This window comes from Stegostoma tigrinum, chromosome X (genome assembly GCF_030684315.1).
Source record: "Stegostoma tigrinum isolate sSteTig4 chromosome X, sSteTig4.hap1, whole genome shotgun sequence".
NCBI lineage: Eukaryota > Metazoa > Chordata > Chondrichthyes > Orectolobiformes > Stegostomatidae > Stegostoma > Stegostoma tigrinum.
Window position 1 is genome coordinate 5,605,139 of NC_081404.1, and position 72,089 is coordinate 5,677,227.

Below are 72,089 nucleotides of genomic sequence, written 5' to 3' on the forward strand. Positions count from 1 at the left end.
ACAGATCAGTCAGTGCTGCTCTTCCTGTCTCTGTCATATCAGTCACTTTCTGCAACTCTTATCTCTGTGACATCATTTAGTTCCTGCAGGTGCTCTCTATCTCTGAAACATCCTTCACTCACTGCAGGCATCCCAATCTCTGTAACATCATTCAGTCATTGCTGACCTCATTATCTCTGCAACAGTGTTCACTCACTGCAGTTCACCCGCCCTCCACCCCCGTCATTTGATTCCGTCGTTGAAAGCCTTCTGTCTCTGCAAAATATCTGTCAGATCATTCAGTCACATGAGCCCTTACAATGTCGGTAATGTCGCTCGTTCACTGCAGCTCTCCCTACCTATGTAATGTCAGTCACTTCCTGCAATTCTTATCTCTGTAACAGCAGTTACTTCCTGCAGTCCTCGCTATCTATGCATCATCTTTTATCAACCACAGGCCTCTCTATCACCTAATATCAGTCACTCACTGCAGCCCTCCAGAAATCTGCAAAATCATTCAGTCCCTGGGTCGTCATGAACTCTGGAACATCATTTACTACATGCAGGACTCCGTATCTCGACAGTATCTTCCAGTCACTGCAGAACTCCCTACCTCTGTCATATCGTCCAGTCACTGCAGACCTCCCTACCTCTGTCATATCGTCCCGTCACTGCAGACGTCCGAACAAGTGTAACATCATTCACTCCTTGCTGCTCTCGCTCTTTCTGTAATATCGCTCACTCACTGCAGACCTTTCTATTTCTGAAATGCCATTGACTGACTGAAGAACAGCCGATCTCTGGAACATCATTCACTTACTGCAGTCAGCGTTAGGTCTGTAACTCCGCAAAACCATTCAATGTGTCGTCACTATCTCTGTCATATCATTGAATCTCTGTAACACTCACTATCTCGATAACATCATTAAGTCACTGCAGCCAAATTAATTTCCATAACGTCATACAGTCACTGCAGCCTCCCAGTCTCTAAAATCGTTCACACATTGCGTCCCTCCAAATCCCCTTAACACTGTGTGTTTACAGAGCCTCCTCGACTTCAGTCACATCGTTCAGTCAATGCAGACTCCCTCTATCGATCAGATCATTCACTCCCCTGTCCCTGCAACTTCTAAAAGAGTCAATTCCGCCTTTTCTGTCTCTGTAACATCATTCACTCACTGAGACATCACTATGTCTGTGCCATCTTTCACTTCCGGCCCTCTCCCTGTAACATCGGTCCGTCATTGAAGCCCACCCTCTCTCTGTAACATTATTCAGTCAAAGCCCACACCCCTATCTTTGTAACATCATTCAGTCTCTGCGACCGAACCCGTCTCTGCAACTGCAGCTGCCCCGATGGCTGAAACATCTGTAATTCAGTGCAGCCCTTCCTAGCTCTGTGTCATCATTCACTCACTACAGGCCACTCGATCTCTGTAACATGATTCAGTCACTGAAGACCTCACTGTCTCATTCAGTCGATGCAGTCCTCCCTCTACAAGTATCATCTTTCATTTTTTGCAGCTCTCCCAGTCTCTGCAATATCATTCGGTCACTGCAGCTGTCCCTATTTCTGTAATGACACTCCGTGACCCACTCCTCCCTCTCTCTGGAACATCACTGCGTCACTGCAGGACTACCATATCTGGAAGATCATTCACTCAATTCAGACATTCCTCTATCTGTAACATTGTTCAGTCACTGCAGCCCTCCGTATCTCTGTAACTTCATTTACCCACTGCAGACCTTCCTACCACTGTAACATCATATACCCACTGCAGGCTTTCCTGTCAGTGTAACTTCATTTACCCACTGCAGACCTTCCTACCTCTGTAACATCATATACCCACTGCATACCTTCCTACCTCTGTAACATCATATACCCACTGCAGACCTTTCTGACTCTGTAACGTCATTTACCCACTGCAGACCTTTCTGTCTCTGTAACATCATTTACCCACTGCAGACCTTCCTATCTATGGAACATCACTTGCCCACTGCACACTTTCCTTTCACCGTAACATCATTTTCCCACGACAGACCATCCTCTCCGTTCTTTATTGTTTTGGAAGTTGTGTCTGAATCTTTGTGCTGGCTTTATAAGACAGAATTAGAATGTTATCTGTCGAACCATACATTGACAGTTTACTTGTGATTAGCATTTACTTATCTGTAATAAATTTTAATTCCTGGAAAGCACAGGGAAATTGTCAGAGATTTCTGTGAATTTGCTGCCAACCAACAGGTGATGTGTGGAATTTGTATGTTTTGATTAAACTATTAATATTTGTGATGATTCCCACCCCACCCTCAGTGTAATTGGGTAGAAAGGGGCAGAGCACTTTCCCAATTGAGTGAAGACGATGTGAATCAATCTACTTCCACCATCTGGGGAGTAGACCACACATGCTGTTTCCTATCTCGTCTTTCAGCGGGTGCTCCAACTCACATGCCTCCCTCCCAACCCCCCCGCCCCACCATTCTCAGGCTGTGTATCTTCGCTCAGTGTCAGTGATGTGGATGGCACTTATGGATTGGAAATAATACCACCCGCCTCTTGGCTGATTCTCTTTTTTTTGTATTTCTGCACTAGTCAAGCAAGTGGTGCAGCCAGAGATTGATCAGATGCCTAAACTTGGATTGTGTTGCCAAACAAATAAAAGCATTTGTAGAAGAACTAACATTCCACAGAATAAATGCAATATATCACCATATTTTGAAGGCTTCAGTTATATAACCTCTTCTAACACTGTAATGTATGAAAATTATGATTTAGCCCATCCATAGAAGTACAAAGCTGCTGGAAATAGTGAAGAGTAAAATAATTGACTTCATTCTATTCTCTATCTCTGGATGGCTGTGCTTCCCTCCTTTATTCTGGCACCTCAGTCCCTTGTGGGCTTGACTAACTATTAAAATGTGCTTGACTGTCAGTGTGTTGATCAACAGATTTAACAAAAATGGGAGCAAAGGGGCTATAAACTTGTTCAATAAGTCAAACTGACTCTACAGTGGCTCAGCCCAATTGCTTCCCTTAAGCTGGCATTTAAGGACACATTGTTGACTATATATTGAGGTTCATACATAGAGTAGAAGCAGGGAGTTTGAGATCTAGGAAAGAGTCTTGTGAAGCATATGAAGAAATAATTTGTTTCTGGATGATATTTGTGATCGTAGACAGCAGATACATTGTGGTCATGGTCACCAAGTAGTGCACGGTGCAGTTGGAGAGACTGCACTTTTCACAGGGAAGAATCACAACTACAAGTAAATTAACTGCAGTGGAAAGAGAATTCAAAAGTAAATGTTGAAACAAAATGCCACGTGTCAAATTCAAAAAAGGATGGAATGAGTTTGGCTTCACCAGAATTGCTTGTGGGATGTGGCTGGTTGGCTGGTGATTCACAGATTTTCCTGCTCCGCAATTGTATCTTAAATACCAGTTGAACTGAACTTTCTCCATTAAGATTTGTTTCATGGGTTTTGCTGTTTCCACACAATCAGACAGAAAAATGCACACAAAGTGAGCGATTGCAGCAGAATCCCCGCTCCATCATCACTGGCAGAATTCAGTCCCTCCCCAGAATCAGGCACACCTTTCGTATCAAGCATCCAATCAGTTGTCAATTCTTATCTCAGCTTGCTTTTTGACAATCTCCAAGCTCGTACCTGAGAGGGAAACCTGTGATGCGAGGACAATGCAATGAAAGAAACTTCTGAGGGATTTGGAAAGGTTGAGTGACAGCTCTAATGGCGTGAATACATGTGAGATTTTATACTTTCTTCTGTGTTTTTTGTTCAAGTGGACAAAAACGTTTGTGTTGTACTTTCGTGAAATGTGTGCACTTTTTAACATTCTGAAATTATTTACTTCAGCGTTTGACTCTCAGATTAGTGCATTTGGGTGTTCATTTAATTTTTGTGATAGGTTTGAAAATTAAGTACTTTGCTCCCTGTGGGTTGGCACTGCTGCCCCTGAGGCCAGGGACCCATGTTTGATTCCAGGCTGTGTGTGTGGAGTTTGTACATTCTCTCTGTTTCTGCGTGGATTTCCTTCAGGTGATCCCTCCCACAGTTGAAAAATGCGCTGTTTTTCATAGTCTTACCATGCTAAATTGCCCATCATGTCTGTGGATGTGCAGGTGAATTGGATTATCCAGAGGAAATGCAGGGTTGCAGGGATAGGGGTGGGTCTGGGTGGTTGTGTTGTTTGGAGGGTTGGTGCGGACTCAATGTGTTGAATCGCCTGCTTCCACACTGTGGGGACTCTATGACGCGATGTAGTTGACAAGACTGCGTTTCAAAAGAAAACAAAAATCGCCATTGAGGCAGGTAACTGTCCTGTAAATAGAAGTTTTTTTCATACTATGGTGGTTAAAGCAGCAGATGAAAGGTTACATTGTAAGCTTATACAAGAATGATGAACAATGAAAACCATTTTGATTCAATTCAAGGGAGAGCTTGCTGAACACAGAAGCCTGTCCCTTTGGGCTCCACAATCGGTACGACCAGGGCTGCCCACTCAGCAAACTACACTCGTTTGATAATTTATTCACATTCCCGCCTCCAGATTTCTTCCTCTACTTGTCCCTGCAAGAGAAAAGGCACTGAGCAGGCCTTTCAAACCCGTGGGATTGATATAGGGTGACATTGGCTCCTTTGATAGTCCTTTGACTTTCCTGAAACACATCCAGATAATTAATTAGGACTTCACTGACACAGCCATTTGCTCATCAAAGAACGTTGGGCCAATCAACGTGAATCTTTCTCAATCAATTTTGCCTCATCAGTACTGGGTCCGTGTCTTTTACTGCAAACAGTGTAACTTCAACAAACCGCTTTTCATAAGTGACTGGAACCGAAGTTGTACCCTGAACCTGTAAAGTTTCTCCAGGACAGATTCTCTGTCTCAGTGTCAGTTTATGTCATCTTAAGGGTTAGAGTACGCAGCAAATTTTGTGAAGGACTGGTTCTGCAATCACTGACATGGCCACACCAGCAACAACCTCCATTCGAACTGGATGATCATTTAACCAGAAGTTTATTTCAATTTGTTCTGACTTGAATGTTGCGAAGCATTTTAATTGTACCAACCCAAATAGCAATGGGCTTTCCGGGATGTGCACTCTCCTGTTTACTAGCCAACATTCTCTCACTCAATACAGGCCTAGAGGGCCTCATTTGCTCTCTCGAGACCGCATACCTGAAGCACCAATCATGGTTTGCCAGCCCAAATCCTGAAGAAAATGTGAACTATTTGGCTGAGGCTTGGTTTTGTTTTGGGATTTTGCTGATCCAACAGTGTCCCACAAGCTCAGTAGCCCTAGTGAGGGTGATAGATTGGTTGGTAGGGAGCTAGATAGAAAGCAATAAAGGAAGGAAGGAAGAAAGTGAGTACATGGGAGAGAGTCTGAGCTGTAAGAAGAGAGAGAGAGACAGAGTGAAATACAGATTGGGTGTAAGAGATCGGTGACACAGTCTGTGAGAGACTGATGATGTGTGAGAGAGAAATGGAGAGAGGGAGAGAGAGTTTGGGTGGGAGAGTGTCAGAGGTGGGGTGAGAGAGACTGGGCAAGGTGGAGTGACAAAATGAGAGAGAGGTGGGATGAAGGAGACATAGGGATGGGACAGGTCCGAGTGACAAGTTCTGAGAGAGAGGAGCAAAATCGGTTATGTCAGGGTAAGAGGGAGAGGGAGAGATTGGATGAGAAAGATGGAGGCGTGGGAATTTGAGAGAAATTATGTTCAAGAAAGAGCTTGATTCCATTTGGACATTAAAGTCATCAACAGGTATGCACAGAAAATGGGAATATGCTTTCATGGATCACCCATCATCATATCAAATGGCAATTTTCCAATGGTTGAAGGGCTGACTACTGCTCCCAGTTTCCATCCTTCTGTCTTGAATCCAAAGTGTCAGGTGCTAAAATAAAGACCACACGTGCACCACATTAATGATAGAAATATAACACGCAATCAAACAGACACAAAAGAACGAAGCCTCATGTCCGAATGGTAATCCAGCTTCATACAATAAATCTCAATGGCTTGGTCTCCACAGCCTTCTGTGGCAATGAGTTCCACAGATTCACCACTCTCTGGCTGAAGAAATCCCTCCTCATCTCAGTTATAAAGGGCTGTGTCTTAAATCTGAGGCTGTACAGGCAGGTCTTAATTTCTCCTACTTTTGGAAACATCTTCTCCACATCCACTCTATCCAGGCCTCTCAGTATTCTTTGCATTTCAATCAGATTCTGTCTGATATTGCTAAACTCCATCAGGTACACACCAAGAGTGGTCAATCTTTCTTTTCAGGTTAACACTGTTGTTTCTCACCCAAGTTCCTCCCTCTCCAAATGTGTGCTGAATTCTACCTTGTTATGCTCCCTGTTTCCGAGACGTGGAATACATTGTGGCAAATTGTTCAAAATGGGAAACACTGGCCCAATGGGCACACCGCATTTCAGTGCATATGCCACCAAATGGGTCACGCCAGCACCAGTGTGAGGACAAAAAGGGAAAGGGAATCCTTTGCCTTCTTTCAAATATATCTCTGATGTCCTGTCACATGTGCCCAAAGACCTGAGGCTGGTGAACCAGTCAATTCAACCACTATAAATACCGAGGGAAGCTTCTGAACAATTACTTTTGAGGGTACTCAGGGATGATGTCACAGAGGTTTCACACAGTTAAATTTTTGAATGAGTGGGCCTGTGATTTGAGTAATGGAGAACAGCTTTGTGCTCGTATTGAGTCCAGGAGATTGATGTGGTGATATTTCTAAAGCATGAAACTTTCCAACTGGGCTTTTCATGCAGACACTGAACTACCTTTGTAGGTCAGCTATGACCATAACATTTGGCAAAGCAGGCTCGACGGGCTGAATGGCCTATTCCTGTCCCTATTTCTTCTGTGTTTATGGACTTCCACTTGCATTGAGAAGAACCAAGAATGAGGAAGACAGAGACTGAGTGTGAGAGTAGAGTAGGCATGGGTGCTGCAAGGTGCACAGGTAGAAACGATGTGAACAGTGTGGTCTTCGTGGCACTGGCAGATCTAGAAAAATGTGAAATGTTAAAAGCTGCAAAAGTTACATTGGACGGTGGAATTAGGTGGTTATGCACGGCTGGGCCAGAAGTCCATAAGTTATTGTAGTAGTATTCGGCCACTCTGCCCGTTGAGTCTGCTCTGCCATTCAATCTTGGCCGATATGTTCTGAACCTCATTCTCCTGCTTCCCCCCAATATCCCTTCATCCCTTTACTGATCAAAAGCCGATTTATCTCTGTCTGAAATAAACTCAATGCCTTGACCTTCTGAGGCAATGCTTTCTACACATTCACCACGCTCTGGTGTAAGAAATTCCTTATTGTCTCAGTTCTAAGGGTTTATCCTTGAACTCAGAGGCTGTTCCCTCGGGTCCTAGTCTCTCCTACCAATGGAAACATCGTCTCCATGTCCACTCTACCTAGGTCTCAGTATTCTGTGCATCTCAATCAGTTCCCCGCAATCTTCTGAACTCCAGGGAGCATAGATCCAGAGCTCCAAACATCCCCTAACATGGCAAGTCATTTATCCCCAGGAATATTCCTGTAAACCTCTTCTGGGCCCCTTCCAAATCCTGCACATGGTACCTTGGATGTAGTGTCCAAAACTGCTCACAATATTCCAAATGTGGTCTGATCAGGATCTTACACAGCTTCTAGTCTTGAATTCTAGCCCTCTTGCAATGATTGCTACCCTTCCATTTGCCTTCCTAACTGCCAGGTGAACTTGCGAGCTCACCTCAAGAGATTCCTGATCTACAAATCCAAGTCTCTTTGTGCTTCAAATTTCCAAAACGTTTGTCCAGTTAGTAAACAGTCGACACCTCTATTCTTCCTGCCAAAGTGCATAAACTCAAGATTTTCCACACAGTATTTGATCAACCAAATCTTTGCCCACTGTCCTAACCTGTTCAAGTCCTTCTGTTGCCTCCCCACTTCCTCAACACTTTTTCACCCTCCATCTATCCTTGTGTTATCTGCAAACTTTGCAACAGTGCGCTCAGTTCCTTTACCCAGATCATTAATGTTTAATGTGAATAATTGCTGTTTCCACACTGAACTGACCCCAGCAGAACTCCACAAGTCACCCCTGCCATCTTAAAAAAAACCCTTTCATCCACACTCTCTGCCATCTGCCTGTCTGCCAGTTCTCTATGTGTGCCAATGACTTACCCTGACACCATGGGCTCTTATCGTATTCCTCAGCCTCGCATACAGCATCTTGTCAAAGGCCTTCTGGAAATCCAAATAGATCATGTCCATTAGCGCTCCTTTGTCTAAATTGCTCATTACCTCCTGAAAGAATTCAAACAGATTTGTCAGGCATGACATGCCCTTGATGAAGCTGCACTGACTTAACCCGGTTTCAACATGCATTTCCAATTATTCCACAATCTCATCCTTAATGTCCTCACATACAAATTTTGAAGAGAAGAGATGTAGTGGCCAACCTAGCAGAGAGTTTGAAAACCAGGGCTCGTAGATTCAGCAAAGTGGCAGCAGAATTACAGTGGATGTGAAGGAAATTCCTTTTACACAGAAGACGGAGGATGCCGGAAGTTCACAGCTTGAGTTGGTGGTGGAGGCAGAAATCCTAAGCTCTGTGAAAATGTATCTGAATCTGCACAGTAGATCTGCAGGGCAATGGGCTGTGTGCAGGAAGATGTGATTAAAAAGGGTACATGGATGTCTTTGGGTAACTTTAAAGAAGAATGTGCCCAGTCGACCTCTTCTATGCTGTATCATTTCTGTGGATCTGCAGTTCATAATGGATTCTAAAATCTGACCAATCACTGAGGTTACTCGAACCAGTCTATAGTTTCCTGTCTTCTGCCTCCCTCCTTTCTTCAACAGCAGTGATACATTAGCCATTTCCCAAAGCTCTGCGGCCCACCATGACACCAGTGATTCCTGAAAGATCACCACCAATGGCTCCACAATCTTGTCTGCTACCACCTTTGGAACTCTGGGGTGTGGTCCACCAGGGAGGGTGAGAACGTGAAATGTGGTTACAAATTACAGTGACTGGATATGGTCCATATCGGCACCAATGCTGTAATTCGGACAAGCACAGAAAATTCCTGGAAGGGAAGGAAATTTCCCCACTGGACAGGAGACAATAAAATTTGGGAAGAGGATCGTGGTCCCATTCGTTTAATTTTCAAGTTCAGTCTGAAGGAAGAAAGTGCAATCTTCAATGTATGAGATGAAGAACGTGCTGTGCAACACATTTCATCAAACGGTTTTCGAAAGAGTGTCGGGGTGATCAATGCGGCAGAGATTCCGCTTTCCAGAGACAGCGTGTGTCAGAGACTCAAAAAGGTGAGAGAGAAAGAGAGATCTCCACTGTGACTCAAAGGTTTCGGGGAATGTTCATCAAAGACACAGATGAACACTGAATGGCAATGAAATAAAGAGTGTCCTGATATAAAACATTCCTTTGACGTGACAATTTTTTATTTAGAATCTCAAATGAATGGTCTCCAAGTGTAGGTAACAAAGATTGAATCTGAAGGACATTGACTAATCAGCTGACACATTGGGTCATTGTGTCGTACAGCATGGAAACAGACTTTTCAGTCCAACCAGTCTATGCTGACCATAATCCCAAACTGAGCTAATCCCATCTGTCTGCCCTTGGCCCATATCCCTCCAAACATTTCTCATTCATGTACTTGTCTAAATGTCTTTTAAATGTTCCAACTGAACCCGCATTCATCGTTTTCTTTGCAAGCCCATTCGTCACACAAAGCACTCGCTATGCAAAAATAATGACCCGGTGTATTTTTTAAATCATTCCCCGAGACATGAAATCCCACCCCTCGGGAAAAGGGCCCTGCCATTCAGCTCATTGATACCCACTATGATTTTATGAATCTTTATAAGATCACCATTAACCTCTTACGCTCCAATGAAAACAGTTCGAGCCAATCCAGACTCTCCCTGTGACTGATATCTTCCACTCCTGGCAACATGCTGGTGATTCTCTTATGAACCCTCTCCAGCTTAATAATATCATTTCTATATCAGGGTGTCTGGAACTGGACACATTACTCCTGAACTGGCTGAGGGAAATAGTGGAGTGATGGTTGAAATGTGGCTGCTGACTGAGACAAGTTGAGCTGCTCCTCCAGAGATCTAAGCAAGTCAGCACAGACCCCGTGGCTAAATGCTGCATTGGAGTACTTTGTGATATTTTTGAGCCTAAGAGTGGCTCAACTGAAATTCTTCATCTCTGGAGAGCTGCAGATCCCTCCAAAACACATTGCAAATTTTTTTCCATCACTGGAGAGTTAACGTGTCTGTCATAATCTCTGCTTGTGAGCATTTTGGAAAACAAACAACTGGAAAATTTTGTAAACACAGTATCCCGTGGCAGCTCCTGTAGGCTAAAAGTAAGGGCCTTTATCTTTTTCTCAACAAGAGAGATTATTAGCAACACAAAGTGATTGATCTCGTCGGTCACAAAATGTATCAAGCAATTCAATTGGTCAGCAATATATTCTATGTTGCAGTTACTGTACTCGGATTGCCTGGTAAGTGTCTGTGTTAGGTCAGGGTTAGGGTCTTGGCTGCGATGGTACTGTACCGACCCTGAAGAAAATCATGCCCGGGTTCAAATTCCCGTCGTGTATCTCACATCTCTGTGCAGGTTGATTAAAAGTGTCTGGAATGATTGAGGATGCATGAATCAATATATTTTGAACAGTGACTGTCTTGGAGATGTTATTGTTGCATTGATTCATTTGGAGGAAATCTGCTGAGAACAAGCTGAGTTGCACAGAATAACAAAGTGTGAAGCTGGATGAACACAGCAGGCCAAGCAGCATCTCAGGAGCACAAAAGCTGACATTTTGGGCCTAGACCCTTTGTCAGAGAGCTCTCTGATGAAGGGTCTCGGCCCAAAACGTTAGCTTTTGTTCACCTGAGATGCTGCTTGGCCTGCTGTGTTCATCTAGCTCCACACTTTGTTATCTTGAATCCTCCAGCATCTGCAGTTCACATTATCTCTGAGTTGCACAGAAGTTGGCTTTAAAGAATGTTGTGTTGGCGGAATGCCTGGTATGCACATGCTGGATTAGAGGAAAGGCTCCGAGGATAAGGTGGAGTTCGAGGGAAGTCTGCTAAAAAAAACAGCTGAATTCAAGAAAAAATTGCTGTGAACAAGCTGCTCCAGATAATCTCACCTAATTCAAAAACAAAACAGAACCACAGCATCATTTCAGACTGAAACCTATTCATTATTTTGAAAGACACTGGAAGAGCATCAGGATATTGTATTTTCTGAAGAATCTGTGTATAAAAGGCTTCATTGGGAAAGGTGCATGTTTGGTGACAGGACTGCACATGTTCAAACGCACGTCCAGTGACCTCTGAAATATCCCACACTTTTGCATTTGGTCTTCACAAATAACCCATTGGTCAAATTACGCCTGTTCTTTTGGAATTTTTCGATCTCTGCAGGAAGCTGTTTTGTTCTCTGCACTTTCCGGGAACAGGGGGAGAGAGAGAGAGAGAGAGAGAGAGAGAGAGAGAGAGAGAGAGAGAGAGAGAGAGAGAGAGAGAGAGAGAGAGAGAGAGTGAGAGAGAGTGTTTTGGCAATTTTAATTGGTATAAACGTTTACTCCTCTATCATTCCATGTGGGTCAATGATGTTTTACTTGTTATATATGTTTATTCCTGATCGTAAACAAACAATTGTGTTTGGTGATGAACCTGATTCGCATATCATTTTATGTGAAGTATAAATTCATAAGGTGTATTGTTGTGGAATTTTATTTCACCTGGTGATACGTCGAGCAGTGGGAACAGAGCTACAGAGCTCTCCTCTTGCATCCACTCTCACATTCACTGGGCTCTCGTCACAGAGACACAGGTCCATTGGAATTTGGGTGTCAATCATTATGAAGGAATACAGGGAAATCTACCCAATTTTTTGTTCATTAATCAAACAAAAACACTCATTGCTGAGACTATTACAGAAGTGGGAAAAAAACAGATTGATTTGCAAAGTATCAACAAGGTTTGGCTGGTTAGTGTGGCTGGGGATTTTTGGCTTGAGTTTGAAGTCATGGTGAGTCAGGCTACTCGACAGGAGATAACACCACGAAAGGTGACTTGTGAAGGATAGATGGACAAATCAGAAGGTGAGTCTAATGAGTTTGTAGGTAGTTCTTTGCAGGTGATGCACATTGCAGCGCAAAAGGAAATGGTACACATTGCAGCTGGAGGAGCAGATGGTCTACTTCAAGCTTGCATTGCTCCAGCTTCAGACACACAATTCCTCATTGGACTATTAAAGTACTCACCTGCTTCTGACCAGCAGCCTGCTGCACCCCTCTGACTGATACCTCTTGAAATAGAACTTTACCCCGATCTGTACACCTTGATGGCCTGTTGAAGTCACAGATCGATGGAGTCATACAGCACTAACACAGGCACTTTGGTCCAAGCAGTCCAGACTGAAAATAATCTCAAACGAAAATAGTCCCACCTGCCTGCTCCTGGCTCTTGTTCTTCCAAATATTTCCTATTCAGATATCCATCCAAATGTCTTTTCAACATTGTAACTGTACTCACATCAACCAGTTCCTCAGGAAAATCATTCCATACATGAATGACACTTTGCGTTGAAACAATGCCTCTTAATGTCTCTTTGAAAGAAATCTCTCTCGTCTCACCTAAAAAAACATGAGTTTACTGAGTGCCAGACCAAATGCACGTTTTGTGCTCCCTCATCTGAAAATTCCCCATCTTGGAGAAAAGACAACAACCATCAACTCTATCTGGAACTCTCATTATTTTATAAAATTTCAGCAGGTCATCTCTCCGCCTCCCAGCCTCCAATGAAATCAATCCCAGCCTACACAGCCTTTGTTCACAACTCAAACCTTCTATCCCAGGCAACATCTTTGTAAATCACTTCTGGACCCTCTCCAGCTGATTTGTTTGTGTTCACTGGTCTGTCGTGAGAAAATGTGAATGACTTTTTAAATGTAATTTCGCATTTCCTTTCCCTTCACTCTCTCACAGTGAATTCACTGGCACTTGTGATTTTATTCAGAGGAAAATGTGGAATCTCCTCATGCACCACTTGTTACCTCGTTGCCATGGCAACAGCGGATCTACTGTATGTTATCCTTGAGGTCATACTCTACCGGATCAATGATTATTATTTCTCTGTCAATTTCTTGCATGTGACCGCTCCCTGTAAAATTACCTCTGTGCTGCGCCGTGCTGCCGCTGATTGTTCTGTCTGGTTCACCGTCACGTTTACCTTTGATCGATTTGTTGCCATTTGTTGCCAGAAGTTGAAAATGAAATATTGCACCAAGAAAATTGCAACAGCAGTTCCAGTAACAACAGGCATTCTGGCCTGTTTCAAAAACATTCCCACCTACTTCAGGTTTGAATCTTTCAGAATGATTAACAACGTCGATTGGTTCTGCACTAACAGTGAAGCATATTATTACGATTCCATATGGAAAGGATTCAAATGCTTTGAAAAGATCTTAACTCCAATGCTCCCATTTGCTTTAATTCTTCTGTTCAACGCTCTGACAGTCAAGTCCATTTTACTGGCCAGTCGGGCCCGTAAGAGACTGAGGGATAAGAGCAAAGTGCAAAATTCTTGTGACCTAGAGATGGAGAGCAGGAGAAAGGTTATTATTTTACTCTTCACGATATCCTGTAGTTTCATCGTTCTATGGCTGTGGTACCTTTTGATGTTTTTTGACACTTTTGATTCATTGTCCCACAAAAATGCTGAACTTACGTTCCAATATGTTGCAGATATGCTCCGTGATATAAGCTGTGCACAAACACACTTATTTATGTCGCAACGCTCTCCAAGTTCAGAGAGAAGTTCGCAAAAGCACTCATGTTACCTTTTAAGCAAATAATTCACTGTAAGCATCAATAAACAAATGGTGTGAAAGGTAATGGCTGACAGTGTTTGCTGGATGAATGGAGGAAAAGGAAGGTTGTGGAGAGCAAGTCTGTCCAGTTTTGCTGATGATGAAGTGAGTATTCAGCCCAATGACGAAAGGATGTTGTAAAACAGCCCATTTTGAGTACCACAAGAGACTTCTGCATCAAGTACAATGTATTCAACTTGATTAATTAGGGAAGGAACTGTGTCATAATGCATCCTGCGGAGCAAGAAACGAGACAGATTTTACAGGAACCGAAACAAAGTTGCGGGAAAAGCTCAGCAGGCCTGGCAGCGTTTGTGAAGGAGAAAACAGAGTTGACGTTTCGTCTCCAATGACCCTTCCTCGGAATTTTCAAAAATAGTTACCTACATGTTTTCTTTAATTCTGAGCTCCTCACCTGAGGAAGAGTACATTATTCTTTAAAATGCAAAGGCTGTGCATGCTGGGAATGTCCACGTGCCAAACTGTGAGAACAATTTACATATGATTATCATGGAATATTTTCCTCTAATTATTACAATTTGCAAATCCTGCCGAATGAGTAAGAGTAAGAACATGACTTCACAGAGACATTTGGCAAATTGCAAAATTGCAGAACCCAACGCAAACCTGGATTCAATGTGAGACAACAAGGTGCAGAGCTCGATGAACACAGCAGGCCAACCAGCATCATAGAAGCAGGCTCCCTCCGCTCCAATCCCAACCTCACCATAAAATCCGCGGACAAGGGAGGCGCAGTTCTAGTCTGGCACCCCGACCTCTACATTGTTGAGGCCAGGCGCTAACTCTCTGACACCTCCTCCTACTGTCCCCTGGATCATTACCCCACCCCCAAGCATCAAACCATCATCTCCTAAACCATCCACAAACTCATCACCTCAGACGACCTCCCATCCACATCCTCCAATCTCATTGTTCACAACCCCACACCGCCTGCTTCTATCTCCTTTGCAAAATCCACAAACCTGACTGCCTGGTCGATCCATTCTCTCTGCCTGCTCCTGCCCCATCGGACTTATCGCCACCTATCTCGACTCCATTTTCTCCCCCTTCCTCCAGGAACACCCTGCCTACATCTCTGATAACACCCATGCTCTCCACCTCCACCCAAATGTTCAATACTCCTGTCTGCAGCATTTTTCTGTGGGCGTATTGTCCCTCCACACATGCATTCCCAATGCAGATGGCCTAAAGGCCCTCCACTTCTTCCTGCCCCACAGTCCTGACCAGGCCCACTCCACTGACATGCTCATCCGCTTAGGCAAACTCGCCCTCACCCTCAACAACTTCTCTTTCAATTCCACCCATTTCCTACAAACAAAGAGGGCGGTCATGTGTAGCTGTATGGGCCCAAGTTATGTCTTCCTCATTGTAGGTTATGTGAAACAATCCCTCTTCCGTAGCTATACTGGCCCTGAACCCCACCTCTTCCTCCATTACATTAATGACTGTATTGACACTGCCTCATGCTCCCACGAGGAGCTCGAACAGTTCATCCACTTCACCAACACCTCCCACCCCAAACTTAAGTTGACCTGGACCATCTCTAACACCTCCCTCACCTTCCTGGACCTCTGTGTCTCCATCTCAGGCAACCACCTCGAAACTAATATCCATTTCAAATCCACCGACACACGCAGCTATTCAAAACACAACTCTTCCCACCCACCTTCCTACAAAAATGTCATCCCGTATTCCCAATTCCTTCACCTCTGTCACATCTGCTCCCAGGATGAGACATTCCACTCCGGTACGTCTCAACTATCCTCGTTTATCAAGGACCGCAACATTTGCTCCGCCGCAGAGGCCAAGAATGCCCTTGACCACATTTCCTGCAATTCATCCTTCACACCCCGTCCCCACAAAAACAACCAAAAAAGAAACCCCCTCATCCTCACATACCAGCCCACCAGCGTCAACATCCAAAGTGTCATCCTCCAACAGTTCTGGCATCTGCAATCCAGCCCCACCACCAAAGACATTTTTCACTCCCCACCCTTGTCTGCTTTCTGGAGGGACCATTCGCTCCATGACTCCCTGTCTGCTCCACACTCTCCTCCAGACCCAACGCACCTGTCACTTTTCCCTGCAAACACAGGAAGTGCTACATGCGCCCCCATACCTCCTCCCTCACCCCCAACCCAGGCCCCAAGAAGACTTTCCACATCAAGCAGATAGTCACAGGAACAATGTGGTACACTGCATCCGCTGTACCCGTTGTGGCCTCCCCTCCATCAGGGAAACCAAGCGGAGGCGTGGGGACCACTTTGCAGAACACCTCCGCTCAGTTTGCACTAAACAACTGCACCACTCTGTTGCAAAGCCATTTCAACTCCCACTCCTATTCCTCAGACGACACGTCCATCCTGGGCCTCCTGCAGTGCCACAACGATGCCAACTGAAGGTTGCAGGAACAGCAACTCATATTCCGCTTGGGAACCCTGCAGCCCACTGGTATCAATGTAGATTTCACAAACTTCAAAATCTCCCATCCCCCTACTGCATCCCAAAACCAGCATCCTGTCCCCACCTCCCAAACTTGTTCTTCTTCTCATCTCGCCCCTCCTCCCACCTCAAGCCACACCTGAGTATCCTACCGACTAACCTCATCCCGCCCCATTGACCTGTCCGTCCACGCTGGACTGACCTGTCTCCTCCCTACCTGCCCACCTACACTTATCCTGACTGGCTCCATCCCCACCTCTTTGACTTGTCTGTTTTATCTCCACCTGTCTACTCTATTCACCTTCCATCCAACACCTTGGTATCTTGGACTCCCCAGCATCTGCAGTTCCTATTCTCTCTGGATTCAATGCGAATGGGGTACAATCTCTCCACTGTTGTGAGACTTATGGAAGAAAATGTAAGATGCTTGAATTTGCCTGAGGGGATGGGTAACTCAGGTTCAGGGTATCACTGCAGGATTTCCTCACTGTCGTGTCCCAGGCCCAACCATTTTACGTTGCATCCAGTATAATGTCAGAGGGAAGGATTTTCATTGATGATTGCAGAAGTTTCAGCGGAACACATGAAGAAAGACAAATATGGGTCAATTTCGTGACGATGCAGAGACATTCAGAAGAAGTAAGATGGAATTGGTAGAGAAGAGGAACAAGGTCTTTGTGTCTCTCTGAACAGTAAAAGACACATTCTTCCCCAAAATAATCAAGATTCAATGATCCAGTGAAAGTGTGGAAATGAAACAAATTTGGTCATGCAGAAAGGTTGCATTGGACAAATTAATGAAGCTGATTGAGGGGACAAGATGTCCTTTTTCTGACAATGTTGAAAGAGATGTGGACAGAGACAGTGGATGCATTGATTATCACATTTAAAAATGACATTGACAGCTTAATGTGGACTGATGTTTGGTATTTTGACAAAACTACGCCATTATTTAAACAAGGAAGGAGTACAACAGTGTGAAAAACAGATTTTCAAACCTGACCTCAGTTGCTGAGAAGGTGATTTGTTTTGGAGAAAGCACACAATTCTTTGACAAGTAGAAAAAGTCTCACTGATTCAGCAGTTTCAACACAGAATTCTAAAAGTGAGAACTGAATGGATTTCCTGAAGATCTTCCAAGTAGAGTTCATGTGGCAAAGCAGTGGATATGGTGTATTTTGGATTATCAGAAGGCTTTTGAGAAAGCGCCTCATGGGAATCAATGTTAATGTGCATGGGATTGCTTCCCAAGAAGTTGCAGAGAGGAATCGTGAATTGGAATGCAGAAGGCAGAACTTGTTTCCAAAAATATGATAAGGGAGAAGAGTGTTTTGTTCCTTTCAGAAGTAATGTGTTTTTTTTTCACTTAGAGATTTATACAGGAAAAATAATATCTGTGGAGAGCCAAATAATTTGAATCTGGCACTTCACAATTGGAAGCCAATTGAATTTAAATCTGACCGTTTTGACAACCTTGGGCCAAAACTGTTGTTTGGAAACTGATGTGCATTCCAAGGCATATAAGGAGAGGTCTTTCGAAAATCAGTGCGAGAGCGAACCACCATCTGAGTAATAAGCATAAGTAATAAGACGACTTCGCAAAGAAAACATCCTTGATGGCCAGATCAGTGGAAAAGTTGAGAACAACAGAAGAAAGACGAGTCGACTCTGAGAGAGTAAATTTAAATTTATTTTCTTATTACTTGGAATTTTTTTAGAAGTGGGGCTTGTGTTTGATACATTAGGGAATAGTCAGGAGTTAGGAGGGAACTATTCACTTTGTGACGACTTCTCTTAACTTGCTCACTGTAAGGATTAAATAAATAAATTGTTACTTGTTTCTAAAGTGAGTATCAGTGATATTCGTTCAGTTAACATTTGTTTCTGTGTTACAATACCACCACGAATTCGGCATAATGTCACAAACATGAGAGGAACAGAGAAATTGGAATCAAGATACACTCAGCCACATGTCTTCTCAAATATGAAATACTTACGGATTGACAAAATCTGACTATGATCTGCATCGAAGATAATGAAACAACTTCGAAGAATAGCAGTTTGCATAAAACAGCAAGACAACAGAAATTACATTTTCTGCAATATAATACAATACTTTGATGTTCCCCCTTTCTCAACAACATCATTCAGTCATTGCAGCCCTCCCCATCTCTGTGCACTTAACTAGCTTCTATGCCCTCTTGATTTTGGTAACATCCTGCACCCATTGCAAACCCTCTTATCCCAGACACACCTCTAACCTACTGATTGTTTTTTTTTTCGCTTGACCCTGATAATTGTTTGCCAGATATTGGTTGCTTTAAGGTTTTCGTTGCTTTCTTCTGCGATTGTGACACTCCCTCCCTTGCTCTTGAAAGCCTTTGCCACAACTCTCCCAAACTCGGAAAACTTCTTCAACACCTTCCAGCCTGAGAGAAATTGGCCATTACAATGCACAGGAATTCCAATATTGTCTTCCTTTGGCAAAAGTTAAAGTGTTCAAAACCGGATACTTGGAACTAACAAGTGATGACTTTAAACAAATCATCCAAGTGGCTTGCTCGATCAACTTCATGTAAAAATAACTGAAATGGATATGGTCCCAAAGTACCAGCTCAAGATATGGGAGTCGGCCATTAGAGAGACAAAAGGGTGAACAAAGATATTGATATCACTTTCCTCACATTCCTTGGTGTTGTACATAATTGTGACACCAGTAGAAATCTCTGCGCTACTCCGTCAGCTACAGATGTCCATCCTGAAAATGCCCGACTCAGTTCATCTTCCAAACCTCTCTGACTTATCAATTTTACCGACTCTAATGTATAGTGTCCCAAACCATGGGCTTGTGTTTTTTTTTTAAGGAGTCAAACGTTATCAAACTACTCCTGAAAATCCAGATACATCACATTCATCTATCCCCTGTTGGATAACTCTTCAGAGTCATGCAGTCATAGATTGGTATCATATGGCAACAGACCCTGCGATCCAACTCATCCAGAATGGTCGCATTCCCGAAATGAAACTATTCCCATTTGCCAGTCTTTGCTTACGTTGCTGTACAAATCTTTTCTAAAACACTGAAACAGTGTTTTAAACCTTCTAACTGCACTTGCATATTCCATTCTTCTGACAACTTGTTCTACACACCTATCACCTTGTGTTTGAAAAAGTTCCTGCTCAGGTCCCTTTCAAATCTTTCTCCTGTCAGTTTAAGCCTATGCCCTCTAGTTCTGGGTTTCCCCAACTTTAGGAAAATACCTCAGTTATTTAAAGTACATAGAATATTGAACAGAGGCAGCACAGGAATGTTCACTTCAGACCATGAAGTTGTGCTAAACGTGACACCAAATTGGACGTTTCCCCTCTGCCTCATCCATATCCCTTCATTTCTTGCATATTCATAGGCTTACCTAAAAATCCCTGAAACACCGCTGCTGCACTTGTGCCCACCAGCATCCCTGGCACCACTTTCCACATTCCTGTCACTTTTTATGTAAAAAAAAACTTGCCCCACAAGCCTCCATTGATATTTCCCCCTCTCATCTTAAATGCATTCCACTGAGAATTCGACATTTCAACATTGGGAAGAAAGATTCTGATAGTCAACCTTATCTATGTATCTCAGCATTTTAAAGACTTGTGTCAAGTCTCACTTCAGACTCTGCTGCTTCACCGAAAAGAACCCGGCTTTTTCTTGACTCTCTTTCTCGCTCATACCTTCCAATCCAGACGGCAGCCGAGGAAATATCTTCTGCTCTCTTTGTAAAGCTTCCATGTATTTTATGGAATGTAGCGACAGAATTTAATGCAATATTCAAAGTGTGGCCGAACTAAAGTCTCAGAAAGCTGCAACATGGCAACATAACACTCGCACTTAATTCCCCAACCAACAAAGGCAGCATGCCATACACCTTCTTTATCACCCTGTCTACTTGGTGGAACCACTTTCAGGGAGCTACGTACTTCAACCCCAAAATCTTTCTGTCCATCAATGCTGTTCAGGAACCTGTCATTCGCTGCATACGTTTCCTTAAAATTTGAACTCCCAAAGTGCAGTACCTCACACTTACCTGGATTAAACTCCATCTGCCATCTGACCTCCCACATTGGCAACTGATCTATACCCCGCTGTGCCCTTTGACAAGTTGCTACACTGTGCAAAAATCCATGGATCTTTACACCATCTGCATACTTACCAACACACCCCAACTGCATTTTCATAACAAGCAGCAGGGGTTCCAGTCTGGATCACAGCGGAACACGGCCAGTCGTGGCCCTCCAGCCTGAAAAAAAAACACCCTTCCACCACTACCCTTTGCCTTCGAGTCAACTCGCCAGGCCCGGACCAGATTTGCCCTCGGCTGCTTTGGGAAACGAGAAATGCATTTGCTTCACCACTTGCGAAGATCTTTGCATCCTCACTCTCCATTGGAGTTGTACCTGAGGACTGGAGAGAGGCAAATGTAATTCCTCTCTTCAAGAAAGGAAATAGGGAAAACCCTGGCAATTACAGACCAGTAAGTCTCACGTCAGGCGTCTGCAAGGTGTTAGAAAGGATTCTGAGGGTTCGGATTTATGAGCATCTGTGAGAGCATGGCTTGATTAAATGCAGTCAACACGGCTTTGTGAGGGGCAGGTCATGCCTCACAAACCTTGTCGAGCTCTTTGAGGATGTGACTAGAAACGTTAATGAGGATCGAGCTGTGGATGTTTTGTATATGGAATTCAGCAAGGCATTTGATCAGGTTCCCCATGGTAGGCCCATTCAGAAGGTCAGGAGGAATGGGATACAGGGGAACATAGCTGTCTGAATACAGAATTGGCTGGCCAACAGAAGAAAGTGAGTGGTAGTAGAAGGAAAATATTCTGCCTGGAAGTCGGCATTGAGTGGTGTTCCACAGGGCTCTGTTCTTGGGCCTCGACTGTTTGTAATTTTTATTAATGACTTGGATGAGGTGATTGAAGGATGGGTCAGCAAGTTTGCAGACGACACGAAGGTTGGAGGTGTTATTCACAGTATAGAGGGCTGTTGTAGGCTGCAGCGGGACATTGACAGGATGCAGAGATGGGCTGAGAGGTGGCAGATGGAGTTCAACCTGGATAAATGCGAGGTGATGCATTTTGGAAGGTCGAATTTGAAAGCTGAGTACATGATTAAGGATAGGATTCTTGGCAGTGTGGAGGAACAGAGGGATCTTGGTGTGCAGATACATAGATCCCTTAAAATGGCCAACAAAGTGGACAGGGTTGTTAAGAAAGCATATGGTGTTTTGGCTTTCATTAGCAGGGGGATTGAGTTTAAGAGTCGTGAGATCTTCGTGCAGCTGTATAAAACTTTGGTTAGACCGCACTTGGAATACTGCGTCCAGTTCTGGTCACCCTATTATAGGAAAGAAGTGGAGAGGGTTCAGAGGAGGTTTACCAGGATGCTGCCTGGACTGGAGGGCTTATCTTATGAAGAGAGGTTGACTGAGCTCGGACTTGTTTCATTGGAGAAAAGGAGGAGGAGAGGGGACCTAATTGAGGTATACTAGATAATGAGAGGCATAGATAGAGTTGATAGCCAGAGACTATTTCCCAGGGCAGAAATGGCTAACACGAGGGTTCATAGTTTTAAGGTGGTTGGTGGGAAGTATAAAGGGGATGTCAGAGGCGGGTTCTTTACACAGAGAGTTGTGAGAGCATGGAATGCGTTGCCAGCAGCAGTTGTGGAAGCAAGGTCATTAGGGACATTCAAGAGACTGCTGGACATGCATATGGTCAAAAGAAATTTGAGGGTGCATACATGAGGATCAATGGTCGGCATAACATCGTGGGCTGAAGGGCCTATTCTGTGCTGTACTGTTCTATGTTCTCTGTTCTATGTTCTATGTTAATTGTGAAACCTTGCAGCCCAGTCACCATGGACCCATGCATTTTAATCTTCTGGATGACCCTACAATGAGTGACCATGTCAAAGGCCTTACTAAAATCTATGTGTATAACATCCACTGCTCTAACTTCAACGATCACATTTATCACCTGCTCCAAAAATGCAATCAACTTAGTTAAACATGACGCGCCTGCAAGCAGCCATGCTGACTATCCCTAATTGGGCCATTCTTTTCCAAATGTGATTAAATCCGGTCCCTAAAAATTATCCCCCATAGCTTTCCAACTTCTCGAATAGCTTCCCTTATCAACACCCATCATCATTTGATCAACCTCTATATATTTGCATAAATTTGTAAAATATCTCTTGCGCATTGCATTTCTGAAAGAATACTTCTGCAATCAAGTTTTCTATCATAAAAGAAGATGACACAGGCTTGATGGGCCAAAAGGCCTCTTTTGTACTGTATGAGTCAATGGTTCTCTGAGACAAAACTTGATCCTCAACAAAAGCTGGATGAATGAATGATTCGTTGACGGGACCAGCATTTATTGTCTCTCCGTTGCTGCCCTTGAGGAGGTGATGGTGAGCTGCCTTCCTGAACTGCTGCAGCCAGGAGTTGAATGTTGACCCACACTGCGTTTTTGACGAGGGAGTTCCAGGCTTTTGACCCAAGGACATTGAAGGAATGGTGCACATTGACAAGTCAGGATGGCGAGTGACTCGGAGGGAAACTTGCAGGTGCTGGTGCTCCCAAGTATCTGCTGCCCTGGTACTTCCAGATAGAAGGGTCATGGGTCTGGACTGAGTGAGAAGCCTTGCAAATCACTACAGTACAGCTCATAAATGGTGCACCCTGCCACAACTGAGCTCCATTTCTGAATGGAGTGGATACCTGCCGATTTGATGTCAAACAAACTGCAGGTCAGGTAAATTGGCATTGCTAAATTGCTCATCGTGCTCAGGGATGTGTAGATTAGGTGGGATACCAGGGGATGGGTCTGGGTGTGATGCTCTGATGTTCCGTGTGGACTCAGTGGGCCGAAGGTCCTGTTTCCATACAGCGGGGCTTCGATGATTCTCTGTGGTGTCAGTCAAACAGCCATAATTGTCTCAGATTGTGTCACCCATCCAGGCAAGTAAACTTAGGAACCTCACTCTCACGGGCTTGTTGTGAAGATTCAGTGACAGAATGAAGACTTGAGGATGTCTATTTGGTTTTTATTTTGAGCAGCGTTTGAGACAGGCGCGCCTCGGTGAAAATGAAATAAACAGCTTGCGAGGCTCTGATGATTTTTTTTCCCAAGTTGGAACAACAGAAGCAGTATGACAGGATGGGTTCAAGCTCGCCGAGAACCATGATTTTAATTTAATGTTCAGTCACTGAGACGGTTTCGAAGCTGCCACACATCTGTCCCCGCTGCAGCAATTGTAGCCGCTGACGTGCAGGGCATCCTGTTGTCCTCACTGAGCGATAAACCACCAAATGCAGCTGAAGAGCAGATACAGGAATTAGTTTTGAATATATGTCTGGATTAAAATGTCGAATGATGGCGAGAAAACAAGGGTGTGGTTCTCTAATGTCCTTCAGGGAACGAAACTGCTATCCTTACCTCGTCTGGCCCACATTTGACTCCAGATCCACAGCAATGTGGTTTGTTCTTTGGCGTGAGCATATAACGCCCATCTCCTGTGAATGAAAAAAAAAGAATTAAAAGGAAATGCTTGAGTTCTTGCTTTCTCAGAGTTTTCCCTTGATGTTCTTTCCTCCTGGACTGCGGAAATGCATGTGAGACAATCTTTTTAATTGAATGTGTTAATGGGATGTTATGATATTGGAACAGATGTTGTTCAGGGCTTAAATACTGTATGATGCTGTGAGGTTTTCTGATAGATTTAAGTTATCCCAATTCTTCGTTCTTTTGTTTGTGTTTTAGCTATATTGGATGAATAAAGTGTGTTTTGCTTCAAACCCTGGTCGTCTGACCAATCAAACTGCACCGGTTCACAACGTCTTACATTTGCTTTTAAAAATAAGAGGAAAATCAGATAACTAGAGTGATGTTTATTTCCGCGTCATTTTAAGAGAAGCATATGGTGCTGACTGCAATGATTTCAGATCTCCAAGTGATACATGTCACGGAACGGCTTAATAGCGTCAGCAGGCGGCACTGATGCCTCAGAGAAAAGGACAACCCATGGGGAAAGCGGACGGCAGTGAATGGGGGCCATTGCTGATCATGTCCGACAGCTGGGGCCTCCAAGGAGCCTCAGTCATGAACATTAAACTCTAGTTTGCATCGTTGGAAATAATAGAGATACGGGTGAAAAGATGCCTTGAGAGACAATTTAGTGCACAGTATCACTGCCTTCTGCCTGAAAAGGGTTTTCGCATGGGCTGCTGAGCATCAAGAAGTGCTTTTGGGCACAACATCTGATGGTCTGTTCATGAAATATGTCACTTAAAAGACACAGTCACTGTCAGCCGAGAGGACTGCTTCACTTGAGGGTATCCCGTGCCTCAGGCGAGGGGTGAGGGTAAAACTGTCGAGCCTCCACTTTAAGCAAACAGAAACAAATGGGGCACACGCACACAGAACGTACCCTCGTCTGGAATCGAAACAGAGTTCATGGTGATGGGCAACAGCAGTGTTAGCCACTGAGCCACCCGTTTGCATTTAGAACAGCGCGAGATATTTAATTGCCTCCCATTCGTGTTGAATGCATTATATTTGAACAGGGAATGAACTCACTGCTGCCATCTGTTCGAATGGACTGAGTTAGAAGTCCCACAGTTCCTCAGGTGACCCACAGGATAAACAATTTAAGCTGTCAGACTGTGTAAGCTCCATGTCGGACTCGGGGCATTAACTCAGTGAGTGTCTTCAGCAGGAAGGAACTGGTCAGTACATGGTGGAAATGTATCATCTGTTTAAGCATGTTCAGAAACTTTATTACATGGTTGTTCCTGTTGTTGATGTTCCCAGTGAGTCACTCTAGGCACTGTGTATGTGTAAATCTCTCGCGAGACGCTCTCTGCTTTCATTTCACAACTAACAGTAGATGTAGGCCTGATGCTCACCAAAATACAGATAGAAAATGACTGATACAATTGTATTGACGGAAAAGTCATGAAATTACCTTGCAGTTTAATCCTACTCCCTCGGTTGTGGGCGATCCTCTTTTTGCACCCGAGGAAGTTATGTATAGGAGCCAAGGTGTCGATCCTCATCATGATAAATTTCTGGAAGCATCAGTCAGTGCAGCATTGTACTGGATGCACGGCACTCGCTGGAACAAACTAAGTTCGATCAATATTAACATCTAGTCTTTTTTGTTACCTAAATATCCATTCAATTGCTCTCCTGTTGTGTTTTAGCCGCACAATATCTTAAAAATAGCTTTGCTATCGGAATCATACATTGGTAATGAACCGAAATTCCTTGTTTTGCTGATGAACTTTCTGCATTAACGGTGTGAAGGTGTCGTCGGCCAGGCAGCATGAATTGGACATCCCTATTTGCCCAGAGGGCAGTCAAGAGTCAACCACATTGCTTTGGGTCTGGACTCATACATTTGCTAGACCAGGTAAGGATGGCAGCTTCCTTCCCTGAATGACATCAGTGAACCAGATGGTTTTATTTTCCCTCAACTATCGGCAATGGATTCATGGTCATCATGAGATTATTACTTCCAGCTGTTTCAAAAGTAAACTTCAAATCCCACCACCTGCCGCTTTGGGATTCGATCCACGTCCCCAGCACTTTATCTGGGTTTCGGGATTAAAAGAGCAGCGGCAAGAACAGTAAGATTTCGGCACCCCTGAAGTTATTAAGTAGCCACTGACATTTTGATCACAATGGAGCACTGTTCCACCATTCAAATTTACTTCTTTACGAACTTCTTTCTCTTGGAATGGCACCAGGTTTCAGGTCGCCTGCCACTTCAATGCACCACTGTGTTCGCTGGTCAACATCGGTGTCCTGGGCTTGCTGCAGTGCTCCAGTCAGGCTCAGCGTGAGCTGGAAGAACAGAATAATATTTTCTGCTTGGGAACCCCAAAGCCTTCAATATTGAGATGGGTAATATTAGACACTGAGTGCATTCTCCCATCTCCTTTGCCCACATCCACATATTGGGCCCTTTCATGATATGGGCTGCTTTCAGCACAGCCAAACTATTCTCACCTACTCATTATCTCCAAGATCAGCTTTCCTCCTTGCTGGCCTTTTTACCACATAGGACCTGGCAATCACAGCGTGGTCCCGTATTTAACACCCATCCGTAGTTCTCCTTCAGAAGGTGTCGGGGAGCTGCCTTCTTGATCCACTGCATTCCATGTGCTGAATGTAGACTCACCATGCCCTCAGAAAGGGCATTCTCGGATTTTGATCCAATGACATTGAAGGAACAGCTATATGTTTCCACATCTGGATGGTGAGTGGGTGGGAGGTGAATTTGCAGGGAATGGTTTCTCATGAATCTGATTCCCTTATCGTTCTGGATGGGAGCAATTAATGCGGCTTACTCTCAACCACTCCTTGTGTGTCTAACTTTTTTCACTCTCGCTCTCTCTCTCTCTCTCTCTCTGTGGGCTCTGCCTCTCCATATCTGCTGACTCCTTTGAACGCCACACCCCCTGTCCTCCACACTCCACAATTTCCAACTGCTGTCCTTTCTGAATAAGGGTCACTGTGAACAGAAAGTGAACTCTGTTTCTCACTTCACTGATGCTCTCGACCTGTTGAGATATTCCAGCAATTTCTGTTTCTGTTTCAGATCGTCAACACCTGTCTTCCTTTATTTTATCCTCTCTATGAGTGCATCTTCTCACTTCTGTATAATGACTTTGAAGGCATTCTGTTTTCTGGATTGCTAACGAACCCATATCGGAACACAAACCTGTGATACCGAGACTGAGATCCTGTCTCATTGAAAGTGCGGTCTCTAACAATGTAGCCCACCCTAACTCTGCAAGCACTGACAATGACTGACCATTAATGTTCAGCCTCTTAACCCTTTTCTATTTGTTACAGTTAACCTGTGAGGAATTATAATCCTGTGCCGCAGAAAGTGTGGTATCTCTGCATGTACTGATCAAGACCTGGTGGGCATGGCACCTGCAGATCTGCTGCTCACTATCACTCTGTCATCTTGTGGTGCATCAGTTCTTGTTAATTCCCAGGATCATTCCTGAACATCACCCCTTTGTGTAGTATTAACTTTGTCCTGGTGATGCAGTAACAGATTGTTCAGTTTGGATCACTGTCACGTTTTCCTCTGATCCATTTGTTGCCATTTGTTGCCAGAAGTTGAAAACCAAATATTGCACCAAGAAAACTGCAGCAGCCGCTCTGGAAACAACAGGCACTCTGCTTTGTTTCAAAAATATTCCCACTTACTTCAGGTACGAAATTTTCAGAACCTATAACAATTTCGAGTGGTCCTGCTCGAATACTGAAGAATACTATGAAAATTCCATATGGATAGGATAAAAGATGTTTGAAAAGGTCTTAACTCCAATGAACCCATCTGTTTTAATTCGCTGACAAAAACTCTGACAGTCAGACGCATTTTTGTGGCCAGTCGGGCCCAGAAGTGACTGAAGGATCAAAGCAAGAGGCAGGAACATTGTTACACAGAAATGGAGAGCGGCAGAAAGTCCATCATTTTACTCTTCGTGATATCAGGTAGTTTCATCCTTCTTTGGTTTTGTTACCTTTTGAATTATTTTAATGCTTTCGCCCTGATATTGAATCGCACTTCTGAAGATATATTCCTGTGTGTTGCAAGTATGCTCCGGGATGTAAGCTGCTGCACAAACACATTTATTTACCTAGCAACACTCTCCAAGTTCGGAGAAAAAGTCACAAACACCTTGATGATTCCTTATTCGCAAATTATTCACTGTAATCATCAATAAAACAAATGGTAATTCCACATCATGTGAAGGGTAATAGATAATAGTGATTGCTGAATGAATGACGGAATAGAAAGGTTCTGTAGGAGCAAATATGTCTAATATTAGCGATGATGAAATGGATGCACTAATAATAAAAGGTTCCTACAAACAAGAGACAGCATTAAACAGCACGTTTTTAGTGATACAAAAGGTTACTGCATCAAGAGCAATCGGTCGGATGAAGAAATGGGGAATGAACAGCGTCACAGAGTGTCCTCCGGAGCAGGGCACGAGGCAGAATTCACAGGAAATGTCCTCCTACGTTGGTCTGATTCTTTTCTCACATCAGGAAGAGGATATTATTCTTAGAAAGGCAAAGGCAGTGTGGTGGGTAAGTGCCAATCTGTGAGAATACTTTAAGTAAGATTGTCAGGGAATGTTTTCCTCTCATCATCACAAAATTACAAACAGTGTAGAAAAGGTAAAAATGACTGACCTTGACACCACCGAGGCATTTGGCTATTTGCAGAACAATGGCCCAACGCAGAACAGGAGTCAATGCAATTTGGGGACAATATCTCCTCTATTTGAAGCGTTGTGGAAGACAATGGAAGATGGTCGTATGTGACGAAGAGGGTGTGTAACCCAGCTCCAGGACATCTCTGCAGGATTTCCACAGGTGAGTGAACCAGGCCCAACCATTTACAGTGTATCATCCATGATATCAGAGGAAAGGATGTTCGCTGATGATCCCGCAATGGTCAGCAAAATAGATCAAGGAACACTATTGTCAGTCAATTCCATGAAGAGACAGAAACGGAAATAACAGGAATGAAAGAAACGGCAGAGAAGGAAAACAAGTCCTTGCGACTGTCTGAACAGTGGAAGACGCAGGAAGCGTTCCTGAAAAAAGGCAAGATTCAATGATCCAGTGAAAGTGTGGAACTGAAAGGAATTCAACAATGTAGAGAAGTCGTATTGGAAAACTTCAAGAGGCTGAAAGTTAATGCATTGAGGGGTCAAGCTAGCCTTTGTCTGAGGATGTTGAAAGAGATGTGGGCATAGATAGCGGATGCATTGATTATCACAACTCAAAATATTAATGTCACAATGCGGACTGCTGTTTGGTGTTTTACCAAAACTGCAGTCTTGTTTTGACAAGGCGGAGTACAACAATTTAAAATGCATATCTGTGAACCCGACCTCGGAAATCGGGAAGGTGATCGATTTATTACAAACCCAACGATTATTTGGCAAGTAGGAAAACCTCTGATTCAGTCGAGGCAGCAGGGAATTGTGAAGGGGAGATCTGAGTATATCTGCAGAATATGTTCCTGGCAGAGTTTGTGGGGTGAAGCAGAGGATGTGGTGTATATCGATTATCAGATGGATTTTGACAAAGTGCCTCAAAGTGCCTCATGTTAATGTGCAACACATCGCCAGGAAAATACTTCAATGAATGAAGGAATGAGTCACAGACATGATGGCTGGAAATCAAGATACACTCATACACAAGCCATCTTACATTTTAAATACTTACAGATGGCCAATATCTGACTGTGATCTGATACCATTTCCAAGAAAAACTCATGAAAGAAAATGGCAAAACAACGGAAATGATATTTTCTGCAACATAATAAAATTTAATTGACTCCCTCCCTCTCTCTGCATATCGTTGCAACACAATTCGGGAACAGATGGCCTCCATATCTCTTTAAAATCATTCACTCAATGTAGCCCTCCCTCAGTCTGCAAAATCATCCAACCGCTGGGCACTCACTATCTCTGGAATTTCATTTAATCCCTGCAGCGGTCTCGATCTCGAAAATATCATCCAATCACTGCAGACCTCCCAATCTCTGTAATATCTTTTACACAATGCAGCCCTCCCAAAGTCTGCATCATCATTCAGTCACTCCAGACCTCTCAATCTCTGGAATATCATTCACACAATGCAGCCCTCCCCAACTCTGCATCATTACCCAGTCACTGCAGACCTCCCAATCTGTGTAAAATTATTCAGTCAAAGCAGCCCTCCCAACCTATGTCACATCATTCAGTCAATGTAGCCCTCCCCATACCTGTCACATCATTCACTAACTGCAGCCCTCTCGATGTCTGTAACATCACTCACTCACTGGACGTCTCTCTTCTCTGTCACATCATGCAGTCATTGCAGCATTGCATGTCTCTGTAATATCATTCAGTCACTGCAGCTCTCCCAAACTCTGTTTCATCATTCAATCATTGCAGACGTTCCCATTTCTGTCGCATATTTAACTCACGGCAGCCCTGCCTATCGCTGAAACATCATTCACACACTGCAGCCCTTGTTTTATCTGTGATACATTCAAACACTGCAGCCCTTGCTTTCTCTGTGATATCATTCACTTCCTGCAATCCTCACTATAAGTGTAACATCATTCAATCACTGAACCCCTCCCTCACTCTGCAAAAACTTTCAGCCACTGGGCCCTCACTATCTCTGAAATGTCATTTAATGCTGGCAGCACTCTCTACCGATCTAGGATCATTCAGTCACTGCAGTCAAACCTGTCTCCAGAACATTGTAGAGTCACTGCGGCCTTCCTGTCTCTGAAGCACAATGCACTCAATACAGCGCTCCCTATCGCCATAATATCATTCTCAAACTGCAGCTCTCCAAATCTTTTTCACAGCACTGAACCAATGTAGCCCTCTCTATTTCTGTCATATCATTCAGTCACTGCAGCCCTCCCTTTCTCCATAAAGTTATTCACTCAACCAGCTCTTCATATCAATATAACACTATTCATTAACTGAAGCCATTTCTATCTCTCTGACATCATTCATTTACTGCAACTGTCCGAGTCTCAGCAACATCATTCACTCACTGCAGCTCTTGCTCTTTCTGTAACGTCGTTCACTTACTGCTGTCCTCCCTGTATCTGCAACTTCCTTCACCTCTGGAAGCTCTCCCGCTCATGATAACACACATCAGTCAGTGCTGCTCTTCCTGTCTCTGTCATATCAGTCACTTTCTGCAACTCTTATCTCTGTGACATCATTTCGTTCCTGCAGGTGCTCGCTATCTCTGAAACATCCTTCACTCACTGCAGGCATCCCAATCTCTGCAACATCATTCAGTCATTGCTGACCTCCTTATCTCTGTAACAGTGTTCACTCACTGCAGTTCCCCCGCCCCCAACATTTGCTTCCGTCGTTGAAAGCCATCTGTCTCTGTAACATCATTCACCCTGCAGCCCTCCCGATTTCTGCGATATTATTCACTTCCTGCAATCCTCCCTAGCTCTGAAACATTTGTAACTTCCTGAAATCCTTGCTATCTCTGTCACATCTCTCACTCATCCCAGCCTTCCTATCTCTAGAACAGCATTCAATTACGTCAGCCCTCCCTATATCTGTCAGATCATTCAGTCACATGAGCCCTCCCAACATCGGTAATATCGCTCATTCACTGCAGCTCTCCAGATCTCTGTAATATCAGTGACTTCCGGCAATTCTTATCTCTGTAACATCATTTATTTCCTGCAGTCCTCGCTATCTCTGCACCGTCTTTCATCCACCGCAGGCCTCCCTATCACTGTAACATCAGTCACTCACTGCAGCCCTCCAGAAATCTGCAAACTCATTCAGTCACTGGGCCGTCACTATCTCTGTCATATCATTGGATCCTCTGTAACACTCACTATCTCTATAACATCATTAAGTCACTGCAGCCAAACTAATTTCCAGAGCATCATACTGTCACGGCAGCCTCCCAGTCTCTGTAATATCGTTCACACACTGCGTCCCTACAAATCCCCTTAACACTGTGTTTTAATGTACACTCCTCTACTTCAGCCACATCATTTAGTCAATGCAGACCTCCCTCTATCGATCAGATCATTCACTCCCCTGTCCCTGAAACGTCTAAAAGAGTCAATTCAGCCTTCTCTATCTCTGTAACATCATTCACTCAGTGGGACATCACTATCTCTGTGCCGTCATTCACTTCCTGCCCTCTCCCTGGAACATCGGTCAGTCACTGCAGCCCACCCTCTCTCTGTAACATTATTCAGTCAAAGCCCACACCCCTATCTTTGTAACATCATTCAGTCTCTGCGACCGAACCCGTCTCTGTAACAACAGCCAGTCACTGCACCTGTCCCGATGGCGGAAACATCGGTCATTCACTGCAGCCCTTCCTACTATGTGTCATCATTCACTCACTACAGGCCACCCGATCTCTGTAACATGATTCAGTCACTGAAGGCCTCACTGTCTCATTCAGTCGATGCAGTCCTCCCTATACAAGTATCATCCTTCATTTTCGGCAGCTCTCCCTGTCTCTGCAATATCATTCGGTCACAGTGATTGCCCCTATTTCTGTCATGACATTCCGTGACACAGTCCTCCCTCTCTCTGGAACGTCACTGCGTCACTGCAGGTCTACCATATCTGGAAGATCATTCACTCAGTTCAGACATCCCTATATCTGTGAAATCATTTACCCACTGCAGACAAAGCCACTTCTGTTACATCGTTTACGAAGTGCAGAGCTTCGCGTTTCTTTAACATCATTTACCCACTGCAGACCTTCCTATCTCTGTCAAATCATTTACCCACTGCAGAACTTCCTGTCTCTGTAACATCCTTTACCCACTGAAGGCCGTCCTATCTCTGTAACATCATTTACCCACTGCAGACCTTCCTATCTCTGTAACATCTTTCATCACTGTAGTCAAAACTATCTCTTTCATATCCTACAATCACTGCAGGGGCAGTCATTGCATGATATTGCCGAGACAGGGAGAACTGCAGTGACTGAAACATTGTAAAGATGTAAGGAGGACTGCACTTGAGTGAATGATATTTCAGAATTTGGCAGACCTGCAATTAGCAAATGATTTAGCAGAGAAAGGGAAGGCGCAGATTTCGACTGAGTAATATTACACTGAGAGGTCTGTCTCCAGTGACTGACCGATGCTATAGAAATAGCGAGGACTTCAGTGACGGAATGCTGTTACAGAGACAGGGAGGTGTACTGTGAGTTATGACGTTGGGGTGAGCAGCAGTGATATAATGACATTACAGAGATGGGGAGGGCTGCAGTGACTGTACTGTGTTTTCGAGATAGCTTTGGCTGCAGAGACTGAATTATGTCATGGAGATGGAGAGTGCTGCAGGGATTAAATAATATTCCAGAGGTAGTGATGGTCCAGTGACTGATAGATTTTGCAGGATTAGGGGGTGCTGTAGTGAAGCAATGTTACAGAGACAGGTCGAGCTGCAGTGAGTGAATCATGTTACAGAGATCGGTAGGATTGCAGGAAGTGAGTGCTATTACACAGATAGGCAGTTGAGTAAGTGATATTCCAGAGATAGTGACTGCCCAGTGGCTGAATGAAGTGACAGAGTTAAGAAAGGCTATACTGAGTGAATGATGTTACAGTGTCAGGACGGTTTGCGGTGGCTGAATGATGTGACAGAGATAGAGAGGACGAGAGTGAATGAATGATGCTCCAGAGATAAGGAGGGCTACAGTGACGGAATGATGTTACAAGAATAGGGAGTTCTGCAACATTATTCAGTCGCAGCAGCCCTCCCTTACTCTGTATCACCATTTAGTCACTGCAGTGCTCTCTATCTCTGTAACATCACTCACTAACTGCAGCCCTGCTTATCTCTGTCACATCGGTCAGTCCAGATATCCCACCCTCTCTCTTATATAGTATTAAGTCACTGCACCCCTCCCTATATCCGTAAAATTATTTACTCACTGCAGCCCTCCCCATCTCAGGAACATCATTTACTCACTGCAGAACTCTCTGTTCTCTTAACATCGGCCCCTCACTGCAGCCCTCCCAATCTTTATAACATCAGTGCCTCACTGCAGCCCTCCCAATATCCGGAAAATTATTTAGTCACTGCAGCCCTCCCTATCTCAGTAACATCATTTACTCACTGCAGAACTCTCTGTTCTCTTAACATCGGCCCCTCACTGCAGCCCTCCCTATCTTTATAACATCAGTGTCTCACTGCAGCCCTCCCTATATCCGTAAAATTATTTACTCACTGCAGCCCTCCCCATCTCAGTAACATCATTTACTCACTGCAGAACTCTCTGTTCTCTTAACATCGTTCCCTCACTGCAGCCCTCCCTATCTTTATAACATCAGTCCCTCACTGCAGCCTCCCTATCTTTATAACATCAGTCCCTCACTGCAGTCCTCCCTATCGTTATAACATCAGTGCCTCACTGCAGCCCTTCCTATCTTTATAACATCAGTGCCTCACCGCAGCCCTTCCGATCTATATAACATCAGTCCCTCACTGCAGCCCTTCCTATCTTTATAACATCAGTGCCTCACTGCAGCCCTTCCTATCTTTATAACATCAGTCCCTCACTGCAGCCGTTCCTATCATTATAACATCAGTCCCTCAATGCAGCCCTTCCTATCTTTGTAACATCAGTCCCTCACTGCAGCCCTTCCTATCTTTATAACATCAGTGCCTCACTGCAACCCTTCCTATCTGTATAACATCAGTCCCTCACTGCAGCCCTTCCTAGCTTTATAACATCTGTCCCTCACTGCAGCCCTTCCTATCTTTATAACATCTGTCCCTCACTGCCGCCCTTCCTATCTCTGTTACATCAGTCAGTCAGTGCAGCACATCCTCAGTCTGTGACATCATTCAAAGCAGTCCTCCCGTTCTCTGAAACATCATTGATTCACTGCCGCCCTCCCCATCTCTGTAATATCACTCAGTAACTGCAGCCCTCCCCATCTCTGTAATATCCTGCAATCCTCCCTATCCCCTTAACATCATTAACTTCCTTCAGATCTCCCTGTCTCTGCAACATCACTCATTCACTGCAGCCCTCCCTCTCTCTGTTACATCATTCACTCTCTGCAGCCCGACCCATCTCCGTATCATTTTTCAATCCCTGCAAACCTCCCTATCTCTGTAAGATCATTCACTCTCTGCAGCCCAGGACTATAGAAATGCATGTGAGACAATTTATTTCACCGAATGTGTTTCGGCCAAGGGTGAGTTTATGGAATGTTACTGCAATGGAACGGATGGGTTTGAGGATTTAAATAATGTATCATTCTGTCAGATTTTCCGACAGAGGTAAGTTATTCCAATTCTTCTTTCCTTTGTTGGTGTCTAACATATTGTGTAATAATAAAGTGGATGTTGCTTCAAACCTGGTACATTGACCAATCGAATTAGACCCCGAACATAACGTTTCAATACATGGAATGTATTGGTCAAAAGATCCAGTCACTGTCACTGGAGAGGACTGCTCCCCCTGAGGGGTCCCCGTGCCTCAGGCGCAAGTGAGGTTGAGATGGGAAGGCCTTCATTTTAAGCAAAAAGAAATGAACAGAGGAAACCCAAGTAAACACGAGGAGAATGTGCAAACTCCACACAGGCATCGCCCAAGGCTGGAACTGAAACAGGGTTTTTGGCACGGTGCATTCGCAGTGCTCACCAGCTTTCAATTGGGCCAACAAGCGATACTGAATTGCTTCCAATTGCAGATAAAATGCCCCATAATGACTGCTTCACCTGTGGGGTTACCACACCTGAGGTGAGGTGTGACTGTGAGGAGATGGAAGCTTCATTTCAAATAAATAAAGAATGAATGGAAATGCAAACTCAACTCGTGCAATAATGGAATCCACGCTGTTTGTATCAATCCGGAAGTACACACCAATCATCCAACCAACTGCGCCCAGGCAGCATCAGCAATCTCGTGCCTTCACACCCTGGAAAAAGCAAGTGAACCGTCTCTGGACTGCTCTCAATGTCACTTTAGTCTTTCCTCAGAAAAGAAACAGAGATTGATTGGCATCTATTCTGTTGAGCCGAGTAAAGTTCAGTGCAAGCACATCTTCTTGTTGTCTGCCGATAACAGAGTCTTATATATTACGATGTGTAACATCCAGCAGACGACAGCCTGCCACAAAAGTCGTGAATTGATTGTTTCATTTCTTACGGAAGTTCCTTTCAACCTCCCAGGTTTACTGTTTAAACAAGGCCTGGCTGTAAACGGACAAACGGCATTAATCGGTTGATTCAATGTATCACCTTTGAACAAAAGAGTTACACTCGCTATTTTCTATTGTAAATGAACTCTACCTTAACCTAATGTAGTTTGGAAATTAAAACAAACACACAACTATCTTACTATTGACTTATTTTAAAAGTATTGGATGAAACCTGTCGGGACCCGTGGAATTATCAAGTCGCACTTCCAACAATTTCCTCATCAATACTTCCCTGGTGGTTCCGATTTTCTTGAGTTCCTTCCTATCAATTGCTGATTTACAGCTGTTTCCAGCACGCTGCTTGTAATCTTTCTCCCGAAAACTGATGCAAAGTATCTGTTTAATTCCTCTGCCATCTCTTTATCCTGGATTATGAATTCCCGAGACTCATTTCCTGTCGGACTAACAGTTACTCTGTTAACTCAGAGACCCCATTTCTTTTTTAAAATGTCTGGAGAATCCGGTCCTTTCTCTATTTTCGTATCTTTTGCCAAGTTTCTCTTTTACTCTCAAACTTTTCTCTTGATTAGGCCTTGAGTAATTTTTGCTTTTATACATTACACACACACACACACACACACACACACACACACACACAGACATATATATATATATAATATATTTATGGTTTTGGTTAGACGATATGCATCAATTTGAGGGCCTTTATCTGTAAAAAGTTCTTTATTATTGGCAGGTCTGCATCAGGTGGAGACTCTGTACACTTGAAGAAGCCCAATCGACTACACCAGTGAGTATGGGTTGGGTTCTCAGTATTGGTCGGAGAGTCTGTATCAGTGCTGATGTCTCTGCCAGCTGTGGGGCCATTATTTCTTGTGTGTGAAGTCTGCAGAGAGGGATTGATGTCTTGCACGTGGAGAGCACTACACATGACAAAATGCTGCCTCTACTTTTTTTCTTACATATTTACTGTGATCTGGCTTGCGCAATTGGGCCTTGGTGTTGAATACATTACATTTCAACAGGGAGTTAACTCCCTGGTGTAATCTGTTCAAGTGGGAGCTAAAGAAAATCTGGTTGACGTTTAAGTCCCACAGTTCCTCGGGTGACCCACAGGACAGACAATAAAAGCTGTCAGACTGTGTTACCTCCAAGTCGGACTCAGAGTATCAACTCAGCGATTGCAGCACAAAGGGACTGGTCAGTAAACGTGGAAATGCATCGGCCGATTGAGCACATTCAGAAAATTTATTATCTGGTTCTTGCTGTTATTGGTGTTCCTGGTGAGTCACTCAAGGCACTGTGTTTGTGTAAATTGCTTGTGCGATGCTCTCTGCTTTCACTTTTCAACTGAGAATGTTAGATAAGGGCCTGATGCTCACCAAAATAGAGATGAAAATGACACAATTACATTGACGGAAAGTCACAAAATTACTATCCAGTTTGATTCTACTATCCCCAGCTGTGAACAATCCTCTGTGTGTATCTGAGAAAGTTATGCATAGGAGCCAGAGATTTGATTCACATCATGATAAATTAATGAAATTTCTGTTTGTGCGGAATTGTATTGGAAGCATATCACTCGCTCAAATGAACGAAGGTGGATCGATGCTGACAATCAAGTCGATTGTATAAAATACAATGGTAACTTTGAGTTACCATTGTATTTTATCAGCACAATATATTAAGAATTGCTTTAATATTGAGATCATCCATTGGTTATAAGTCGAAATTTCTTGGTTTTCTATTGAACTATTCCAAAAGGAACAGTTATCATGTCATCACTAGCTTTTCAGTCACAATGAGCACTGTTACAACATTCACATCCACTTCTTAATGAACACGAATGTTGTTGCTGTATGAATGACACTGAGTTTCTGTTTGCCTGCCATTCCAAGACACCACTGTGTTCCCTGGCCAACATCAATGCCTCGGGTATGCTGCAGTCCTCCGGTCAAGATCAGTGATAGCTGGAAGAACAGAATCACATTTTCTGCCTCAGAACCCTGAAGCCTTGAATATTTAGACAATAATATTAAACCCTGAGCGCCTTTTTCCATGTCCTTTACCCACCCTACCCAGGCTGTGTCATGACATGGTCTGTTTTTATAATAGCCAACCTATTTTTACGGCCTCATTATGCCCCAAGATCAGCATTCCGACTCCCGTGGCTTTATTCCTTCATCGGACCTGGCAATCACTGGCTGGTCTGGCATTTATTACCCGTCCACAGCCGGCCTTGAGAAGATGGTGGTGAGCTGCTTTCTTGAGTCATCTGCAGCCCATGTGCTGAAGGAAGACTAACAATGCCCTCAGGGATTTTATTCCAGGATTTTGACCCAGTGACATTGAAGGAACAGCAATCTGTTTCCATGTCAGATTGGTGAGTGGCGTGCAGGGGAATTTGAAGGGAATGGTTTGCTCGTGTATTTGCTGCCCTTGTCCTTCAGCATGGAAGTGATTGATGTGGCTTATGATCATCCACCCTTTGCCTGTCTAACTTTCTTCCATTCTCTCTCTCTCTCTTTCTCTCTGTGGGCTCTGCGTCCACCTACCCGCTGACTCATTTGAACCCCCTCCCACATCCCCTGTCTTCGGCACTGCACGTTTTCCAACTGTTGTCCTTTCTGAAGAAGGGTCATTGGGTTCAGAAAGTGAACTCTGTTTCTCACTTCACAAATGTAACCAGACCAGCTGAGATACTCCAGCAATTTCTGTTTCTGTTTCAGATCATTACCATATACCATTCTTTGTTTTATCCTTTCTATAAGTACGTCTTCTTACTCGACAAAGAAATGACTTAAAAGGCATTCCAGTTTCTGGATTGCTGACCACTCATATTGGAACATAATCCTGAGACACTGTGGTTCATGACTGAATATTATTGGTATTAGCCAGGTTTAATTTTGAGCTGAGCTGCTAGATTTGATTTCTCAATGTTTCAGATTTTTTCAAGTGTAATATGATGAATGTATTGAAAGCAGAAACACCAGGGGCTTGCACTACTAAGGTTCTTGGATGATCATTAAATGTTCTTCGCCATTGAATGAATGGCCCCAGGCTTTGAGAACTGAAAGAGAAATGAAACTTTGCTTGGATTTGACACCCTGCTCAAATCATAACCTGAAACAAATGCTCGCACTCAATCAGATATTCATTTTGTCCAAGTATTTTGTAAGCGTTCTGGTCTGTTAAAAATGATATATTAAGCTCTGTTGTGATTACTGTTCTTACCATGTGCAGTGTACAAGTTTGTACGAGCTTACAGATGAACTTACCAATTCGATTCAAGAGAAGGCTTACTCCCTTCAAATCTGCCCCTCCATTGACTACCGTCATGGCTGAACTGATTTGAACCTTAAATCCACCAACCCCTGAAAATCCTTCATTTCTGTGCTGACCAAGAATTCATCCCCCTCTACTTTAAACAATATTCAAAGATTCTCCCTCCACAGGCATTTCAGGACAAGACTATCAAAGACTGATGGCCACCTTTAATTTTAATAAAATGTCGCCTCTTCCCTCCTTAAACTGAGCCACCAATTATTTTGAAATATTTACCTCTCCTTCGATACTATCCTCCCATATGGAATGTTCTCTTGGTAGTCAACCTGTCGCGACTCTATAAACTCTTCTGTGTTGAAATCTATTCAAATCTTAGATTTCTAGACTTCTGCAGATGCAAAATTAACCTTCTGAAGAAATGTTCATGACAGGACAACTCGCTCATCCTAGCTTTTACAACACGTGGAAGTGCGCTTCTAATACAGGTATATCCATCCAATGGCATACACAGTCGTCTCACATTATTTACTGTAACAAATCATTCTTATTTTTGTCATAAATTCCCGTCTCAATTCACAGCGACAGTGTTGATCATCTTCGTTTATTTTTGTCCCTGTAGGTAAGTTTTTTTTTGTTTAAAATTTCTTTTCAATTCTTGCTCTGGGAGAAGAAGAGACCGCTCTCTGTATCACTCATACCTCACATCAAAGCAGCATTTTGACAAAGGCCTTCTGCATCCTTTCCAGATCCTTGGTGTAATGTGGCGACCAGAATTGAATGCAACACTTTATGAGAAGCCTAGCCACGGTCTTACGATGTTGCAACATAACATCCTGACTCTTCTACTCAATGCCTCAACCAGTAAAGGCAAGCATGCCACATGCCGTTTTTACCACCCTATGTACTTGTCTGACCATTTTCAGCTACAAATTTGAAACCCAAGATCATCTGCACATCAGTACTGTTCGAGTTCCTGCCATTCAACATGTTGCTGTAGTTGAGAGAGTGCAGAAAAGATTTTCAATGACGCTGCTGGAGCTGAAGGTTTTGAGTTTTATGGAGAGGCTGAATAGGCTGCTCACTTTATTTCTGGAATCCTGGAGGCTGAGGGGCTGACAAAATCCTGAGAAGTATGGATCAGGTAATGAGCCAAGGCTTTCCTCTGAGGGTATGGAATGAGAAGGCACTGGTTTAAGGTGAGAGGGGAAAGATTTAAAAAGGATCCGAGGAGTAACATTTTTCGCATGTCAATTATGGTTCCATAGAACCAGAATCAAGGGACAATTCAGTCAGTGGCCATTCAACTGACACCCCATTTTAATACCACATTCTCGCTGCTTCCAACGTAACCTTGCAGGTTACCACTCTGCCGGGAAATTACCATAACCCTTGTAACTGCTTCAGTTTTTTCCACCTCAGTGACCAAACGTGGCAGCGGCATTCAGATACCCAACACCATCTAGATGAATGAAAAAATCAGCTGCAGATGCTGGAAAACTGACATGAAAGTAGACAGCTCTGGAAGTATCTGTACAGACATCAACAAACTTCATGTTTTGTGTCCAGTGAACCTACTTCAGAACTGACAGTAGCAAGATAAAGGTGGTATGTATGATCCTGAAAGGGAACTGATGGGAAGGAGTGAGGAGATAGGTGGAGCCAGAGCCCAGAAAGTAAGAACAGCAGTTAATCAGACAAACGGATGGTTGACAGAAAGACAAGGAAGGAGGAAACCTGGCAATGAGGTTAATGATGAGGTGAAAATGAGTTAGCAGTGCTGAAAGTAGTCCATGTGATCACAAAGCTTGAGACGTGGGGGCTGGGGTAAAGACCATGAAAGGAGGTGAACTGGTTCAAATAAAATGAAAGTCGATATTGAGTTCTGAGGGCTGCAGGGTCTCCAACCAAAAGAGAGATTTTGCAAGGAAAGGTTCAAATGGAAATCCCATGGGAGAGAGCGGCAGAACCACCTTCTGGATGAAAATGTTTTTCCATCATGCCCTCTAACCATTCTACTCGTTACCTTAAATCTCTACCCTGTGACAACTGCCATTTCTGCACAGGGAAATTTGTCATCCATGCCCAACCTATCAAATGCCGTCTTCATTCGATTATTATCTTGTTTAGTTGGCTTATCGATGGTTCTTCAGAACTCTTCTATCTCCTGCTTTAAGCATAAGCATAATACTGTCTGCTGTTTAGTCTTCTAATGAAGTTCTGAACATTATTGATGAGCAGATGGGTGACACTGCTCTCCTTCCACACAGTTTCAAAATACAATGATGCTCTTTGAACAGTTCATTAAACAGCTGCCTTGAATATTACAATGGAAGATTTAAAGAAATGAATGTCACAAAATTATGAAATAGGATTTCTTTTCTTTCTGGAATCAGATAGCAAAAGAAAACAATAAGGAAGTAAGTTTCTAATGGAAAAGAAATCAGATTGGCCAAGTGCCATGATTTACAGCTTGCTTGAGGAACATCAGCACATGGGAAGAGGAATCGGCTATTCATTCAAGTCTGCCATGCCAGTTAGTACAGTCTTGCTGATTAATTTATTCAATACCTTTCATGCTGAGAGGCCATGTTAGCTTTCACACCATTGATAATAAAGAAAGAGTCTGCCTGAAATGTGCTGGAAGACTCAGTGTCCTCAAATGGCTGGATTAGATAATTCTCAAGATTCATAGACATTGGTGGGAGAGTAGAAAGTGAAAAGGGTGATCCAAGAGCAGAAAGGGACCTTGATTAACTGGGCCAGTGGGCAGAGGGTTGCCATATGTAGTTTAATTGAGGTAAATGCGAGGTGCTCCATTTTTGTAAGTCAAAACAGGACTGGAATCATCCAGCTAATGCTGGTGCCCTGGGCAGTGACCTCAAAATAAGGGATAAAAGGGCGAAGGTACATAAGCTCCTTGCAAGTGGCATCAAAGATCGACAGGGTGATTAAGAGAGGGTGAATTGGCATACTTCCCTTCATTGGTCAGTGCATTGAGCACATGAGTTGTTGCTGAAAAAAAACATTGAGAAAGCCACATTTGGAGTAGTGCACACAATTCTCGTCGCCCTGCGATGGGAAGGATGTTATTAAACTGGAAAGGGTACATGAAAAGATTTCCATGGATGTTATCAAACTTGTGTCTCTAAGTCGTAACTAGCAGTCGAAAAGGCTCGGACTTTGTTTTTCCCTGTAGCATCAAAGTCTGAGTGTAGCCTGAGAGAGGTTTATAAAATAACAAAGGGCACAGATAAGATGAATAGGAAATGACTATTTTTTGACCCCAGGATTATGCAGTCCAAAACTAGAGGGCACAGGCTTAAGGTGGCACAAGTGAGATTTTAAAGAAACCTGAGAGTCAACTTGTTCACCAGAGGATGATACATGTTTGGAATGAGCTGCCAGAGGAAGTGATAGAGGCTGGTATAATGAGAACACTTAAAAGGCATTGAGATGGGTACATGGATGGGAAAGGTTGAGAGGGAAATGGACCACATCCAGGCAAATAGAACTCATTCAGTTTCGGAATGCTGGCCAGCATGGGCGAGTTTGACCTAAGGGTCTGTTTCTGTGCTGTATGACTCCATCACTATGCGACTGTACCTGAGAAAAACATTTCTGCTCACGTTAGTCCTACATTGCAGCCCTCTGCAAATCTGGAATCCCCAGTTTCTTCTGGGCTTCTCCCTACCTCCGATTGATCATTGAATAGAGATGTGAACCTGGGCTTCTCAAATTATTTGGAAGTGTGCTGATACTTCGTTCAACATCTAAAGATGGGGCATGGGGGATAAATGGCTCCCCTGCCTCTGGCAGCAAATGAATATTCAATCTGCTTGCTTAACCCTGTCAACCCAGGACTGCAAGTGGATTGGGTCAAGATTGCAATTTGTTTTACATTATTTTCAACTCACCACAAGCCAACAGACAAGTTTCAGATTGTAATGTTCTATCCATTCAGTTTGAACCAAGCACTAACAATGACTGACCATTAATTCTTAGCCTCTTAATCCTTTTCCATTTGTTACAGTTAACCTACTAGGAATTATAATCCTGTCTCGTGGAAAGTGTGGTCTCTCTGCATGTACTACTCAATACCTGGTGGCCATGGCAACTGCAGATCTTCTGGTCATTATCACTTCTGTCATCTTGTGGCGAATCAGTTATTATTATTTCCCAGGATCATTCCTGGACATCACCCCTTTGTGTAGTATTAATTCTGCCCTGGTGTCTGCAGCAACAGATTGCTCTGTCTGGTTCACTGTCACATTTTCCTCTGATCGATTTGTGGCAATTTGTTGCCAGAAACTGAAATCAAAATACTGCACTGCGAGAAATGCAGCTGTGGTTCTAGCAGTAACATCTACCCTGCTCTGCTTCAAAAATGTCCCCTGGTACTTTACGTACGAAAGCATGGTGATAATCGACAATGTGCCATGGTTCTGTGCTGCAAAAGCCAGCTATTATAACGATCCTGGATGGGTGGGATTTGATTGGTTTGTTACAGTTTTAACCCCTTTGCTCCCATTCGCTTTATTTCTGTTGCTCAATGCTCTGACGGTCAGGCACATTTTACTGGCCAGTCAGATCCGGAAGAGACTGCGGGGTCAGAGCAAAGGAGAGAGTAGCAGTGACCCAGAGATGGAGAGCCGAAGGAAATCTATGATTTTACTCTTCACCATATCCGGCAGTTTCATCCTCCTGTGGTCTGTGCATGTCATAGAATTCTTATATTATACCATTTTAGGAATCGATCCCCAGAGGGATTACAATGAATCGGAATATATCTTTAAGCAAGTCGGATGGATGATGCGAGATTTAAGTTGCTGCACAAACACTTTTATTTATGGGGTCACTCAATCGAAGTTCAGAGACCAGGTAAAGTGTGTGCTGAAATATCCAGTTATGTCAATATTTCATCTCATTAATAAAGAAAAAAAGTGAGAACTGAATATGTTTCAATCAGATCGCTTCCTATTTTACTTAACACCATTGAGTACAGGCCCAGCATCTCCTCATCTGACCTCTCCTCATCAGACAGTTCTCCCAATCCCGGGATCAGCCAAGGGGACCTTCTCTAAACTGTCCCCAAAGCCAGTCTACCTTCCATGAGAGGATTGTAATGTTTTGCAGGGTAAACCATTAAGCCTCTCGAGCTTGCTCTGCCGTTTAATGCAATCATGGTTGATCATATCTTGCCGCAACTCCACTTTCCTGTCCGCGCGCAAAATCTTTCAATCCATTCCTAATCACCAGTCCTTCTGTCTCCTCCTTAAACTGACTTCAATCCCCAGCAACCTGGAGGAGCTATTTCCACAGATTCATCCTCCTTTGAGAGAAGTAACTTCTCCTCATTTCTGTTTGAAATATACTAACCCTAGTCCTAAAACAGGCTGGGACTGCGTCATCAAAGCTGTCAAGATCCGCGAGGACCCAGCAGGGTCAAAGTGCAGACCAAGTCCTTTCACTTTTGCAAGCCAAAAGGACAATCATCTGGAACAGAAGTCGGCAACTCAGCCTCGATGGAATTACTCCACCATTAAATGCGACCATGGTTGATCTGATGGAAGCATCAAATGTACATTCCTGCGCATTTTCTTGTTTAATGAAAAACAAGTTCCCATCTGAAAATATTGAAAGACTGTTCTTCCACACCTTTTCAGGAAGTGAAGTTTAAGGACACATGATCCCATGAGAGAACTTCATTTGTACGATCTCTGTTCTACATGGGCCACACTGGTTTTCAAACAGTGACCTTCAATTCCGTATTCACCCATGAGAGAAAATATTTTCCCCCTGCCAAGCCTCTTAAAATCCTTCAAGATCTTACATCTTTCAATTAAGTCACTTCTTTCTCTTCTAAATGCCAGCACAGGGAAGCCAAGACTGTCCTTAGATATGCTTTCTTTCTTACATATGCTATGTCTTCTAGGTATTTCTCTAGTTCACTGACATTCATCCTCAATGTGTGCAGTACTGCACACTCCATTTCCCTGTATTATTGAAGCATTTACTCCTTTTTACCTCAATTAGTTACATGATTAGTTGCATTATTTTATTTGCTTTTCAAGTTTCTTTTTACCTCTGTGTCAGCAAACAATTGCTTTGATTCATGCACAATAACTCCAAGATTTCTCTGCATCTCAGAGCTGTGAAAGCTCCCACGATGTAATAAACTTTATTGTTATTTTTTCTGCCAAAATGGACAACTTAACGTAATCCTTTATTACATTCCTGTTGCCACCTTCTTGTCCACACAGGTAGAAGTCTACATAGTTTTGTAAACTCCTCTGTACTCTTTCCAAATTAGTTACTGTACTATCTTTGTGTTTGTTCACAAATTTGACACCATGGCTTCCATAAGTCCCTGTGACTCATTTCTGTGAATTGTAAACATTTGGTAAGCTGGCACTGGTGTAGTCAAGAGGGAAATCATGAGGGCCAAAAAGGGACATGAGATAGCTTTGGCAAACAGCATTACAGCAGTGTTGACTGGGGTGTCCAAGTACTGGCTGGGTTGGCGAATGCGGTGCCTTTCTTTGAGAAAGGTGGTAAGGTAAAGCTAAGGAACTAAAGATCAGTGAGACTGTCAACGTGGCGGACAAGTTATTGGAGGCGAGTCTGAGAGATGGGATCTAAATGTGTTTGGAAAGGCAAAGACTGATCAGGGACAGTCAACATGGCTTTGTGCTTCGAAAATCGTGTCTCAACAACTTGGTTGGGCTTTCTCAATAAGTGCAAGGTAATGAGGTACAGTCTGCATGTTTCTGCGAATGAGAGATCATATTTAGCTGAGTTCATTAAGGAGGAAACCTGTGCAGCAGACAAAGGTGATCTCCACGATACGCTGCACTTTGCTTTCTGGAACATATTTGCAAAGGTGCTGTTTTAAAGCTCATCAAGTAAAGAAGAAAATTTGTAGCAGGTTCGGGCATTGGAGTCAATCAAAGATTCACTTGCTAGCAGATAGCACAGAACAGGAATAACAAGGTGTAGAGCTGGATGAACACAGCAGGCCAAGCAGCATCAGAGGAGCAGGAAGGCTGACGTTTTGGGCCTAGACCTTTCTTTTCTGAAGAAGGGCCTTGGCACGAAACATCAGCCTTCCTGATCCTCTGATGCTGCTTGGCCTGCTGTGTTCAAGCAGCTCGACACATTGTTATCTCAGATTCTCCAGCATCTGCAGTTCCTGCTATCTCAGAGATGGCTCTTTTATAATCTGGCCACACAAACCAGTGCCAGTTTATGAATTCCCCTACCTGACAGCATTGTGCGTCAAACTTGCAGCACATGAGCTGAGGTGGTTCAGAAGGCAGCTCACCATCACCTACACAAGGGCCAATAGAGATAGGCAAGACATGATGACCCAGCCAGCCATGCCTGCATCTCACAAGAGAATTTGAAAAAAAAACTTCTTCCTGTATAATATCTACAGTTTATTTGAAAGTATCTTTCAGTACATGAATAATTGTAAATTTACACGAATTATTGGAGGCAGTATATATCCTTATGTCTGATGATCTATGATTGGAAAACATTGTCCATCAAATGATTGGAATGTTTCACTGGTATTACTCTGAAATGAAGTGAAATTGGCTGATCATCGCTCACTTCAAAAGGAATATTGTATATCTGATCTTTTCAGTTGAAAAGAAACTTTGTATACACTCAAATACTATTTCTCATAGAGATCAGAGTGAATTTAAAATTATGAAGTGAGACGAAAACATATCGCAAACTTTATTTGGTTTGTATGTTGTTCACAGTGCATTTTTGTGGATTTCAATTCACACATTTTCAAAGAATAGTTGTAATATCATTGAGAAATATAAACACAAGAAGTTATGAATTTATTTTCAGTGCAAAGACTTTGCGTATGAACTTCTCATTCAAACCAATAATTACAAAGGGAATTCACATTACTTTCCAGAGCATTGAATGGATCCGGTGGCACTATTGCTGACTTCATCCAACTGATCATACCTTTGTCCATGAAGTAAAAAAATGTTGGTGCCTGTCACTTACGTGGGCAATACCATAGGTGCGATACATGAGAGATGTGCTGCGACCCTGACTCGCCTCAACGGGCAAGTCACTCTTCTCATCGAAACCCTGCTCTCTGAGAATGTGCAATCCAATGAAACCACCAGAGTTGGATTCTTTTACAGCAACCATGGAAAGGAAGGAGAGGGAATACCTGGTGCTGACTGATCTGTCATGAATTGCCTCATCAGGAAATGAATTCTCGTCCCCATAGTATCAATGATTGCTTGTCTCTCTTTACATCAATTGTGTTTTGATCAATGTTTGGGTTGTGGATGTCCACTGGGGTTGGTCCTCTCATGTGGCTCATCGATTGCACTGTCTTCTGAAGGATGGTTGACGAGGAATTGCTCTTGCTCTTCCTGCCTGCCAATAGGTGCATTGTCAGAGAAAATCAGGGGTGTTGGCAAAATATGGGACTCAAACCAGGTGCTTCTGCTACAGTATAACGGGCACTACCAGAGCACCAGAATACTAACTCCATACTGATCGCCTCATGCTCCTGAAACTCTCTCTGCATTGCAACAGGCACCTGCTAGTACCAATGCACATGCCCCTGCACTGAATGAGCCGCTGAAATGAAGGAGATTCAGCCCTTCCACTGTGTTCTGGTATTCAGTTAGGCAGTGGTTGCCTATGGCCCATGATCCCTTAACCCCTTTGTTTCACAAAAAAAAATCCATCTCAGGTTTAAAGTGAACAATTGATCCAATATCCATTGCTGTTTGTGGAAGAGAGTTCTCACAACAACAGGCGTTCTGCTCTATTTTAAAAACATTTCCACTTACTTCTGATTTGAAACTTTGAGAATCATTAACAATGTCGAGTGGTTCCGCGCAAACAGTGAAGCATACTATGAAGATCCCATATGGGTCGCATTCAAGAGGTTTGAAAAGGTCTTAACTCCAATGCACTTTAATTGTTTTGATCAATACTCTGACAGTCAGACACATTTTAGTGGTCAGTGGGGTCCGTAACATACTAAGGGATCAGAGCAAGGGGCAGAATTCTTGTGACCCAGAGATGGAGAGCAGAAGAAAGTCTATTATTTCACTCTTCGCGATGCCCAGTGGTTTCATCCTTCACTGGCTGTGCTACCTTTTCAAATATTTTAGTACTTTCGATCCATTGTTCGATAAAAATTCTGAATTTATATTCCAACATGTCGCAAATATGCTCCGCGATATAAACTGCTGCACAAACACATTTATTTATGTAGCAACTCTCCAAGTTCAGAGAAATATTCACAAACACACTGATGTTTCCTTTACAGCAAACTATTCATCACATCAATAAAACAATGGTAATGCCACATCATGTGAAGGGTAATGGATAACGGTGATTGCTGGATGAATGACGGAAGAGGAAGGTTATGTAGCCGCAAATCTGTCCAATATTCGCGATGGCGAAAATAGTACTCAGAGTATTAATATAAGAATGTCATTAAACAGCACATTTAAGACACACCAATCTCTACTGTAACAAGAACAACGGACAGGCGTAAATAACTAGGGAAAGTGTCCTCTGGTTCAAGAAAGGAGTCAGAATTCTGACCCCTGTCCGACTGGAACTCAACATGGGCCCCATACCCCCAACCCTATCTTGTGATGCGGTGTTTCACAATCTGAGCCGTCTGAGGGAAATCCTTTTGAAAAGTACAGAGGCATTATCTGTACGTGCTGATGCCGCACATTCTCCACTGCTGCACCTTCACCCGCTGCCCGGATGTGACTTGGTGCGAAGTTTTGCTCTCCGTGGGCGGAGAACCCAATCAGAGGGTCATCTATAAAGGGGTCCTTGCCTCTTACATTGGGGACCTGTTGTGGAGCATGCTGCATGCAGTGGTCCTACAGGCTAAGTGAGTTCACAGGCTGACAGACCATATGCACGCTTTGTGGACTGGAGCAGAGGGTTTTCCATGTGTATGTCGAGATTGTGCAGCTTCATTTTAGTTTTTTGAAGGGATTGCTGTCTTTTTTTGCATTTCAGTCCCACACTCCTGTACTACAGACACCGGGTGCATGGAGGGGCAGACAAGTCTCTGGGCCTTCTCATGACCCTACTCCTGGGCCAGCCCGGTCCAGTCAGCAGGCTGAGGAGGGGCTTGTCATTCCTGACTGTCTACCCCTCTTTCACAGTTACGTCTGCACTCGGCTGTTCCTGGAGTGGCATCACATCGTCATCACTGGCATGGTCAAGGCCCTTCAAGACTGGTGGGCACTGCAGAAGCCTAGAAAATGGTAATTTCACTGAGGAAGTGTATTTTCTGTTGTATGAATTTCCATTCACCGTCTTGAATTTGTGTTTGATTTTGATGTGGTGCCCCGGCAGAGCTGTCTTGTTTTTTTTATTCCCCGTTTATTGATTTGGACTTTCTGAAAGAAACAAGGGATTTATTTTAACGCCCCGTTGCTGCTGTCCTAAACTATTATTCTTACACACCTCTGTGAACCATCTGCACTTTAGGGTCCTTTAGTGCTCTCCCAATACAGTAGCTGCCCTCTAACATTCCTACGGTATCCCCACAAAGCCTCCTTTGAGGACCCATCTGACATATTATCTCTCCTTCTTGCAGTAACTGTCTCCTTAATTAATAACGCTACAACACCGCCCTTTTTTACACCCTCCCCTGTCTCACCTAAAGACCCTATACTCCAGAACGTTGAGTTGCCAGTCCTGCCCTTTCCTCAACCATGTTTCTGTGATAGTGACAAGATCACGTGTTCATTGATCAATCCACTCTTTTAACTCATCAGTCTAACCTATCACACTCCACGAATTAGAGCAAAGACTGTCCAGCCTTGCCTTACTCTCTTGCCGCTAAACAGCTGAACACGGTCTGACTTGCTTCCTTTGCTGTAGCATGATGTGTCTTTACTTTATCAATATTCTGTGACCCATCCCCTGCCAGAACCATTTAAATGAAAAGATGTTGGTCTCAGTGTGGTTCAGGACCAAACCATCTGTTTATGCATTCCCCACCTTTTCTAAAAACAGCCCCAGTGATCCAGGAATCTAAAACCCTCCCTCTTGCATGAACTCTTGAGCCAAGTGTTCAGCTTTCGAAGTTTGCTATTTGTACAGTTGCTTGTACATGGCACCAGTAATAATCCAGTGATTACGACCATTGAGGTCCTTCTTTTTAATCTACTGCCTCCCAGAATTCTTGATGCAAGACATCATTCTTCATTTTGCCCTTATCATTGGTATCAATATGCATTCTACCCTTTAACTTATCAACCACACTTTTCAGGATGCCCTGCAGCCGTTCGGTAATATGCCCGACCCTGGCATGAGGGAGGTAACGCACCAACCTGCAGTCATGTCTTTGAGTGCAGAAATGCCTGTCTGTTCCCCAACTAAAGAAGCCCCTATCTATGTTGCTCTTCCATTCTTCCTCCCCTGGTACAGTCAGGCCGCTTGTGGTGCCAGAAGCTTGGCTCTGACCGCACACCTCCAAGGAACTAACACTCACATCAGCTTCCAAAATGGAATTCAGGTTAGTGATTGGGGCTCCAGGAGAATTTTCCGGCACCACCTCCCTGTTCTTTCTGGACTGTATGATGGCCACCCATTCCCTTCTTTCCTCTAATCCCTTGAGCTGCGGTATGACAACCTCTCCAAACATGCCATCCACATAACTCTCATCCGGCGGATATGCCACACTGTGTCCAACAGCTGCTCAAGCTCTGTAATGCAGAGCTCCAGCTTCTGCAGCTGGGAGCTCTTCCTGCACATGTGGCCATCTGGGACACTGAAAGCATTCAGGACTCCACGCATGTGACAAGCTATACATTCCACTCAGCTGGCCTCTCCTAACATGTCTTAGATATTTACAGATTAACACCTTTCTGCCCTGCCTGTGAACTAAGCTCTCATTATTCTTAAACTTCAAGGGTTTGAAGTTTACAAACGCTTGGCTCGCTATGTATACTTAGCTTGGTAAAGTGGATTAATTCCTACCAGACAGCAGATCTTCTATTCCTCTATTAATATTGTAATTAAATTATTAAGATGGAAATCTTCATGTGCCAGTCACTAAGTAGGATTATCATGGCATGTTTTCCTCTTATTGTTGCAAATTACAAACATTGGAGAATGGATAGGAGTGACTGTCCTTGACATCAAGGAGACAGTTTGCTAGCAACAGCATAAACGGCCATCACGCAACTGGTGTCAATGAGAATAGGGGCAATCTCTCCTCTGTTTGGAGCCTTATGGTCGACAATGGAAGAAAGTTGTTTTGTTTAAGGGGGTACGTAACCCAGCTCGAGGACATCTCTGCAGGATTTTCTCAGTGTAGTGTCCCACGCCCAACCACAATGTCAAAGGGAAGGATTTCTGTGAATCATTGCATAATGTTTCGCAAAATAGATTAAGAACATTTAAGATTAAGAAAGAATCCAACTGAGGGTGGCAGAGACATCACTGAGGAGCACTCTGAGAGAAGTCGGCTCAGTCACCATAATTAAACAGTAGATCACAGAAGAACCCCCCGCAGTAAGAAACAGGAGGAAGAGCATCAAAGAGAGGGCAGCAGGGAGATGTCACTGAGCAGCATTCTAGAATGTATCTCAAGGAAAAGGAAAGGAGAATCAAAACATTGGGGAGAAGGAGAGGAGCTCATATCAATCCAAAAATACTGGTTGCAACCTATCAGGAACCAAGAGACTTCCTCTGCACCACAGTTCTGGGCAACTGGGAGAAGTGACACTCTGAATAAGGAGCAGAACATGACAGACACTCAGGCTGACACAGAACCGCAACTCCCTGCATTTGTTTCGCCTCAATGATGCTGGACTGGTGGGAAAGTCCCATGGTGGTGCAGGACAGTTACCTCTGAGAGTCTAACAATTCGTCCACACCACAGGGATGCAGGGACACCCCAGTGATGTGCGCTTGGGTAAACAGACACCAGGTTTCTGTCAATTCTAATCATCTAAAATGGGTTGAACTCTGGATAAGCACAGGAAAAACGAACCGAATGCCACCCAAATTCTAATGGCCACCTTTGTGTGCAGCTGCATCCAGCTGTGTGTAGACCCTCAGTATGCAAACTCCAAGTGTCACTCTGTACTGAAGTCCTACCTGTTTCCAGTGTTGAAAAGGATGGGATTGGTCTCATAACTGTTGAAAACTTAAAGTAGTCAGACCGTTCCGTATCACCTGTCCCAAATGGAGAAATTTACAAAAAGATTGGTTTCACAGGTCGGCGCAGCATCGAGGGCCAAAGGGCCTGTACTGCGCTGTAATGTTCTATGTTCTAGACGCTAGAAAAATTATAATGGCAAAAGAATTGAACACATACCCTGGTTCCGTTATCGCAAAAGCAGACACAAATAACCTCCCAGAAATGTTGAGAAATTCAGGATCCAAGGATCTATGCGCAAAGGGTGGTTGATGTTTGGAACTCTCTTCCACAATTAGCAAAAGATGCTGAATCGTTGTGGTTAATTCTAAATCTACGATCGATAAAGTTTTGTTATGCAAGGTTTAAAGAGATTTAGGCCACAGGTGGATCTATGGATGTAGACCACTGATCAGCCATGATCTCGTTGCTTGATGGAACAGACTCGACGTGCTGAATGGCCTACCCCTGCTCCTATGTTTCATTGAGAGGGTGAAATTGAAAGAAATTAGTGTCGGTAAGAAATTGGTGCTGAGGCCATTAATGGAGTTAAAGGCTGACAGATCACCACAGCCTGATACTCAACATCCCAGAGTAAAGGAAGGCACGGAAGGAAGTAGCCCATGAAATAATAATTGCATTTGTAGCCATCTTCCAAAATTCTATCAACTCTGAAGCATTCCTACAGATTAGAGGGTGCAGGTTAAATGTAACACCACTGTTTTAAATGGGAGAGAGAGAAAAAACAGCACAGCATCACAGATCAGGTAGCCTAACATCGGGAGTGGGTGAAATGTTAGAGTCCATTCTAAAAGACGCGATAACAGAATATTTGGAAAGCATTAAGGTGATTGGACAAAACCAGCGTGGGTTTATGAAAGACAAATGATACAGTCCAAATGTACTGAATATTGTTTGAGGACATAACTAGTAGAATAGTTAAGGGCAAACCAATGTATTTGGGCTTGAAGAATGGTTTTGATAAACATTTTTTGGAGAGGTGAGTGAGCAAAGTTAAAGCAGATGGGACAGGCTAAGGGTTCAATTGACTTGGATTGAGAATTGGTTGACAGACAGGAAATAGAGAGAGAAAAATGAAAGGTTTTTTTATTTCCTAAGTAAATAATGGAGTCCCACTAGGGTCAGTGATTAGACCCCAGCTATTCATGAGATGTAGATATTCACCTCATCAACCTGGGCAGAGATGAAATCATAAAATCGCTGGAGAAGGTGGGACGTGAACCCAGGCCTCCTGGTCTTGAGGTACAGACACTACTACAAGAGCCCTGTGCATGACATCGATAAATGATCTGGATGAATAAACCAAATGTAATGTTTCCAAGCTTTCTGAAGACACGAAACTGGGTGGGATTGTGAGTTCTAAGAAGGATGCAAGGAGGCTTCACGGTGATTTAGACAAACTGGCTACAAGGTGGCTAAATGCAAAGTTATACATTTCAGTGTGCGAAATAGAAAGGCAGAATATTATTTAAATAATAATCTATTGGAAAGAGTGGAAGTGGAAAGGGATCTTGAGGGTCCTTGTGCACCAGTCAATGACAGGCAGGTCCAGAAAACAATTAACAGGGCAAATAGTATACTGACCTTCATCATGAGAGGACTTGAGTTCAGAAGCCAGGATGTCTCATTGCAGTGTTACAGGGCGTGGGGTGGGGGAGTGCAGTGGAACCGCACCTGTGGTATACTGTTGAATAAACTGTATTGAATTGAAATGCTTTAATTGTGTCTGTTCAGTGACTGTAATTAATATCAGTCCCCAGAGATCCTAATTGTGTCATTCAAGGAGTTGCCTTCTCTCTTAATAAGGGATATGTTACGCCAGAGAGAGAGAGAGGGAACATCATTTCTGTCACCAACAGGGATCAGCAGGTCCCGATAGATGGAGAGGAGAGATCAGAATCCGAGAACCACAGACTGGAATGTTTCATCAATGGACAGGGGTTTAGCCTGGAGTCTATACATGCTTTCCCTTGGCTGGATATCATTATCATGGCCCATCCAATACATAATTGAAGTTATTCAAGCGGGTTTCAACCCTGTGCTGGCTATTGTTGGCATCCCTGGTAAGGCTTTCTATCTAGTTATTGGTTATATAAACCAAGTTTACTTGCATTGATGCTCTTCTCAGTTTAAATTTGTGAAATTCAAAGCCTTCAGTTCAAAACGCAAACTTGAAATCATATAGAACATAGAACATAGAACAGTACAGCACAGAACAGGCCCTTCAGCCCACAATGTTGTGCCGACCATTGATCCTCATGGATGCACCCTCAAATTTCTGTGACCATATGCATGTCCAGCAGTCTCTTAAATGACCCCAATGACCTTGCTTCCACAACTGCTGCTGGCAACGCATTCCATGCTCTCACAACTCTCTGCGTAAAGAACCTGCCTCTGACATCCCCTCTATACTTTCCACCAACCAGCTTAAAACTATGACCCCTCGTGCTAGCCATTTCTGCCCTGGGAAATAGTCTCTGGCTATCGACTCTATCTATGCCTCTCATTATCTTGTATACCTCAATTAGGTCCCCTCTCCTCCTCCTTTTCTCCAATGAAAAGAGACCGAGCTCAGTCAACCTCTCTTCATAAGATAAGCCCTCCAGTCCAGGCAGCATCCTGGTAAACCTCCTCTGAACCCTCTCCAAAGCATCCACATCTTTCCTATAATAGGGCGCCCAGAACTGGACGCAGTATTCCAAGTGCGGTCTAACCAAAGTTTTATAGAGCTGCAACAAGATCTCACGACTCTTAAACTCAATGCCCCTGTTAATGAAAGCCAAAACACCATATGCTTTCTTAACAACCCTGTCCACTTGGGTGGCCATTTTAAGGGATCTATGTATCTGCACACCAAGATCCCTCTGTTCCTCCACGCTGCCAAGAATCCTATCCTTAATCCTGTACTCAGCTTTCAAATTCGACCTTCCAAAATGCATCACCTCGCATTTATCCAGGTTGAACTCCATCTGCCACCTCTCAGCCCATCTCTGCATCCTGTCAATGTCCCGCTGCAGCCTACAACAGCCCTCTACACTGTCAACGACACCTCCGACCTTTGTGTCGTCTGCAAACTTGCTGACCCATCCTTCAATTCCCTCGTCCAAGTCATTAATAAAAATTACAAACAGTAGAGGCCCAAGGACAGAGCCCTGTGGAACCCCACTCACCACTGACTTCCAGGCAGAATATTTTCCTTCTACTACCACTCGCTGTCTTCTGTTGGCCAGCCAATTCTGTATCCAAGCAGCTAAGTTCCCCTGTATCCCATTCCTCCTGACCTTCTGAATGAGCCTTCCATGGGGAACCTTATCAAATGCCTTACTGAAGTCCATATACACCACATCCACAGCTCGACCCTCATCAACCTTACTAGTCACATCCTCAAAAAACTCGATAAGGTTTGTAAGGCATGACCTACCCCTCACAAAGCCGTGTTGACTGTATTTGATCAAGCCATGCTCTTCCAGATGGTCATAAATCTTATCCCTCAGAATCCTTTCTAACACCTTGCAGACGACAGACGTGAGACTTACCGGTCTATAATTGCCGGGGATTTCCCTATTTCCTTTCTTGAAGAGAGGAATTACATTTGCCTCTCTCCAGTCCTCAGGTACGACTCCAGTGGAGAGCGAGGATGCAAAGATCTTCGCAAGTGGCGAAGCAATTGCATTTCTCGCTTCCCAAAGCAGCCGAGGACAAATCTGATCCGGGCCTGGCGACTTGTCAATCTTAATGTTTGACAAAATTTTCAGTACATCAGCTTCCTCTATCTCTATCCATTCCAGCATGCACACCTGCTCTTCAAAGGTTTCATTCACTACACAGGTCGTTTCTTTCGTAAAGACAGAAGCAAAAAACTCATTTAGGGCTTCCCCTACCTCCTCAGGCTCCACACACAAGTTCCCTATGCTATCCCTGATCGGCCCTACTCTTTCTTTGACCATTCTCTTATTCCTCACGTAAGTGTAAAATGCCTTTGTGTTTTCCCGGATTCCTTCTGCCAAGCCTTTCTCGTGCCCCCTCCTGGCTCTCCTCAGACCATTTTTGAGCTCCTTCCTTGCCTGCATGTAATCCTCTCTAGCTGAACTTGACCCTAGCTTCCTCCACCTTATGTAAGCTACCTTCTTCCTTTTCACTAGAAGCTCCACCGCTCTCGTCATCCAAGGTTCCTTTATCTTACCCCGTCTTGCCTGTCTCAGAGGGACATATTTACTCATCACTCCCAACAACTGTTCCTTAAACCATCTCCACATGTCTATAGTTCCCTTACCATGGAACAACTGCTCCCAGTCCATGCTTCCTAACTCGTGTCTAATCGCATCATAGTTTCCTCTTCCCCAATTAAATATCCTCCCATTCTGCCTAATCCTCTCCTTCTCCATAGCTATGTAGAATGAGAGAGTGTTATGGTCACTATCACCAAAATGCTCTCCCACCACAAGATCTGATACCTGCCCCGGCTCGTTTCCGAGCACCAAGTCTAGAATGGCCTCTCCCCTCGTCAGCCTGTCAACGTACTGCGTTAGGAAACCCTCCTGAACACACCTTACAAAAACAGCTCCATTCAAATCTTCTGCTCGAAGGAGGTTCCAATCAATATTAGGAAAGTTAAAGTCACCCATTACAACAACCCTACTGCGTCCACACTTTTCCAAAATCTGTCGACCTATGCTTTCTACAATCTCCCTGCTGCTATTGGGGGGCCTGTAGTAAACCCCTAACGAGGTGACTACTCCCTTGCTGTTCCTAATTTCCACCCATACTGACTCAGTAGGCAGATCTTCCTCGACAATGGAAGCTTCTGTAGCTGTGATACCCTCTCTGATTAGTAGTGCTACACCCCCTCCTCTTTTTCCCCCCTCCCTATTCTTTTTAAATGTTCTAAACCCTGGAATATCCAGCAACCATTCCAGCCCATGAGAAACCCATGTCTCTGTTATGGCCACAACATCATAGCACCAGGTACTGATCCATCCATATCTATTGACTCCACTTCCCCTCCTTGGCTAAATTCTGAGGCTGATTGAGACCATTCACAATGTTGACTATTCCCTTGAATTACAGCAGATTTCCAATTTCCTGTCCTCTCTCCATCCCCATGCTTCTCACACTCACCACATCTAGTTCAACTCCAGTCAAAACTCAAATCTGCACCTTTGTTCGCTCCTGATTTGACAATTCCACTTTTTTTAACTCTTCACCCTCCCAGTTATAAACATTCATAAATCACACGTCAGCCAAAACACTTTGATCGATACCCTAACTTAGAACAAGTTCCATGCACTTATTGGCCTTGTGGTCATTGACCTACACTGATATCTTTTGAGGTTGTACAGGATGTTGGTGAGGCATCTTCTGGAATACTGTATGCAGTTCTGGTCTCCCTAGTATAAGAAGGATATTATTAAACTGGAGAGGGTTCAGAAAACATTTAGCAGGATGTTGTTGGGAATGGACATTTTGAGATATAAAAATAGACTGCAAAGACTGGAACTTTTTTCACTAGAGTGCAGGAGATTGAGGGATGACCTTTTTGAAGTCTATGACAACATGAGGTGTATAGATGAGGCAAATGGAAAGGGTCTTTTCCCTAGGATGGAGGAGATCAAAACTAGGGGACATATTTTTAAGGTGTGGGGAGAAAGATTTCAAAAGGACATTGGAGGGGCAACCTTTTTACACAGAGATTGGTTCATGTATGGAATGAACTCTCAGAGGAAGTGATGGATGCGGGCACAGTTGTAACATTTAAAAGATGTTTGGATAAGTTCATGAATGGGAAAGGCTTGGAGGAATGTGGGTCAAGCACAAGCAGATGAGGTGCTTTAGTTGGGAACATGGTTAGCACGGACAGTTGGACTGAAGGGTCTGTTTCCATGCTGTATGATTTTATCACTCAATGGTTCCTGTTGAAGTAACATCACAACTTTAACACTCAAAGTTCTGTCTTGACCTTCATGACCTGACTGCTCCTATTAATCGAATTCCACCATCTACTCCCCATAATTCTACAAATCTTTTCCCATCAAGTATTTATCCAAGACCTGGTTTAAAGTGAGCTTCTTTTCCAATGTAGCCCTCCCTGGTTGTGATGTTTATGTTCACAGTACCACTCGTGCTGGAGATACAGATGACCAGACATGTTCTAAGCCACATTGTATGCATCTTCTTATGTGGAAAGGAACAGTTTCTGTTTCAGCTTTGTGCGCTCTACATGGGAGTGTGGAGATGGAGATTTTTTATCTGTCCAAGCAAGTGAGAGTGGGAGGGGGAATATTTCGATGGCTGGTGTGTTTGTGAGGGGGTTTTGGCTGCATTCAATGAGTGTTAGGACAATTTTACTGATGTCTATCAGGCAGGTCTGCCCAAAGTCAGTTTTGATCAATAGAGAAATGAGATGGCGAGGAGTTACACAATGCAACAGTGACCTTAAAAAATGGTGTGCAGACAGTGTAACAGTGTGTCTTTATCAGTTATGGCATCAATTATAAGAGTAGGGAAGTCATGTTGGAACTGTGCAGGACTTTGGTGAGGCCACAGATAGAGTACTGTGTGCAATTCTGATCACACTGTAAGATGGATGTGATTGCACTGGAGGGGGTGCAGAGGAGATTCACCAGGATGTTGCCTGGGATGGAGCATTTCAGTGATGAAGAGAGACTAGATAGGCTCAGGTTGTTTTCTTTGGAGCACAGAAGGCTGAGAGGGGGACCTGATAGAGGCCTGTAACATTATGAGGGGCATTGACAGGAGGGATAGAAAACAGCTGTTCTCCTCGGTCGAAGGGTCAATAACAAGTGAGCATCATTTTGAAGTAAAAAGCAGGAGGTTTAGAGGGGATTTCAGGAAAGATGTTTTCAGCGAGAGTGTGGTGCAGATCTGGAATGCGCTGCCTGGGAGGGGAGTTGAGGCGGGAAACCTCACAATCTTTCAAAAGGACTTGGATGAGCATTTCAAATATCATAACATATATTTTTGGCAGTATGGACTCTTGGGGCCGAAGGGCCTCTTCTGTGTTAAACGATGCAATGATTCTATGAACAGGTGATGAATGCAATCCAGCCTCCCCTTGATTCTCTATAAGAGGTCAAATGTCTGAAGGAACTCCGCATGTTTATATTCATTCCCAGCGTGTGGACCTCTTTACCTATGCAAGAATCTGTGATTGATGATCAAGAACGGATCGATGGGGCTTTTCCACACAAATTTCCAAAGTGTTGGTCAGCTGCCCTGATTGTGGCCGGACTGTTATCCAGTGATCCAACGTGTGCCCCTTTTCGTGCCAATGCCACAATGTCTCAAGGGCCCACAGCCTTTGTATCATCCAGAGCATTCTGCCCCTTTTCCTGATGTCGTGTGGAGGGAATAGAATTACTTGAAAACTGATGGGGATGGGGGACTCAGGAGGAGACTGAGTTGGCTCCCCCAGCTTCAGTCTAAAGATGGATGCTCTGTTTGGCTGGGCTCCTCCAGCTTTGAGATGGGCATACTTCTAGTAGCTCATTCTCCTGGTAATTGTTTCATTTCCCAGCACCATTCACAACCAGAAGTGCTGATTCTGCAGAGCTCAGATCTGATCTGATGGATGTGGGATTCATTGAATGCTGGTTGTCCTCTTTAATAGACAGGTCACCCTGTGTTGACCCTTCACTAACTTGTCACCTCATTTTGAAATATATTTGTTGATGCTCCTGACAAGTCCTCCTGGGCTAAGCAGGAGGCCAAAAAATTAGCAAATGGAGTAGAAAGTGGGAAAATGCGAAGTTGTTGATTTTGGAAGGGAGAACAAAAGAACAGAACATTATTTCAATGAAGAGAAACTGCAGGGACTTGTGTACGAAACACAGAAAGCTAGCACACAGGGGCTGCAGATAATCAGGAAAGCTGCTGGTGTTTGTAATTATTTCAAGGGGCAGAAGGCTGCTTGTGTGACTGGAGCCCAGCGTGCAGTGATGTACCACAGGGTGCACTGGTGATTTCCTATTGTTGATGATGTACATAAATGATATAGATGAGAATGTAGGGGGATGATAAGTATGTTTGCAGATGACACAAAGATTGGTCACATGGCTAATCATGAGGAAGAAGGTCTTAGATTACCAAAGGATATAGACTGATTTGTCAGATGGGCAGAGCAGTGGCAGATGGAGTTAAAATCTGAAAACTGTGAGGTGATGCACTTTGGAAGAACAAACAATGCAAGGCACAATAAAGGGGACCTGGTCAAGATGCATAAGATTATGAGGGGCCGAAACAGGGTGAATAGCAAACAGCCATTCCCGTCAATTAAAGGGTCATTAACATGGGGCATCATTTCAAGGTGAAAGGCAGGAGGTTGAAAGGGGATTTGAGGAAAACATTATCACGCTGAAGATGGTGAGGGTCTGGAAATGCACTGCCTGGGAGTCAAGAAACCGCTCAATAATTTAAAAATACATTGATGAGCACCTGAACTGTAAGAATATTCAAGGACTTGGGCCTAGTTTGGGAAATTGGGATTAGTGAAGAGAGGTCAGCACAGACTTAATGGACCAAAGACCCACTTCTGTGCTGTCTGACTCTGAGTATGAGTCTAAAACTGACTCACCACTCTGCCTCCATAACACTGAGAGCCAGTGATTGAAACCAGAGGCCTTTCATACTGGAGCTTCCCATGGCCTTCAAGATAGGGATCCTATCTGATCTGGAGTCTCCATCCAACAAAATACCATGCACATGAGAGAGCCTATGCAGCTTGCTCATTCCATGTTTGTTCCCTTATTGTACATCTCTCTCCCTTCACCTGAAATGTCCTGGGCAGTGCTTACCCACTGTGTAGCCTTTATGGTCTGCCTTCCAAATGAGTTGGGGATTACTGTCCCCAGACTATCCCAGACAACACCATCATTGGGAGAAGACTGTTGCTGAGCTCTGTTCCCAGTGTAGTTGATAGCCCCTCATGTTTCTCTCACCCATAGCGTTCCCATTGTTTTCCATCTCGATGGTCACAGAAAGCACAGCAACCACCGACTGCACACTGTGTCTCTGTCTTTCTTCACAACACCTGCCCCAGAGAGTGCAGCACACCGAGACTCCCTCCCCCACTGTATCCCTGGCTCCATTCCCAGTGACTGTCCCAGACAGTGCGGCACACCGAAACTCCCTGCCCACAGTATCCCTGGCTCCATTCCTAGGGACTATCCCAGACAGTGCGGCACACCGAGACTCCCTCCCCCACAATATCCCTCGCTCCACTCACAGGGACTATCCCAGACAGTGCGGTGCACTGAGACTCCTTCCCCCACAGTATCCCTGGCTCCATTCCCAGGCACAGCCCCAGACAGTGCAGCACACCGAGAGTCCCTCCCCTACAGTATCCCTGGCTCCATTCACTGGGACAGCCCCAGACAGTGCAGCACACCAAGACTCCCTCCCCCATAGAATACCTGGCTCTATTCACTGGTACTGTCAAGATCGAGTGCACAGTCTGTGATATATTTTCTCTTGCTCACTGTATTACTTTCTCCTGTCACTGGGATTCTCCCACACCGCATTTGAAACCCCTGTGTCCCATTGAATGGCTCATTCACTGTGTCCTGTTCATCAGCAATGTCCCAGACATGGTGCACAGTGGGAGTATCCTCATGATTTCCTCCTTCATTGTTTTCTGGCCTCCCCTCATCTGGTCTGTACATAACCATCTGAGCAACCGAGATGTTGGCTTGAGCATCTTACCCCTTAGTTGTTGGCTTCATTCACAGAACTGTTCCAGGCATTGGGCCCAGAGAAAGGGTCACCTGACCCAAAACGTTAACTCTGATTTCTTTACGCAGACGCTGCCAGACCTGCTAAGCTTTCTCAGCAACTTAAGTTATTGCCCAGATCTTGTTGCATTTGAACGTGGGCTTCTTCGGTTTCTGAGGAGTCACACGTTGTGCAATCATCATCAAACATCCCCACTTCTGACCTTACAATGGAGGGAATGGCAGTGATGAAGCAGCTGAAGATGGTTGGGCCTGGGACACTACCCTGAGGAACTCCTGTGGAGCTGAGATGACTGACCTCCAACAACCACAACCATCTTCCTCTGTGCCATGTGCTACGTATGATTCTTACCACCAGACAGTTTGCCCCCCGGTACCCATTTACAGTATTTTTACTGAAGTTTCTTCATGCCACATTCAATCATATGTGACCTTGACCATGAGCACAGTCACTCTGTCCTCTCCTCTAGAATGCAGCTCTTTTGTCCATGTTTGAACCAAGGCTGTAATGAGATCAGGAGCCGAGTGGCCCTGGTGGAACCCAAATTGGGCGTCACTGAGCAGGTTATTGCTGAGCAGGTGCTGCTTGATAGTGCTGTTACTGACACCTTCCATCACGTTACTGATGCTCGAGAGTGGGCTGAAGGGCCGGTAATTGGTCGGGTTGGATTTGTCCTGCTTTTTGTGTACAGGACATACCTGGGCAATTTTCCACATTGTTGGGTAGATGCCAGGGTTGTAACTGTATTGGAACAGCTTGGCTAGGGGAGTGACAAGTTCCGGAACACATGCCTTCAGTACTATTGCCAGAATGTTGTCAGGGCTCATAGCCTGTGCAGTATCCAGTGTCTCAAACTGTTCCCCGATATCAAGTGGAGTGAATCTAATTGACTGAAGACTGGTATCTGTGATACTGGAGGCCCTGGAGGAGACCAAAATGGATCATCCACTTGGCACTTCTGGCTGTATGTTGTTGCAAATGCTTACCTTTTGCGCTGATGTGCTGGGCCCTTACATCATTGACGATGGGGATATTTGTGGAGCCTCCTCCATTGAATTGTTTAATTGTCCTCCACCATTCATGACTAGATGTGGCAGGACTGCAGAACTTAAATCTGATCTGTTGGTTGCGGGATCATTAAGGTCTGCCTATCATTTGTTACTTCATTTGTTTTTCAGCTCACAAGTGGGCCTTTATATCTTACAGTATCACCATGTTTCACTAATTTGTAGGTGTCACCATTATGTTGCTGTGTCACTTGACTGAAACATTCCCAGACAGTAGATCAGAAATAATAGGAACTGCAGATGCTGGAGAGTCTGAGATAACAAGGTGTAGAGCTGGATGAACCCAGCAGGCCAAGCAGCATCAGAGAAGCAGGAAAACTGACATTTCAGGCCGAGACCCTTCATCAGAAATGGGGGAGGGGGAGACAGTTCTGAAATAGGGAGAGAAGGGGAGGCAGATCGAAGATGGATAGAGGAGAAGATAGGTGGAGAGGAGACAGACATGTCAAAGAGGTGGGGATGGAGCCTGTAGAGGTGAGTGTAGGTAGGGAGATAGGGAGGGGATAGGTCAGTTCAGGGAGGACGGACAGATCAAGGGGGCAGGATGAGGTTAGTAGGTAGGACATTGGGGGTGTGGCTAGAGGTGGGAGGAGGGGCTAGGTGAGAAGAAGAACAGATTAGGGAGGCAGGGATGGGCTGAGCTGGCTTTGGGATGCGGTAGCTGGAGGGGAGATTTTGCAACTTGTGAAATCCACATTGATACCATTGGGCTGCAGGGTCCCCAAGCGGAATGTGAGTTGCTGTTTCTGCAACCTTCGGGTGGCATCGTTGTGGCACTGCAGGAGGCCCAGGATGGACATGTCGTCTGAGGAATGGGAGGAGGTGTTGAAATGATTTGCGACTGGGAGGTGCAGTTGTTTATTGCGAACCGAGCAGAGGTGTTCTGCAAAGCGGTCCCCAAGCTTCTGCCTGGTTTCCCCAATGTAGAGGAAGCCACAACGGGTACAGCGGGTGCAGTATGCCACTTTGGCAGATGTGCAGGTGAACATCAGCTTGATGTGGAAAGTCATCTTGGGGCCTGGGATGGGGGTGAGGGAGGAGGTGTGGGGGCAAGTGTAGCACTTCCTGCAGTTGCAGGGAAAGTGCCGGGTGTGGTGGGGTTGGAGGGGAGTGTGGAGTGGACAAGGGAGTCATGGATAGAGCGGTCCCTCTGGAAAGCAGACAAGGGTGGGGATGGAAAAATGTCTTTGTTGGTGGGGTCGGATGCTCAGATGCTGCTTGGCCTGCTGTGTTCGTCCAGCTCCACACTTTGTTATCCCAGACAGGGTATGCAGCCCATACATCCACAAGATTGTCTCGCGCACTCTCTCCTTGTCTCTATTACACCTAGTCTGGCCCAGACAGTGTGGACAGGTTACGTGGGACTGACTCCCGAAATGTGTTTATGTCTGGAATGACTTGGTCTTTACTGGAGACAGTCAGCAGCCCATGTATTGCCGTGGCAGTCTTCTCCACTGCGTTCCTTCAACTGGTTTGGCATCTACAGTTTGCACAGCCAAGGTGAAACCCAGATTCTCTCCCAGCTGTGTGCCTGTTGTTCATTCCTTGGGTTGTCCCTGCCATCATGTTCACCTTCTGACTCTGCCCACTGTCTGTCCATGACCCTTTGTCCAGAGGGCAATTAAGAGTAAATCACATTGCTGAGGGTCTGGAGTGACATGTAGGCCAGACCAGGTAAGGATGGCAGTTTCCTTACCTCAAGGACATTAGTGAACCAGATGGATTTTTCCAACAATCAACAATGTATTCATGGTCATATTTAGACTCTTCATTTTCGATTCTAGATATTTTATTGAATTTAAATTCCACCATCTGCTGTGGCAGGGTTCAAACCCAAGTGCCCAGAACATTATTTAAGTCTCTGGATTAACAGCAACTGACAAAACTACGGATGCTGTGAATCAGGAACAAAAACAAAGTGGCTGGAAAAGCTCAGCAGGCCTGGCAGCATCAGTGAAGAAAAAATTAGAGTTAACGTTTTGGGTCTGGTGACCATTGCTCAGAACTCTGGATGAACAGTCCAGCGATAATACCACTCGGCCATTGCCTCAATTCTGCAAAGTTACAGAATGCGTGTGAATGTGTTCCATTGAATGTCTCACTCAGTGCTTCTGTCTCTATTTTCAGCGTGTGAAATTTGTGTACCCTCATGATTGCCTTCCCTTAGCATTCTTCCAGACAATGTGTGGAGCCCTTGTGTACCCCACTGTATTCCTGTCTCATTACACTAGGACTATTCCCAGACAGCATAGACAGGCATGTATCTCCATGCTTGACACCCCACTACCTTCCTATTGTCCTTAAAAGTCTATGAGGGTGCCGCCCTGACTCTGTCCTGCACTGTGCTCACATGTCCCTTCAGCAGCACTGTCCCTGAAGTAGTTGCAGCCCATGTCTTCCAATTGCATTCCTGTGTCTCTTTAACTGGACTGTCTCAGAGAGCATGGACAGTTTATGTGCCCACAAATTATTCCAAATCCCCAGGATTTTTGCTCATACTCCTGTAGCTTACTTCTTTCTATTCAAGATTTCACTCAATAGCCTTTATAAAGTGAATATTTTTTTATCTCTCCTTGACTATGACACTTGCTTAAGCAGTACAACGAGTCCTAGCACCGGAGACCCCAATGGCCAGGAAATGCAATGAGTTACCCCATCAACATCTGGTCCAAAGGAACAAACTGAAATCATGTTTCAGCTCAATGGAGCTACATTGCAAATAATGAGATGGTACAATCAGCAGTGCAAGGAGGGGGAGGAGGATTATAATCAACATTAAATGGGTGGACTGTGCGTGAGGAGCTTTAGATATCTCTGGTCAGGAAATGCTTTATTTATTGCTAATAATCGGCAACTGACTGAGAGGCTGATAATTGGCGAAGTTAAATGTCCCCGGCTTTTTGAGAAGATGGCATAATTTGGCAATTTTAAACATTACTGGGAAGATGCCAGGCCCAGTTGAACCAATCTCTCCTCATATTGGCAGTCTTGCTATCTTTGATAGCATCCTAGCAAACCTTCATTGCACCCCCTCTTTATCCTCTTTTAGGTAAGGGAAACAAAACTGCACACAGTACTCCAGGTGTGGTCTGACCAAGCCTCTGTCATCATTGCATTGAGATATCCTGACGTCTGAACTCAATTCCTCTCAAAATGAAGGCCAATGCACCATTTGCCTCACAAATTGCTTGCTGCATCTGCCTGTCTACTTCATTGACAGGTGTGCAAGAACACCCAAATCCCTTTCTACATCCTCACTTCCCAATAGATCACCGTTTAAATCATACTCTGCCTTTCTGTTTTTCACACTGAAATGTAGAACTTTCCAATTAATCACAGTATAGTATGTGACACATAATTTCTCACATTCTCAACTTGTCCACATCACCCTGAAACCTTCTAACACACTTCTCATATCTCACATGCACCCACCTTTGTGTCATTAACAAACATTTCTGTCATCCATGGCATTAGTAGCATCTATACCATGAACTCTAGGGCCCCAAACATCAACACCAATGTTATGATGGATTCTTAATCCAATGACAACATGTCACCCCAGTCCAGGATGGTTTAATTTTACCAACTCACATCTCATCAAAGCTTATCAAAAGCTTTCTTGAAAACTGAACACGTGACATCCACTTGTTCTCCCTTATCTAATCTACTAGATACATCCTCAAACAATCCAGTCAACCATTTAAGCATATTTTCCTTTTATAAATCCTGTCTTACTTTTTCTAATTCTGTTAATATTTTCCAAGTATTCTGTTTTCACATCTTTTAGAATGGATTCTAACAATTTTCCCACTCCTGATGTTGGCTAACTGCTCTAGAATTCTTTGTTTATTCTCTTCCTCTCCTTGTTATTTACCAACCTTTAATCTGTAGGACCTGGTCCAAAGCCTTGTGAATTTTAGAAGACAGCAATGTATCTAATATTTCCAGGGTGACTTCCTTTCGTGTTCTGGCATGGAGATTATCAAGCCCAGATGATTTGTCAGCCTTTAGCCCATTGATTCCTCTGACATTTATCTTTATCCAAAACAGATTTTTCAATTTCTCTGTCTCATGTAGTACCTGTTGGAAGCATGAAATTACTGCCTCTGAGGTCTTACTTTTGAACTTAACCTTTTATACTAAGATTTTAGGAGCATACCCTTCTTTTAAGCCAAAGCCATTAGACCATGACCACTGGCTGATTACCCTCCCTCATTCAGGATGCCAACCAGAACTCTCTGAGATATTTCGGACTCTGGCACCTGGGAGTCTTTTTTGAGGCAGTAGAAATGCCTGTCTGTTCTCCTTATTAATGAACCCTCTATCACTATTAGTCTGCCACTCTTCTCTTTCCACTCTTGTATAGCAGAATTATTGATGTGCCATGGGCATATCTCCTGCTACCCTGTGAGAAGAGTCCCGAGTGGCATATCTATTAGAGAGAGGACTCCCAAGTACAGGAGTCCCCTGCAGTACCTGACTACCTCGATTTCCCTTTGGATCCCTTCAGTCTTTAGCTGCAGTATGACCACCTCACTGAAGGTGCTACTAATTATGGAGAACCCCAGAGTTCTACCATAAGCCAGTCACTAACTTAGTGTGATTTAATGATATACACTAACTGCGCCATCTCAACCATACCCCACCAACCCATCCCCATCCCCAAACCCCTCAGCCTGATCTCATCACCACCCCATCCCCCAGATCCACCACCCTATCTTATCCCCCTGACTCCCCAGCACTATTTCAGACACCCACCCATAGCCCTATCTCACACTCCCAAACCAACCGCCAGCTATACATCACCCCCGACTTCCCCGGCCCTATGCACCCCCAAACCCTCAGCCCCTTCTCACCTCCCAACCCAATCCCCACCCCTATCTCATCCCCATCAATGCCCAGCCTTATCTTCCCCCCAACCCCATGTCAGACCCAACCAAACTGCCAGCCCTATCTCCACCCACTCCCAACCTTATCTCACCCCGAGACCCCAGCTCTATCTCCTTCCCCCAACACACACCTCAGCATTAACTCACACTCGAACCACTAGCGACCACACTTACCCCCCCCCCCCCCCACCAAACCCATTTCACCAAGTTCACTGCTCTCCTTTTCTGCTATTATTCACTGATTCCAGGCCTTCCTCCCCCACATCAGGTGGAGCCCTTCCCAGCCTGCTTTTCAGTGATACTGACTGCTGCACGCTCCTCTCAGTCTGTTTCATTGTAATGTTTACCCACTGCATGCTCCTCTCAGTCCATCTCATCATGGTCCTCACTCACTGCGCTCTCTGCATACCCCGCTTCACAGCAGTGCTGACATCTGCATGCTCCACCAAGCCTCAAATAGCAGCCTGCTGGGTCATCATAGATTGCTGTTGTCCATGCATAACACACTGAAGGGGCTCAGTGCTCTCATCTGGTGATCAAGAATTCAAGTAGAGGCTGCAGAGAGGGCAAGCTCTATGAAGAAGGAGGAGCGGGATAATCTGCAATAGCCACCCCAAGATTTTCAAAAACACATGACCAATCTATTCTTAATCCAGGATAGAGGCTGAGGCTGTATTCAACATAAGTGGTATTTCATAAACCCTAGCACTCCCAGACACCCAGCTATAGCCCTTTAACAATAGTTGTCCCACAGTTCCCACTGGTGCCATTTTAATCTTGTTTCCACTGCCTCCACATCTTTAGTTTGCCACCCTTTTGTTTCTGATCTTGCATTGTATCGCAGATCTTCCTCCTTGTCTGTCTAAAAACAATTGGATTAAACCAGATGAATGGAATCCTTTGGAAGTCTTAATAATTTGTCAACTCAGGTGTTATCTTTACACCCAAGAGTGTAATTTCACCACTTGTTTCCATTCCTCACAGTTACTGCAGTGATGATTGCGATCCTGTTTCACAACAAATGTGGTCTTTCGAAATGCGTCACATTGTACCTCCTGTCAATGGCCATCACAGATCTCTTGGTCATTATTCTGGACTTGATAATGAGACATATTCCAATTTTATATTCGGAACACTTTTATTTCCTGGAGTCTATCCCCGTGTGTAATATTCATGCTGTTCTGCTTTTTAAAACCACTGACTGTTCTGTCTGGTTCACTGTCACTTTCACCTTTGACTGATTTGTAGCTATCTGTTGCCGGAAGCTAAAAACTAATTACTGTAGTGAAAAAACAGCAGCTGCGGTTTTGAGTGCAGTTACAGTGGGGAACCTCCCGTGGTTTTGTGACTTCACAACTGACGTTTTGCTATCTCAGGTCTGGGTCACAATTGAGTTTCTCTACAACATTCTAACCCCAGGGGTCCCATTTCTCCTGATTCTATTGCTCAATGCTTTCACAGTCAAACAGTGACCAGCAGAGCCTGCAGGAGACTTCGGGCTCACAGCAATGGGGAATGTCCCAGAGACCCAGAGATGGAGAGTCAAAGGAAATCCATCATTTTACTGTTTGTTATCTCTGCCAATTTTATCCTCTTATGGTCAACGTTCATGTTTTATTCTATATGGAGGGGGATGTGGTTCTTAGAGTATGAGTCTGTCCAGATAGATTGGTACGTCCAGGAATTAGGTTTCATTCTGCAGCTCCTGAGTTGCTGCACAAACACTGTGATTTATGTCATCACCCAATCTAAATTCAGAGAGCAGTGGAAAAATGTGTTAAAATTCCCCTTTGCTCGTATTAATCAATTAATTAAATCCACTCATTAAGCAATCATTCCACCAGGTTTCTGATTTTGGCTTTAGAAGTCAGAGACAAGCTGAGGTCTTAGGGAGGAAATTTGAATGAGAAAATGAGGCAAAAGGGAGAAAATGAGATCACAGAGTGAATGTGACGAAGATGAAATGATGGCACTGGCAGTCAGCTCAAATATGCCGCTCAAGGAGAGTGAGAGATTGAGAGCGAGTGAGAAAGAGAAAGAGATAAAGAAAGGGAGAGAGAACTGAGGAACATGGGAGAAGCATACAAAGGGAGACAGACAGTGTAATGGAGAGACATCGTCAGGGGCGGAGAGACAAAGAGAGAGATGTAAGGACAAGGATACTAAGGGAGGGAAGAGGAGTGAATGAAGGTGACAGTGAGTCAAAGATAAATGCAGAGAAAAGGGTATTAAAAAGGAAGGTAGAGAGATAGATGAAGAATGACAGGAACGGAGAAAATGAAAAGGATGAGAGAGACAGAGAGATGGATAGGGATAGACATATTCAAAGACAGAGAGGGATAGAACGCATGTAAACCACAGTTAACAAAGAGTAAGGGACAGAGCAACAAGGTTTCTGATTGTAAGGCACCCACATTTGTTTTCACTCATCTTTTTCTCTTCATATATATAGAGAAGCCTTTGCAATCATTTTTTTATGTTCCCCATAAGTTTACTCTCATACTATATTCCTCCATTAATCAATTTCTTTATTGTCCTATGGTGAAATCTGAACTTCTCCCAATTCTCAGACTTGATGCTTTCTTTCACCAATTTGTATGGTCCTTCTTTGGATTGAATACAATCCCTTTTTTCACTTGTTAGCCCATGTCAGAATAGCTTTCTCATTTTAATTTTGTGCCTGAGAGGAATGAGGAAGTTTTGCTGTTTATCAGCACACTCTTTATGTATTTGTCATTGCCAAACTGCCATCAACTCTTTAAGTCATGCTTCGCCCAATCTATCATAGCCAGCTCTCACCTCATAGCATCATAGTTTTCTTCATTTAGATTCTGGACTGAGATTTATAATCAACTACATTATTCTCTATCTTATCCAATTCTATTACAGTATGAGCACTCTTCCCCAAGGGGCTTTGCACAGCAAAATTGCCAATTATTCATTTACCACTACACTATTCCTCGTATTGTGGACCAGACTAAACCCCCTCAAAATATATTAATAAGATAGCCTCAACACCAACTTCTTCTTATTTTTTTAAAGGCAAGTGTAAAGTGTGTGTTCTGGGTGCAATTCAATTGGTCACAACTACTAGAATTGAAGCAAAACACACTTTACTTTTATACTATAAAATGCAAACAAAAGAAAGATGAATTGGAATAAATTAACTCTATTGGAAAGCTTAGCAGAATAATGAACTGTTCCAATATAATAACATCCCATAATCACACCCTTGGCAAAGGCAAATTTATGAAATATATTGTCTCACATGCAATTCTCCAGCCCAGAGAAAACTAGTGTTTTGCTGTTGTAGCGAGAGATGTGTAGCAGCTTCTGAACTGCATCAGCCACTGAAAGTTAATCTAAAATCCTGGTTCTGTGGGAGCTCCACCCCATTCCATTATGCTACTTCTATTGTTCCAACTTAAAACAAAACACAAGCTTTAAATACAGTGTGGAACTGGAGGAACACAGCAGAATGCCTGGTGAAGGGTATAAACCTGAAACATCAACTCTCTTGCTCCTCTGAGGCTGCCTGACCTGCTGTGTTCTTCCAGCTCCACACTGTATTGACTCTGACTCCAGCATCTGCAGTTCTTGCTATCTCTGAGCTGTTTACTGTATTAGCTTGCAACAGACAGCTCCATAATTCTGCCTCGGCATTTCTTCATAAAATAAAGGCAGGACAAAATACACCTCTTAAAGCTATAGTATCAGCACTCCAGCCG

At 44.0% G+C, this 72,089-nt stretch overlaps 1 protein-coding gene across 1 annotated transcript; it reads left to right on the forward strand.

The window, feature by feature from the left end:
- The first annotated feature begins 17,022 nt into the window (after nucleotides 1-17,022).
- Nucleotides 17,023-44,422, forward strand: LOC132207518 (uncharacterized). Its single transcript, XM_059643373.1, has 10 exons — nucleotides 17,023-17,043; nucleotides 18,783-18,979; nucleotides 25,977-26,084; nucleotides 26,205-26,361; nucleotides 27,589-27,686; nucleotides 28,775-28,860; nucleotides 35,156-35,300; nucleotides 36,918-36,971; nucleotides 37,298-37,464; nucleotides 43,497-44,422. The coding sequence occupies exons 1-10, from the start codon at nucleotides 17,023-17,025 to the stop codon at nucleotides 44,408-44,410; spliced, it is 1,947 nt and encodes a 648-aa protein (XP_059499356.1). The 3' UTR covers nucleotides 44,411-44,422.
- Nucleotides 44,423-72,089: the final 27,667 nt, after the last annotated feature.

Excerpts from the sequence above, each read along its gene's own strand:
- LOC132207518 (XM_059643373.1), top strand. The coding sequence starts at position 17,023 with ATGCAGAGACATTCAGAAGAA. Across the intron at positions 17,044-18,782 it reads TGCAGAGACATTCAGAAGAA|CCTTTGCCACAACTCTCCCA; the intron begins GTAAGATGGAAT and ends TGCTCTTGAAAG. Across the intron at positions 26,362-27,588 it reads AGCCTTCAATATTGAGATGG|AAGTTGAAAACCAAATATTG; the intron begins GTAATATTAGAC and ends ATTTGTTGCCAG.